At 28.1% G+C, this 72089-nt stretch overlaps 5 protein-coding genes across 9 annotated transcripts in view; 2 read left to right on the top strand and 3 right to left on the bottom strand.

Annotated features, from left to right (window-relative positions):
• Nucleotides 1-18376: 18376 nt before the first annotated feature.
• Nucleotides 18377-22338, bottom strand: LOC119684980 (ribosomal RNA processing protein 36 homolog). 5 transcript variants are annotated; one of them, XM_038099144.1, is made up of 4 exons: nt 22233-22338; nt 21344-21855; nt 20980-21284; nt 18377-18706 (listed from the first exon to the last, which is right to left on the bottom strand). In XM_038099144.1, the coding sequence occupies exons 2-4, from the start codon at nt 21831-21833 to the stop codon at nt 18392-18394; spliced, it is 1110 nt and encodes a 369-aa protein (XP_037955072.1). In that variant the 5' UTR covers nt 21834-21855; nt 22233-22338; the 3' UTR covers nt 18377-18391. The 5 variants fall into 5 exon arrangements, with proteins under 5 accessions (XP_037955072.1, XP_037955071.1, XP_037955069.1 ...); XM_038099143.1 differs by lacking the exon at nt 22233-22338 and adding an exon at nt 21956-22097; XM_038099141.1 differs by lacking the exon at nt 22233-22338 and adding an exon at nt 21972-22096.
• Nucleotides 22339-26188: 3850 nt separating this feature from the next.
• Nucleotides 26189-31503, top strand: LOC119682720. The gene is made up of 6 exons (XM_038096213.1): nt 26189-26490; nt 26551-26684; nt 26749-26884; nt 26945-27088; nt 30754-31053; nt 31115-31503. The coding sequence occupies exons 1-6, from the start codon at nt 26412-26414 to the stop codon at nt 31348-31350; spliced, it is 1029 nt and encodes a 342-aa protein (XP_037952141.1). The 5' UTR covers nt 26189-26411; the 3' UTR covers nt 31351-31503.
• A 678-nt stretch (nt 31504-32181) lies between these two features.
• On the bottom strand, nt 32182-34858 carry LOC119679098 (V-type proton ATPase subunit B). The gene is made up of 5 exons (XM_038091273.1): nt 34748-34858; nt 34539-34676; nt 33345-33850; nt 32524-33279; nt 32182-32446 (listed from the first exon to the last, which is right to left on the bottom strand). The coding sequence occupies exons 2-5, from the start codon at nt 34615-34617 to the stop codon at nt 32309-32311; spliced, it is 1479 nt and encodes a 492-aa protein (XP_037947201.1). The 5' UTR covers nt 34618-34676; nt 34748-34858; the 3' UTR covers nt 32182-32308.
• A 2471-nt stretch (nt 34859-37329) lies between these two features.
• Nucleotides 37330-53756, top strand: LOC119679605 (1-aminocyclopropane-1-carboxylate oxidase-like). The gene is made up of 7 exons (XM_038092057.1): nt 37330-37404; nt 38736-39206; nt 51278-51393; nt 51466-52224; nt 52300-52378; nt 53348-53450; nt 53565-53756. Exons 2-7 carry the CDS (start codon nt 39119-39121, stop codon nt 53626-53628), a joined length of 1209 nt encoding a protein of 402 aa, XP_037947985.1. The 5' UTR covers nt 37330-37404; nt 38736-39118; the 3' UTR covers nt 53629-53756.
• A 3269-nt stretch (nt 53757-57025) lies between these two features.
• Nucleotides 57026-72089, bottom strand: part of LOC119679606 (octopamine receptor beta-1R-like) — a 20801-nt gene continuing 5737 nt past the window's right edge. Inside the window, exons 2-7 of the mRNA XM_038092058.1 lie at nt 69860-70057; nt 69545-69716; nt 62050-62186; nt 61670-61852; nt 61328-61481; nt 57026-57285 (exon numbers count right to left, since the gene is read on the bottom strand). Coding sequence (XP_037947986.1) covers nt 57121-57285; nt 61328-61481; nt 61670-61852; nt 62050-62186; nt 69545-69716; nt 69860-70057 — 1009 coding nt within the window. The 3' untranslated portion in view covers nt 57026-57120. The remainder of the gene's footprint in view (nt 57286-61327; nt 61482-61669; nt 61853-62049; nt 62187-69544; nt 69717-69859; nt 70058-72089) is intronic.

Genomic DNA, 72089 nt, shown 5'->3' on the forward strand with positions numbered 1-72089 from the left:
ATATTCTCTGAAACCGCAAAATAAACACAATAGAATTTTAGATCGCAGTGCAAAATCTCCCAACATAATAAGAATAATAATAAAATGAGTTCTAGAACCTATTTTACTGTATTTTGAACTATAAATGTTCTGCAACGTTGCTAATGTTAATATTTATACTAAGTTTGATTCATTAATTTTCCATCTCATTTATTGTAAAAATACATCGTACTTATTATGGAGTTTAACCAAAACTTCAAATGGAATAAATGTTACAAATAAAACGACACCTGGGAACGAAACGAAATCCTGGGACTTCAAAGATATTAATGCATATTATTTTGTTTTTATTTATTACAAATTATAAAATAATGAAACATCACAACAATTAAAATATGCAAAAAAAGAAATCTTTGATCTTATTCGATATTATTCCAGTTGTGATTTCCTTTTGCTAACTTTTTACCAAGATCCTTCATTGTCAGATTTCATTAGTATACAATGGCATCAAGTATTGAGATAATATCAATAACCTAAAAGAATTCAAATACTCCATCAGAGTTAAATCTACTCTCCTAATTTAAATTGAACTGAAGTTAAACTAATTACTGGTCCTATAAGTAGACAAGCTTCTATATCTACCATTTTTGAAATATGTTAAGGCACTAAACGATGGTAAAACCTGCAGATTTTATGAATTATAGAGTAAAACACTCACTTACTTTCTTGGTGTCTATAAATTTTATTGGACCCAAAAGAGGTCTGGATACTTGATCGAACAATATTGATATGCCAATCAATAAACTTAATCTATATGCGAGTAAGATAGAAATCCAACAATGCCTTTCACTGTTCTTGCATTTTAAACAATTTATTATTATATTAAGGTCTTCTAAATCTGCCAAATTGCGCCATAATCTTTGCTTTGTATTCAGCTGCAATTTGTTGTATACGTGCAGCTCTCTCTTTGGGAGGTAGTTTTAACTAAAAATAATGAGATAACATTTATTTTTTCCATTTTAAATTAGGACACAACAGAACTTACTGCTGAACTTATATCGAATCCTTCTGTTGAACTTGCCAAAATCGTTAAGACCAGAAAAGCAGCAAGTGCGAAAATTATTTTGAAGTTCATTTTTATTTTCGTACAACTAAAGAAATACTAAAATTCACTTTGAGATAACGTTTATATATACGTTTTTATGGTTACCATTAAATGGGGGAACTAAATAATTTGAAATTAATTATTAACACTTCATTATATAGTTTGATAAAAGAAATTCTTTTTTTCACACATAAGTCTTATTTAATGACATTCTTATTATACCATATTTAATAATTAGAGTGAAAATATATCAGGGATGTTAAATTAAATTGGAATATCAATTTAGTTAATTTTAATATATTTATTTTCATATCTAGAAGTAAAGTTTTAGTTGACTGACCTGAATTTCGGTCAGTGATTAGAATACAAAACCAAAATTTATAAAATTTGGTGGCATAAAAAGTATTTGCTATTTTTGAACAAAAAATAAATCAGTTTAAATCAATTTTAATCAAGTATTCATTAGTCTTTATTATTTGAGACCTTTTGCCGTTTTTAGGATAGCTTTATAGGTTCATCGATGTAAAAGTTCTGTGGCTTATCTAGAAAAAAACAATCAAATAATCTTGAACTGATCTTCTGTCATCATATTTTTTACCATAAAAAGAGTATTGCAGAGACCAAAACAAATGGTAGTCATACGGTTCAATATCTAGGCTATCTAGCAATTAAGTTTGTCGATTTGTTCCTAGTCATCAAATATGTGTATGATCTGGCATTGTCATGATAGAATACAACTCGTTTTCTGTTGACCAATTCTGTTCACTCTTCTTTAATTGTTTCATTAAAACGATCCTATACTAGTACGGTTGTAAATAGTATAGGACTGAATTAATCCTTGCACCTGACAGAAGCAGCTTATTTATACAATTTAATTCGAACCCCAACAAACACGTAACATAACCTCATTTGCCGTCAACCCAAGCTTTGAAGTCGTTAATCACCACTATTTATCACCACATCATCACTATTTCAGCATAGTCGCTTGCATTAGATATTATCATATTTTTCACAGCCCGTGATATTTCACTTTAAAATTGACTTGAACAAAATCGAGCAAACACTTTTTCTGAATCCGGCGTTCACTCACAGTATCCTCACCGTTAACCGCATAAGTTTTTCCATATATTTTTGCTGAAGATTTATCTTTTTAATAGTAATAGGGAAACACATAGCGTAATTCGTCAAATATTTCACTCATTTTCAGATTAATATAAGTTTTTTCACGAGCTTACAACCACTTTTCAAACACAATAACCGCGAAGAACAGAAAACTGATCTATAGCCAGATAATTAGACCAGCATTACTTTATGGGTGTGTCGCGTATAGCAAAGTAGCCGACTCTACTATCCAAAAGCTACAAGTTGCTCAAAATCAGGCTCCCCGAAGACTCTTCAAAGTGCCTTGGTATATCCGCACAAACGACATGGTAAGAGACCTTAGAATAGACCCGATCAAAAAATACATAAGGGACAGAGCACTGAAGTTATATGCGAAAACTGACAGGCTATCCTACTTAGCACTATATAATCTTAGAGTAATCACTCTCCGCACGGGGAAGTACGCAGATCTTAGATCAATCACTGAATAATCATGAAGCTTACAGGGAATACATAAATTAGCCAATGAGATGGGTGGGACCCTGTAATACCCCCAGCTATCAAAGAGTAAAAGTGCCCAGTTGCGCTGACTCGAAAAAAGGATCAACATATATGCGAACAGCGAATTACACTACTGCTTTAATAATATTATGTAACTTGCAGTGTCTTCTTTCAAGAAAGTGTTTATTTGACATAATCGGATTAGTTTTGTCAAATATATGTGTGCTAACACCATCTATTTACAAAAAACCAGGGATAGTTCTTAAATGTCCCGTTTGATTATATTAAGCGAAGACATTCTTAAAAGATAACATTTCAGGCTAAGTTTGTTATAAAGACAAAAAATTATATTGATTGGAAAATTAATGAAATATCTGAAGAAACACAATTTTATATAAAATACAGTATGTGTATATTTTCTATATTTAATGCAATCCTCTGTATTTCTTTTTCTTTCCAAACTGTCCGGGGTGAACCAATGCTTTCTCAAGTATTTGTCTCCTTTACTCTTTATATAATATATATTTATTTTGAGTATAATTTTATATATAATTTTTGTTTCAAATTTAGATCTAGAAAAAAATCATTGCGAAAAATTCGATACTACTATATTTTTTTTTTGATTTTCATACGTTTTTGCTCCGAATGTTGTTATTGTCAAAGCAGTTATAAGGCGGGATGAAAAGAAACAACAACAAAATCTCATTAATTACAATTATTGAGAAAGAAGGAAAACATTTTAATTGCTGAAAATAATTGGCTATTTTGATATTTGGTTAATTACATATAACACAAGCTCACAGACAGGCTCACAAGCTCAAAGGATCAACTCAGAATGTACGTCATATTTTATATTCGCATTATTTTGATAATTAATATATTTTTGCTGCAAATTATATACTCAAATTTATATTTATAACATATCTCTCTACTACAATATATATATATATATATATATATACCATATGCAATGAGAATATTATTCTATAGTTCAGTTATTCTATTTTCTTAATAGCACCTAATGCCATAAGGGTCGAAAATTTTGGTCTTTTGTAAGTGTCATCCTTATGCTATTACACTAAATCATAGTGAAATTTCATATTTCTATTTAATAAATAGTTTCCATAGCAAGTATCAAATTTACATAATCTCATACAAAGTGCTCATACAAAGTTTGCTACTCTTATTTATTTTTGTGGAATTTTGTAGGCTTATTTCTTATTTGTTTGCTGCTGGCAACACTAAAGTCAACGTGCCTTTCCGATTTATGGGTTTGTTAGTGCTGGCTGTTTTGATTAATTACTGTTATTTGGTACAAGATTTTGCTTTCACTGAAGTGTGTCCTTGAAGCCTGTTAAAGGAAATAATTTTCCGCAGTCAGTTTTGGCCAAATGAAAAACAGTCATCCAACGAATTTGTATATTTTTCCACGCACACACAAATTTAAATCTGTTAGTGTAAAGCGGAACGTTGACCGGGTTAAGCTAAATTTGAGTGACAATTTTCAAACAACCATAACTAAAACAACAACTACGCATTACCTACAACAACAACAATGTTGTTACAAGGAAATATTGTGAGCGAAGCATAAAAGTTTTTAAACAAACTTTGGCACAACGTTTTACTTCAAACGGATTTTTTGGCCATTTTAGTCAAACTTGAACCAAAGCACAATTTTATGTTTTACTTGACGTTGAAGCATCAGCAGAAAATCCAAAAATAAAATAATAAGAAAGAGAAATAGAACTAGAAATAGAAAAAGAAAAATATTAGAGTAAAAAAAAGAAAACTGGTACAAAACTTTAACCCAAGTTTATTTTGTATAACAAAAACAAAAAAAAATAAAAACAAAGAAAACCCAAACAAAAACAAAAACAACAAACGAAATAATACTTAAATAATAAAAACAAAAGGGAAAACACATACACTAGAGCCCCTCTAGTGTATACGCTGCACAGCACAAGTCTACCTACCACCCGAACACATTAAAAACAGGCATACCGCAAGTGTAAGCTTAAATACACGTACGTTCAAACACACACACACATACTTGCATACATTTGTACACAAACTTACATGTTTCATATACTATGAAAGCTATGAAGGCTATAAAATAAGAATGAATATATAAATGAAAATAAGAATAAATATAAGAATGAAAATAAAAATAGAAATTGAAATGAAAATGGAAATGGAAATGGGATAGAAATGCTATGGAAAAGGCATAAAAACGTATCAAAAGTAAACGGCAGACTTTGCTGCTTTCAGTCATAGTCAATCAGCCAACAACGTAGAAGGAGTTACGACGGCCTGTAGCGAAACATAATCGTGCGTGGAATGGGTTAAAAGTGAAGATTTTGCGGTTGATTTCCGGAAATTTGTAATTGTAAAAGTGGTTATCAAGCGGGAAAGTGAAGGGAGGGCATGAGAAATGAAAAGCATTCGTATGGATTTTAAATAAGTAAAGTAGGCAATCATTTAATACCATTGCTTGGGTGTTGTTATCTTTGAATGTAACGTAGCATCATGCGGCAAAAGGCAGTCTTCCCATCGTTTGGTTTTGAAAAACCTCGATACATTCCACACATACACCAACACCACCTCCACCACCAGCACCATAAACATTTGATTAGAAAATCCACAAATGAGTGGAATTCTAATTGAATTTCCGTTTCCTGGTATGCTAAAGTAGCAGACACACAATTGACAAGGCACAAAGTGAACTGAACAAAGAAATTACGCAAAGTAAATAGACTCGTAAGTGTGAGTGATGCTTTAATATAGAGTCAACTACGACCAGGCTCAGTCTCTCCTGTACTTCTACTTCTGCTTCTTCTACTATTTTTACTTCTTCCAATGCCAATTGGTCTATTAAAGTTGATAACGTTTGATTTCAAAATTATGCCAACAATTTTAACTTGATATCACATTTTTGATTAATTCATGACAAATTATTCTGCAATATTTCACAAAGGGTTTTTAGAGGATATTAAAAAGGAATAAGTCCTATTTAAGCTTAACAAAAATTTATTTGATTTAAAATTCAAATAAAAGATATTGAAGTTAAAATAAAATATAAATGTTGTTCAATTATTCAAAATCTGGTTTTACTTTTAAATTAAGATATACCTATTTTCTTTTTCTTCTCTCTTTATCTTTACTAAATTTCTTATTAATTGCCCTCTTCAACTTGACCAATGCCATTCAAGTGCCAACCTGGGTTTTGTTGTCGTCGTTCGGTATGCTTTCAGCTTTTAAAAGATTATCACATAAACAATATTGCCAAGGTATAAGTGGCAAAAAAGTTAGATAATCTCTTTTCTTTTTCATTTTTAAGAAATAAAAATAAAAAAGAAAACTTCGGAAGGAAACAATAGAAACAACAAAAAAAATCATTGGAAAATTTAAAAAGAAAAAAAATTAAAAGTAAACATAAGTTTAGAATTATTACCAAAGAGACCGTCTTAAATATTAAGGGGACCACTAAGTGAAACACGAGTCCAGTCCCAGGACTAAATACAAAAGAACATGAAACACATAATTTATCAAAATAATTTTATTAATGGGGGTCGATAAAGATCTGAAGTAAAACTAATTTTAACAACTTTTATTACAAAAATTATGTGAACTTCATTTGATAATATATTAAAAATTACTTAAAATAAATTAAAATTTAATATAAATTTCAATATATCAAAGTTTTTAAGTTACAACGTGTCGCATTGCTAGGAGAGGAATGGACTCAACAGAATGTCCATACCTACAAATTAATTATAATATCTGTTCATCGTATATTATATTCCAAATTTGTAAAGATAAATTATTTTTCTCGACTACCTAAAGGAAATAGAGCTTTTCACGCTTAAGTCGAATTATTAAATCACATCAAAGATAGATGTCAAAACTCAGATAAAGTCGTTTCACTTGCTACAATTAAACTGTCAATTAAACAAGAATACCTGAGCGTAGCTGGATTTGACATATATATAGGGATTATATGGAACCTTGTTGTGGCTGTTATAGTAGTATTTAAACATAATCGTAAATAAAGACTAGTCTGTAACATGCAAGAAATGGAGCTCATAATAGAAGTTCAAGAGCTTCGTTCCCGGCAGCTACATACCATAACTAGAAATCTCAACTTGAGGTCCATTAAAAGTGCCACCTAATTAGTTAACTTTTCAGTAACAGTTGTCAGTTTAGATAGTTATGAGATAGTAAAAATTTTTTTAATACCAGCTTCACTGTCTGTATAATCCATGTCAATATCTTATTTCATAATAAATATTACCTATTAAAGGAGCTTCAGAGTGCCTATTCAGAAGATCACACTATATCTGCATGATCAGGAATCTAAAATCGGTGTTTTTTTGAACTGCCACTCAATGAATTTATGTCTTGGTTGCACTCGTTGGTTCGCTTCGATGGGAATTAGATCGCAAAAATATCTTTCGTACCAGCCTTATTATAATTTCAATGTCAATGTTCAGAAGATAATCTATATAATAATTTTGAGCATATAAGGAACGTTTAAAGTATTTATTTCCCGCTTTATCTGCTTGATTTGGAACCCAAGTTCGAAGTCCTAATTTGACGAATACTAGATCCCAAAAAGTTGTTTTCAATACTACCTAAACTGTTGTGATTTCAGTTGTCTGTTGAATATTTATCATATGAACTATATAACACTTTTGAGGATAAGAAAGATTTAGAGTATTCATTCCCTAATATAACTGTAGAACCCAAATACCAAGATTGGTGTCCTACTTTGATAAGAATCATCATCCTCAATTCCTGTATCTCCCATTGGAGCATAGAGCATTATGAGGCACTTATCTTATTGATGAGAATAAAACACCAAAATGTTTTTATAATAATAACAATGTTGATGATATGAACATAGAATGAACTCTAAGTAAGGTTCGACAATATTCGAATGACTAGAACCGAGAAATTAATATTTACGTATACATTTACGGACACTGAAATATCTTTATTATTTGAACTGACTGTAAGATCAATGTCTATGTTGATCATAGTACATAATATATATATTTATGACCTGAAACCTACTCGTGAACTTGAATAGATGAGGTGTAAGCCGTTGACATTTTTATATAAACAGCATTATATGTTAGTCTCTTAACTCAATTAAATTTGATAGCTCGTATATTGTGAATTCATATAGTTGAGATCTAAGCCGGTAAAATATGTTATATATAATAGCAGCATGAAGTCCCTTAGCTCAATTAAATGTCATAGAAAGTATATAATAATTGTTTTTTTTTTAAATGATAATGAATAAAATTTATTAATAAATAAATAAATGATTATTAATAATTGGATAATATTTCTATTATTTTATTCTTGATGTTTGCAAATAATAAGAAATAATACGTCAAGCTCAAATGTATTATAAGACTAGATTGATATCATAACATATTTTCAAATAATAAATATTTACTTTGTGAACAATTTTATTTATATTTGCATAAAAACATTAAAGAGTTTATTAAAATAAATTAAATTAATAAATTAAATTAATGATATTTAAATTAATAATTTTTAACATAATTAAAATAAAATTTTTAAACTTCAGTCATCTTAAAAACTGTTTAAATTCCATTAGTTTTTCTACATTTTAATAAAGAATAAAAAAAAAATTAATTTAAAACGCTTAAAGTAAGATTATTAATATATTTTGAACATTAAAAAAATAAAAAAAATGTTTTTTCCAATTTCTTTTAATTTAAATTTAAATTTTTCGGCTCGATTTCATTTCCGAAAACTCATTCGCTTATCTTTCATATTAAAAAAAAAAAGTTCAGCTCCATCGTGGGGTTCACTTTCAATATGAGCAGCTGCTTCTTATCGAAAACTATTATTTTTAAATATATTTTTTTTTTTTAATTATTTTGTTTGTATGTTGTTTCTACTGCATTATTAATTATTTGATAAAACTTTTAAATATGAGACTAAATGTTTGAAGTAAAGATCATAAATTTTTCTTTTTTTTATTTCGTCGCTATTCATTATTAAATTTAAAATAAAATTTACAATGCACTTAAATTATTTATTATTAATAAAATTTAATAATTATTAAAACCAAAAAAAAAAAAAACAATAACCATAAAATTAATTCTGTAAAGTTTTCAGTTAGATAATTGTCAAAAATTTAATAGAAATATAAAATTTTCAATTTATTTCGGTTTAAATGAAATATTAAATTTTATTTCACTATTGTATAATTACAGTGAAAACTCTGTTAAACAGAAGCTGTTCAAAATGAATAACACCCTTAACAGTATAATATTGTGCTGATTCCCAATGTACATTTTACATTTTTCAAACAAAGTACATTTTTCTAAAAGGATAATTCTCTTAATAAAGAAAGATTACTGGTCTCTGTGATTTTATTCATTACGGCATAACGGAGATATCGTAGGAACTTCATATTCGTGCTCCAATTTTTCAAATTTTTTCCTATCAATGAAGGTTTTCTTCATTTTTCCTAGAGATAGTATAATCATATCGGTAATGTTAAAAAGATTATAAGAACATCTGTTTAGATGTAGTTAAATATATTTTTATATGTAATGTATATATAGAGTGGTCCTATTGAACTACAACTGAAGTCAAATTGCTATAACTTTTGAACTAGTGACAACAATGAGTCCATATTTGATACTGATAGCTCTTTATATTGCTAAAAAACATACTAAACCACTAAACCATCTCCTCAGAACTCAAACCTAGTAGTGTGATTATTTGGGCAGTAAATCATAAATAACTATTATTAGACCAATCGAATACCTCATGGTAAAATATTTTTGAAACTGACAATATCTGTTGCTAATATCTATTGCTGTTGGCTACTACTACTGTTGCATCACTGTTGCTCTCCGTAGTAGTGCACCCTAATGGAGTTTACTAAATGTAGAGGTTATACGAGAATTTATAAACATTCGATTAGCCATTAGAAACCGAAGACCACGATTTAAAGTGCTTTAAGTTGTACGATGACGCTGTATGTCCGTAGAGATTACTAAGCAAAAATATACAAAAACATACAAATTTAGACTTTCAATAGAGTCGTAGTTCTCACTAAAGTCGGCAATGTGAAATAATGGTTATAAATTTGATTGTAATTTTTTTTTAAACATATTTTATTCAAAAATTCTTATTGAAGTATAAAAATTCAAAGTACTGAAATGTTACAGTTCAACTGGACCACTCTGCGTATATATATACCATATATAGTAGTGTATTGTATATTGTATTGTATATTAGTTTTAGACATTTAGACATGTATATAATACAATATGTATATACATACTTCAGTGTTATAAATATCTACTCATATATCTGGATAAAGTAATATAGTTTTGTTCCTCTCTACGGGTATATAGTATAGTATTGCGATAAGGCATTTCTCATTAATTTTTTAAAAAAATTTTGTTAGTTTTTTAAGCAATTCACTTTGATGAATTCATTTCAACTGCAATATGATGTAATTAAATAAACAACTTCATTACATATGCATTTATTTTCATCAGTTTTTCTACCTCAATTATTTTTTAAATTATATTTTTTTAATGTGTGTACTCTATATTATACAATTTTTTTTATTATAAGTCATGAATTGTAATTGTTAAAATTATTAATTTAGAATTTATTTATAGATATGATTGTGATTCACAGGTTGCTTTATACCTATGAATCTATACAGGCTTGGATGACCTATATAAATAAAAAAATAAAATATGGAGTTATAAATTTTGATATGTATTTTTACTGAAATTTTCCAATGAGTCGAAGTTTTGTTAACTTCTTTCTTACTACGGGATATCTCAATAACGGGATTTCGTAATAGCTTTATATATATATTATATATTTTAACATAAATCCATATAAACTTAGAAGTACATTGTTGAACACGAACAGACTTATTAGTCAATGTTAATTTATATACAGATTTTTTAAATTAGTTTTAAAAAAATATATATTTTATAGCCATAGATATTTCGAAAATAATTTATAGTTATCTTCTGAGTTTTTATAATAGATTATTTAATTTTGAAGCGTTATAAAACGTTCATTTGAAGCTTTTTGCAAAGAGTGGACAGAAAAATGGGCAAACAATTTCAGGTTTATGCGCCACGATAATGCACCATCTTACCCTACATTAGTTCTGTGAGATTGAGACTCATACTTTTCTTCAACCACCACATTTATATAATTTGGCTTCATGTGACATCCGGATATTACTTAAGCTCAAAAGACCCTACAGGGTATACCGTTTCGAGACGCTTAAGGAGATAAAAACCAAATCCAAGTGAGTTGTAAAGTACTTTCCAAAAATCGACTTAAACATAATTTATGACTTTTATGATGGAAAAAATGTTGGAATAAGTAATGTAAACAATGTAATAGATTAAAAAGAATAAATATAAATTTTGAAGCTATAAAAATTTATACACTATTTCGTGAACAGAATTCTTTATATAGAATTTTTTTATATAGAATAAATTGTATTATATATGTAAAACATATGTAGAATATATTATTTATATTAAAATAAAATTTATTTGTTTAGGTAAATTTTTTAAACCAATTCGTTCTTGTTGTCGGGATGCAAATAAAAATTAAAAAAGTTTTTTTTAAATGTTTAAAGTCTTTATATTATATTTATATTTATATTGAATCTTTTTCTTTTTTTAAATAGAAATAATTAATATTAAAAAAGCAACAAAAGTTTTATTTCATTAATTAATATTATATATTTGAATGACGATACAGCTGTTTTGAGTATTACCAAATTCCCGTAACAACTGATCTATTGAATATATCACTTTGCTTTATTAGTTCATATCTTAAAATATATTTCATTTAGTGGCTGTATTTTTTTTTTGCGGTACGTAAAAATAAGCGAAATCCCCAGTTTTCAGACTTTAACCTACCCACTTAAGAAAGAGTTCAAAAGACCTCAGCTATCAGACTGTGAAAGATTTCCGGCAGCGATCACATTCCAGTAAGTAGAGAACCATAAGAATCTCAGCATTTGAATTTCTAAATTAATTTTAGATAGTATTTATTTATATTATATTATTACGAATATTTATATTTATATGTATGAATATAAATTAGCCTAATCAGGATGCAGAATAGTAGAGAGTCTACAATGAATTTAAAACCAGAACAACAAAAACCCAAAATAAACTTCATTCATAATCAATTAAATACTGTCTAATACATTTTAATCCTCATATTTAGGTCCTCATATTAAAAGTCGCCTATGGGCGACTTTGTTCAATATTAAAACCTCTGTTTTGATTTTTCACTTTTTGGATTTTTGATTTATTTTAGACTATTGAACTCAATTCTGCAACTTGTTTTCTTCCTAGATATCTGGGCCTCTAGTAAGAATGGGTTAAATTTAAAAATTAAAATTTTGAAGGGTCGAACAATTTTTTAATTTAGAAAGATTTTTAATTTAATGTTCAGCAAACTTACTACAAATAAATAGGCAAATAATTCTGTCATAGATTCTATTCGTTATGTTTTAAAAGCAGGGATTTTTAAAATATATTTCAAAGTCATCCTACTGAAAAAAAAAGACTCAATGATCTATCGTGTTTTTTTATTGATCCCGTTTTTATTATAAAATATTTGGAATGGAATGGGCTATTATCGTCCCATATACCCTCATTAACTACACCTATGTTTACATTTTATTATCTGTAGACACGTGTTTGCAATATATTTTATATTATTATATTAAAATAGAATATATTATAATCAATATATTATAATCGAATATATTAAAATAAATTGTATCTGTAGAATTTGATGGGGTGATAAAATAATTCGTGATTAAATTTGGAAATAAAAATTTAATTCTTATGAAATTATATTTAATGACTTATAAAAATTTTAAGCAAATTATACAATTATTTCTTTTTTTTTTAAACCCTAAGTAATATACAAAATTATATTTTAATTGATATTTTGTTTTCAAATATTTTTTAAATATTAACAACATTCATCTTAAGAGCTGAAGCAAATAAGCATTTATTAAATTAGTCAGTTTATTTTGAATATAAAAAAAATCATTTTTAATCACTGAATTAGTTAATTAATAATTATTTAATATCGACCATTACAAAATTATATATAAATAAGTAAATTTAAATAAAATTTTTTTTTAATAACTATGAGCCACAGCTCGATATATTGTAATATGGCTCAATTAAAAAATAATTAATAATTTTTAACAAACATTTTCGGCTACAATTTATTTAATTATAGCATAATTATATATGTAAATTTATATAATATATAATATAAAATATTTTAATTTATTATAAATGCAGTATATATAATAAATAAGAACTTACCAATAAATTCAATCAATTGAGATTAGTTTTCCATTTTTTTACATTGAGGAAGTTTGAATATTTAAATTATATGTTTTTCACTGATAAAATGCACAATTTTATTATATTCTATTGTTGCTGGCTTTTATGGTGAATAATATTGTAATAAGAAAATAAACAAATAAAAAAGATTCGAGCATATTACACAAAACAAACAATTTGAAAGAAAACATACAAGTTTTATGGTCAAAACTACAAGAAAGAACCTCCTCGGGCATCAACAAATCCAAATATAATTTAAATCTGTGATAAGCAAAAAGGTCCCCAAGGATTATGCGACTAAAAATAAAATACAAAATATAAACTTTGATGATTACAATTTAAAGTTTTGTGGCAAAAAAAAACCAAAAATGTGAAATGTAAAATTTGGGAAATAAAAACAGTTTGGAAATGTAAACTAAAAATCCCCCGGAATCCCCACAATACGGAATAAATAAATAAAGTAAACATAGTAGTTTAAGGATAAAATAATATTAGAATTTCCTTTTGCTCTGCTGCTACTTCATTTTTATTAATAATATATTTTACAACATATGAATCAAATAAAAATGCCATAAGACAAAATAACCAAATAGTAGCAAAAAATCGAAAATAGAAAAAGCGGCCTCTCTTTTTGAATACACGTACGATTTGCGTGTAACGTACCAACGCTCCCCTACCAACACACAATTAGATACATACATATTTATAGCCACTACTGTAGTTCTAAACTATACCCAAAGGCAAATGAAAAATGGTAATGTTTGCCGCCGCCGTCGCTTGTCAGCTTAAGAGCACATCACACAGCACTGTACAAAGCACTGCAGTATATACAACACAGCAAACAGGAAATAGCGTTAAGGCAGACTCCAGCCATTATGTTAGCATTGCTAGGAGCATCAAAAATTGTTATCACTGTTGATAGCAACTGAAACAGCGACGGCGACGGAGACAGAGATTTCAGTAACTGCGCTAGCAACATTTAAGCAAATCAAACCGTATGTAATAGCATGTAAAATACTTGAGACATAAAAGTTTGACTTTGAGACTGACATGTCCAGGTTTCCTGCTTGCTTTTGCTTTTCTTCAGTGCGTGTGTGTTTGTGTGTGTGTGTGTGTTTGTGTGCTATGCAGAACGGATATACTTTCGTTTGGTGATAGTGTTTTGATAGCAACGTCATTAACAGCGACAATAAAAATAATAACAGCAACATCAGCAAACACCAAGCAAATGTTAATAGGCGTCAGCAGCCAAGTCAATATTCTTCAGCACAACAGCAACAAAAACAACGAAAACAACAACAACAGAATTCAGTTCTTGCATTAAATGTTGACAGTCGATTTTCTCGATTTTAATTACCAATTTAAAAGTGAAAATGAATTAAAGACTTTATAAAGTGAGAAATTATTTATATTTAAATTTTTTAAATTCTGTTAAGTTTTTTAAATTCCATTAAATTTTTACTATTTTATGTTACTAATAATTTTAAATTATTATTAAATGTTTTCGAGAGATTTTATTAAATTTTAACAAATTTTCAAAATTTTATTATATTTTTGGAATATTATTGAATTTTTAAAATTATTATTGAATGTTCAAGATTTTATTAAATTTTTATATTTCATTAAATTTTCAACATATTATATTTTTGATATATTATTGAATTTTTAAAATTCTGTTAAATTTTATTTTAAATATTTTAGCATATAATTATGCCACATTTTAGTATTTAATATTAGAATTTTGTTTTTGCTTTTATTTGTGATAGAAATTTTCGCGATTTTAATTTTAAATTTTCATGACTATTAAAAATAATTTTTTTTTGTTCAAAATTCAAAACAAAATTTGGATGCGGAACTTATTTGCGGTCGTCATTTGTACTTTAACTGACACGTCCATGCAGTTTTGGTGCATTTTGAGTTTTGCATTTCATGGATGTTCGCGTTGTTTTGCACTGCAACTGCGGTTTTTAGTTGAGGTTTTGTAATTCAATTTGAGCTTAAATAAGAATTTTATTTGTTTTTTCATGTGAAACCAAAAGTATAAACTGTGCGCTTCATAGTTACTTATAACACTTAACATAATTTTTATTTTTTTTTTTTTATTACGAGAAAATATCGGCCAGAAAATATTCGGCGAAGCAACGAAATCAAAATAAACAATAAAATTGGCGCGCGTTTTTTACAATGATTTGTTTTTTACTTTCTGACTGTGTTCATTAATTAAATAATCAAAATCGTGACGTACAACAAGACACATTTAATTTCAAAAGAGTAGTCGCACATAGTATGTACAATAATTACCAAAAATTTTCTTTAATTTTAAATTTTTATTTTGTTTTTTTTTCTTTTATTTTTGTTTATTTACTTAATTCATCTCAAGCTTTATTTATTAAATTACTTGTTGTTTATTTAATGCGTCCGTACACCGACGACATCAATTTCATTCTGAAAATGTTTGGTATGTAACTCGGATTGGATTCTAATATTTGCTAACAGCGTCGACGTTAGCAAGCAGTGCACATTACAGAAATGTAAGCATCAATGCAAACAGCACATCACATATGTTGCAGCAACATTGTTGCTTATGTTCAACGTACTGCATTAAGTTAACTTATCATAATATAGAATATAAAATATAAAACAGTAATAATTGAAAAGATCTTATCAATTGCCGCCACTTACTTTGTCAACCTTAAAATTATAACAAATACAAATACAATTACATATTAATTTATATATTTTATATATGAGTTGTTGCTTATTACACTGTGCTTTCCCATATAAAAGCTTTTATGTTACTAACAACTGAAAGCTTTACAGTGAAATGTTAATAACTCTCTTACGAATGTTAATAAAATTTTGCTCTTAAAGAACAGTGCCATAGGGAATTTTATTCATATTTATAATTTTTTTATTATCCTTTATTTAGTAAATTATTTCATTTAATAAACACAAAATAGAATTTAAACAAAAATATCTAAGCAAATACATACATAATTTTTAATTTTCTCTACTAACTAAGCTTTTATTAAACAAATGTTTTCTTATAAAAACTTAACATATCCGCTGCACTGTTACTGTCATATTCAAGGTCGTTTTGGTGTGTCCCACTTAAAATATGTGTTGGTGGTTATTTGGGAAATGTTATTTTTATGTTAAATTAATATTTTCATGTTGCTAGGATGCTGCCTCCTGTTAATTCCCTGCTATCAACACGATTGTGTGTATTAATTTTTTTTTAAATTTATTATAATAAAATATAAATATTTTTTAAATAATTGTTAACATCATTTATAATATGCACAGGTGTTTCCTTACAAAGCACTACGAAATAAAATATTTTGACAATATAAATTAAAATGTATATATTGTGTTTCCTTGAAAAAGCTCCAAAAAATAAAATATTTTGGTAGATAATTGATAAAATCACATATATTATATACAGACAGTTTCCTAACAAAGTACCATAAAAGCAAGAGGTGATACCTTGTCAAAGAAACTAGAAAAACTGTGGGGGAAGAGGGAGGTTCATTTTTAATATCTATCGAGAAACAAGATGTTAAAGAAAACAGACCAAAATCTTTAGTTCAAATCTGATTTATTTAAAAAATTATTTTTAAAAATACTTTTATATATATTAATCAATTTATAGTTCGTTGACTATTTTTTAGTTTGATACCCAATACACTCTTGTTTTTAATGGGTGATGATGCCACAAAAGTAATTTTTTTTTAAAAAATGTTCATTTAATTTTTCGGAAAGCCTTTAAAGTTTTCATACATCCTTACCTTATTATCTTGAACAATTTTTTTTATTATGCACCATATTCCTGTAGTCGTTTTTAAAGCAAGTTACCTACTATGAATCATACAAGAGCTTACTCTTAAAATAAAAACTATACAACTCCAATGTTATAATATTAAAACATATATTATATTACACATATATTATATTACACATATATTATATTATAATATTTTATATTATAATATTTTATAATTATAATGTAACTAGTAACTAATATCTTTAAACGTCATACTGTTTGATGAACCAGATCTTCCTTAATCTATGCGTTCCATTTGATCAAATCACATATAATGACCCAATAATCCATTGAAGCAATTTATTGCAGCCCGTGATAGACAAATTCTTTCCAATCTTAACAAACACTCAACATAATAAAATGTAAGCTTCAAACACGCATTTTTGAAGCTTACATTCAAACACTCAGGGTTCTATTCTTTATGTATTTTTTGAACGGATCAATCTTGAGGTCCCTGAGGATGTCATTTGTCTCAATGTACCATGGTCTTCTCAGAGCCTGGTTTTGTGCAATTCCTAGCTGACGAATAGTAATGTTTAAAGCTCAGTTAAACGCTACACATCTATATAGAAGTGACGAACAAATTATTTGGTTATATATCAGTTTCCTTTTCTTAGTATTGAGATTTGCATTGCTGAATAGCGGTTGGAGGTGCTTCTATGTCATTCATTATGTCGGTTGTAGTTCAATATTACTTATCTTTCTTCTCTACTTCATACTCGCATTAACTAAAACTGGCATATTTACCAATATAGATATATTAATGAATATATCATCTGCTTAACCCAATTGGAAGAGTATGCAGAAAACATACTAATAAATAAGCATAAATGTTAATTTCAACAAATTGTTATTTACAATAAAATTTGATTAATTTATTGCCTGAGCATTTTTAATAAAATTAAAATATAACAAAAATAAAACAAATTTTATTATTAAGGCTTTACTGCCTTACTGAATGGATACGAGTATGTTACAGAAAAGCAGATCCTTTAATAATATACCGAATTTATTGATAACACAAATAATGCGAAATTGAAGGTTTACAATATTGGCAAAATTAAGAATATCCACGGCAGATACGAGTATAAAAACTTATGCTGATTACATGAAATCATCTTTTCTTCTCAAACCAGGAAACCCTTTTGTGTTTGAGGATTCACACCCTCAAATGTGCGAAAAGGTCAAATGGCAAAAATATGGAAATAGGCCAAACCAAACATTCGCTACAATCCTGTAGGTATGTGTACATGGATTGCTTAAGACAAAGTAGCCCCTGAGGCGCATTTAAAAACAATTTCTTTTTATTATTATTTTATTTTTATTTTAAACAATTTTCATTCTCTCTTAAGCCACCAACTCATTGAAGCTTAAAGTTTACAATTTTTATTAAAAAAATATCATATATATTTAATAAGAAAAAGATTTGATATAAACAAATAAATAAAAAGAATTCTTGTTTTATTATTTACTTGCTTTCGCTTTTGCTTTAGGTTTCTCTGGCTCAGCGACCTGTGCGACCTTTGGAACTTTTGAGACTTTTGGGACCTTTGCGACCTTTGCAGTGGGAACAGATTTCATAGGTTTCTCAGTTTTCTCCGTCTTCTTCTTTGCATTGCCACCACTAGGTTGACCACCGTTTTCTATCGGAGCCTTAGTATTTGTAATTTTTAGTTTGGGTTTCTTGGGCTTAGTTACTGTCTTCTTTACTGTGGCCTTTCCTGCACCAGTGGGTTTTAATACCTTTACATCCGTAGCAGCTTTCTTAGTTGTGGTTTTCTTAATTTATATGCAATATAAAGAAATTGATATGATATTAACTATTTTAAGAAATACTTAGTAGAAATAACTATATATAACAGTATACGTTATATGTGAACATAATATATTTTATAAGATTTAGTATAATATATGCGTAAAATAAATCATATAGATTATATAGAAAATGTAGAAAATATAAATAACATAGAATATATAAATAATATAGATTATATAAACAATATAGATAATACAAACAATACAGAAAATATAAATAAAGTTCCAAGAACGGCTAAACTATATGAGTTGATGTATATAACCATACCATAATTAAAAAAGTGAATAAATCATATAGAGAAATTTTTACCAGCTATATACCTATATAAAAAACAATTGATAGTGAAACATAAAGTCATCTATTCAGCCTACCTAGAAAAAAGTGCTCTAGAGTCATGACTTGTGATACAATATTACGCAATCTATAGAGCCCTCAGGAGAAAAAATCTGTAAGATATGACTTGCGAGGAAAAAATCAAAGAATCTACTCAGCATTTGAATCTCTGAGGTCGTGACTGACACTCTCTTAGGTTGAGAAATGTTTTATATAAATATTGTTAAAGTTGTGGAGATGATAAAGAAAGGTCAACAGTGCAACATTTCTTATGCAGCTTCGCAGATCCAGCTAGAAGCTGAGTGAAAGCTTTAACTATCAATTCCATTGGAGAGATAAAATTAAAAAGTTCATGTAGTTTTGTAAGGCTCCAAATATTCTTTTGTTAATCTCAAAAAGTAAGCATACCAAAAAGAAAACTGATTAAGCAGATATGCGTATATGCTCATATGCTCTTCAAGTAAAAGAGACTTCAGTTATAAACTTCTATAATTTTAGATCCATCGTTATGTACTTTGCTTTTTAGTTTCTATTTTTCATAGAGGGTATATGGCCTCATCTTCTTGGTCATATTCTTGTGCACTATATAATTTTAATTATGCATTACGCTATAACTCATTATTTGACAAAAACCAACACCAATGAGAGATGAACGAATCCTTTAATCTATATCAAAGTTACACTAGTCAACTTTTTAAACATCTAAATAGTACTCAACTTGTGCTTTATTATTTAGAAAGACATGCTTCCCCAATGCATGAAAAAGAATGGATGAAATCAAAGTCAAGTCAAATCACAAAACCCCAATCTTATGCTCATCATATCTATACATAATTAACTATTATTATAAGTTAATTATTTTGAAATAGCCTTATTTAAGATTTCACTGAAATTTACGAAAATCTTGATATATCTTATTGAGCTTAAAATCATTTTGCAGTGATCACAAAAAAATGATATTAGTAATGGAACTTCACTCAAAAGTAGACGAAGCTCCAAAAACATAGGAGAGATTTACCAGACGGAAATTAGAATACAACACTTTTCCAAAGCATAAAATTTAGCAATAATAATGGACATCAATCACAATCTTCAACTATTCTATTTGACTTTCTTCCTTTATACTAAACGGTGTCGGTTCGAGGAATGAACAGAATGAATAAGGGGTTTTTTTATGCTCTAGGTGACATTTATAGAAGATCGCAAAGTGGTTTCCACGGCGACTTTATCTTACATACACCATTGGCAATTTTTAAAATTTTTCTCAAATTTAATAAATATTTTTGTATTTATAGTGCTTTAAGTGCTTTAAATTTCTTCTTTTAATAAAAGAATTTCATAAGTTTTCAATTATATAGAAGCCTCCTTTTTTTAGCCTTTATATATAACATACGATTATGAATTGGATTTCATACTTTTGCATCCTTAATCGACTACCTATACATAGGAGTACAGAAATCCTCCCTATAACCCTTATAATGCGTTTTTATATTACTCGATTTCAATCCCCCGTATAACACGGGCATTCTCCCATATAACGCGTACCTTTGCACGTGTGTATACGGAGTATACTGGAATACCCCTATAACGCATTTTCCCATAACGCGGAACCAATCTACCGCTTCATAGACGGGATTACTGTATATGTTTTTCAGCAGTGCTAAAAAGTTATGGTTTTCGATGAGATTACACAAATAAGTAACAACCACGCCATCTAGTAGCAAATAAATATAAATGACCATACATAATGTTTAGTTGTTATAAAGACAAAATAATTGTATAAAATTAAATTAATATTGAAAGATAAAAAATTTAAAATAGTACGGGATCCTAAACCAAATTAAATCAATTTCGTGAAGATATCTTCCATTCTATTACAGTCTTAACATTTCAATGGAATTACCTTAGAAATTTTTGCATTCTTTTCTGCTGTTGTTGTCTTCTCTGCAGTAGTTTTTTTATTATTTTTTGCTGTCTCGTTATCTTTCTTCTTTGCATTGGCATTAGCTTTTCCTTTAGCTTTAGTTTCGGCAATTTTTTCTTGCTTTTTTTGCATCTTCAACTTTCTAGTTTTCTCCATAGCAATCTCCTTTTTAGCTTCAGCTGTTAACTTAAATGAACGCTTGATTTGTGATAATTTTCCAATAGACAACGAGTCTTTTATATATCTTTTAATCTGCAAATTAACTTTTTTCTCTTCAATATTTGCTATAAATAATAATATACAATTGAACCTTATAAGTCGGAATTTTATAACACTCGCTTACCGTAATTGGATATAATATAATTTCGAATGGCAACTATAGAGGAACCAGTACGTTCGTTTAGCTCCATTATAGCCGTATCTACCATTACTTGTGTCGGTACACGCTTAGGTTTATTACCATTTACGGCTATAATAGTATTTGTTTTTGTTTCAGGTTTTTTCAATGCAATTCTCTTGACACCACCGCCCAGCGTTAGATTCATATTTATTGCTCTTGAAGTTGTCAGCATATCATCATGCTCAACACTAATATCACTCATGCTATTACTCACGTTATCTTCATTCCCCTTATCGTCCTCCTCATCCTCTTCATCCTCGTCATCCTCATCCCCCTTATCACCTTCACTGTGCTCGATATCTTCAGCACCTTCAGTAACACCCACACCGTCTGAGTCCTGTTCTTTATCAGATTCGTCATTTGACTCTTCTTCTTCACCAAGTGAGAGCTCCTGTTCTTCTTTAGCCAACTTCATATTAGATTTCTCGCTCATTATTGTAAAATTGAATTAATTTCTATTATTCGAAAAATTATAAAAATTAATTTAATTAAAAATATGAAATTAATTATAAAATTCTATTTTTTTAAGTATACAAAAAAGAAACAATATACGACTTTCAAAAACATTTACACCAAAACTGAAACTAAAACGGTTTCTGTAACAGTAATGTCACCTATACAGGGTGTATGGTGATTAGCACGTCCAGTTGAATTCTTGATTTAAGAAAACAAAAACTTGTGTTGGAAGTCGAAAGTAAAAAACTTTTAACAATTATGATTTCTAGTATTTAAACTATGCTAACTATGTTAACTAATTTAGACAACCGAAAATTATTCAACAAAATGACAATCAAAGCAAAAACTTCATTTATTATAATAATGTCTGATTTACACGATGAGTGTTGATCTGCTCACAATATATATTCAAGTTATATCTTTGCAAATAATAACCTGCTGCCGTGTTTTAAACTATCTGAAACGAAATCTAAAATACTGGACATATTTTTTTTAAATATTAATATTTTAAATAAAAAATAAAATAAAAATAACATTTCTCAATGAATACTTGTTACAATTCTATATAACTAATAAATAATGTACCAATTGCTATAATATTTCACTACATTATTTTGATACTTCTACACGATTAGATCAGATTTTTAAGATGGGTTGGGAACTTGTCACCGCATCACAGCATCCTTTGAGGATTATTGTGACATACCCACTTCAGCTCCATAGACGAGTAGCAGTGGATAAGTACTGAAGTCTAAGTCTGGCAAGACTATCACAGTGATACCAAATGTGTTCTGCTGTTTCCTCTTCTTCGCAACAAAGTCTGCAGCTATCGTCTCTAGTAATTCCTAGATTCAATAGATGCTTTTTAACTCCGCAGTGCTCAGTGAGAAACCCTGTGACAAGTCGGATAACACTTCTGTTCAGCATAAGTAGCTACCTAGTTCTGGCTTTCGAAACGGCATGGATTCTTTGGCTTGTCTGCAGGCAATTGTATTATCCCAATCAGTCTGAGCTGCTCTTTCCAACCACTCATTAGTTTTAAGTTTAAAAAAGCTCCACGAAGGACCGCTGAATGGTTGTGGCCCAATATAATATGAGGTCGCCTCTTTTCATGCTAGTTCATCTTCTTTTTCAATTCCCTCAAATCCGCTGTACCCTAGAATCCATATTAAGTGGACCCTGTTTCTTTCAGCAAGATCTTTGAGAAGTATAAGACATTTCCACACAAGTTTTGAGGTTACTCGAGGTAAGCGTAGTGCTAGTAGTGCCGATTTACTGTCAGAAAAGATATATATGTTTTTTCCTGTGACAGATTTCCCTTTATATATTCTGGAACATAGTTCAATTGCGTGTACTTCAGCCTGAAAAACTCAGTTTTCTTGACTCATACTCGCAAATATTTTCTCTTTAGGTTTTACTCCATAGACTCCCGCCTCCACTCCTTCCATCGTTTTGGAGCCTTTTCTACACGATTCACAACACAAGTATAACATATTACTTACCTACTTATTGAATCTTTAACTTCTACTGGAGCATAAGGTCTCCACTATCGATCAAAATGTAATTCTGTTTGAAGCTGTTCTTCTTACAGTATTTTAAGTATATCCGTATATAACAATTTACATATATCATAATTGAAGTGTCAACAGTTTGATGTCATGTTTTTGCCTGGGCGTATCTGCTCAATGACTGTCCTGTGGATTCCACCGCAAAATTTGTCCAAATATGTACTTCGCAAGCCCTCAAAGCCTACAACCAATCCATAACTACCTAAGATTTTTGATTACATCTATTGCTTTACGATTGGTTTGTCAGGTACTTAGTCCTAATTGGAAATTCTTTTTAGGCTTTATAGTTTTTATATTCAGCTACTTTAAGAAGGAAGACTTGTAGACTACTTTTTGAGCTCTTCCATATTTCAAACACATGAAATAGTAGACAGATTTAATGTAAGAGTTGCACAGACATCGCTTTGTTCTTCGAGTTACTTGACTACATCACCAAACATTCGAAAATAATGCTGCCGAGATAGACTATAGATTGTACACATTCTATAGTAATATCATTAAAGATAAAACTTATTAAATCCTAGTAAAGTGCTAAATTATTGACACTTTTTAAAACTTCAATCTTTTCTGGACTCATATTTATACCAGTCGTCTTGGTATTTCTGTTTAAAGCTTCAAAATGTTTAAGCTCCAAAATTTTAGCATTGGTGGCTGAGTAAGCGAATATCGTCAACATATTACAGACCATAGGTCATAACATATGCTTCTCATAACAAAAACATGTCATAAATATGTTCTCCTCACGGAATAGAGATGAAAGTATTTCCATCGTAAGACATGCTTATTGTAAAGACACCATCCTCCACTGTTTTGAGGTATAACTAGTAGCTAGAGGGTTTCGCTTGCGAAGATGTGTATCCTGGACAGTACGTTGGCCTCGGACTGGAATGTTATTGCACTGGTAGCTATTGGTAGTTATAGATATTTAATCTAAACTTTCGCAAGAAGAGTTGTATTTTCTCAATCAGATGTGGTGACTCAAACTAAATCCATAAGAAGAAAATATGAATTTAAAAAATAACCATTCATATAAGCATATTGTATTATCTATTATAATATTTAAAAAAGAAACGAAAATCTTTTATAATTAATTAAAACGCATAAATTTTGTATTCTTATAAATAATAATTATATGTATTCGATTAATTTATAAATATTTTAAAAAAAAATTTTAAAATATTGTAAAGTAAAATATTTTATAGTTTCTTATTCAGTTATAGCGCGTTCCTATAAACATTTTATAGTAAATATTGATGAGTAAAAATTCAAATTTATTATGCGTTGCAAGTAACTGGAAAATAGAATTTGTAGTAATCAAATATAATATATTACAATTATCTGCAATTTCTATTTAATCATAATATTTAATTTAAGAAAATTATGACGCAGGATTGAATTTTAAATCAAACGTTTTAATTAGATAGTTTGCAGGAACAATTGTCTTGTTTTAAAGTTAATTGTCTTAAACCAACACCAATCGGTTTTTCTCAAACCTAATAAGTTCGTGTTGGATGCAATTACTTTAAATATAAAATAAAGTTTAGCAGAAGAACAAAAATAATATTTTACGTTACTTATATTGTAATCATTTGAAATTTGATAAGATTTGATTAGGTTTGATAAACTTATTTAATATTATAATTAGTTAATATCAGCTTGTACTTATAAGTAGTGTACTATAGTATACTATACGAATTTTAAAAATCTGTACATGAAATATAGTTCTGTGATTTTAATAAGCTTAATTAATTGTAAGCTTAATTATTATATTCACAAATTTCATTAAAATTTATATTAACCAATATTGATTAAAGATTGGTTTTAATAACCATTCTTTTTTAGTCATCTTTAGGTGACTATAGAATATAGTGGAAATATTGGTTCAAATAAAATCTTTTAAAAAACAAAAAAAAATTTAAGTAGTGTTTTATTTAACTATTGACCAATTAGACGGATTAAAATAAAAATATATTATATAAAAAAAAAAATTTTTTCTTAAAACTCTTTTTATAAACATGTGTATTATTTAACAATTAACCATTAGCCCGTTTCAAAAACAAAATTATTAATCAAAATTTGGTCGTTAAAGCTATAAATTATTAATAAAATTTATTCTAGCATTAATCTGGACTGATCTCGAACCTTATTTTTAATGTTCTAATATGTTAGTATGTTAGGTTGAATAGCTGCACTCTGTAATAGCTGTTAACACTTTCATTTGAAAACATCCATTGCTCTAGAAATGTTTACAAAGTAAAAGAGAAAAACTTTGTGTATAAATAAAATATATTTATATGTACACACTTAATGTCTTGCTCTAAAATCAAACATTCTCAGTTCTATGCTCTTATCAAGAAGTAAACAGAAAAATAAAAATGAAATTAATAATAAGCAGTAAAGTAAAAATGATAATAATAATAAACAGAAAAATAAAAATGAAATCAATAATTTAGTGAATCTTAGCCCTTTGCTCTCTTCAAAAGGTAAGCAGATATATAACAATTATATCAAGTGATTCTCAGCTCTTTGCTCTCAGCCATAGCTTAGTAGAGAAATTGAAATAAAATCTATAAATCAGTGAGCTAATACTTCTAATTTGCACTGATAAGTTAGATTTTAGCTTTAAATAAACAGTAGAACTCTTTAACTCATTATATTTAGAGAAGGTATTCATTTAATGATAATTCATCAGGTATTCTATTCGGGTACTTGCTATTGTAGCAGCACTAATTGTAAGGGAGATTTTCTTACTATACTTTTGTTTACATCGATTTCGTACAAAGAAATTAACAATTTATGCAAGTAAAACATTAAATGCACATTGTGCGGAATAGTGTGAAATCAGCATATAAGATCACCCGGTATAATAAGAATAGAATAACTGCACATGGAATACGCAGTTAATATTAGAAACAGTTGGCAATTAAAATCAAAAGCAAGCAATTTAAATCGAAAAGTCCAAATAATAAGAAAAACCCTCAGCGTTTATGATGAAATCGAAATATTTATATATAATTATAAAATTATTAACCATTTTCCAGGCTCTTAGAGCTACAACGCAGGACGGTTTGTACAAATTAATAATATTTTAAAAACATTTAAAAAAATGCATTCATTCCATTTCAGAGATTTTGGAACTGCAATGCACAGAGAATAGCCAGTGCAGCAGCCTCTACCAGAATTCGGAAATAAAGGCAACGTGCAATAATGGCACTTGTGAGTGTATGTCCAATAACCAAACTGTGCAATGTAAACCAAAGGTTAATACATTTATTGTGTTGTTGTTGTTTAATATATTGACTGAATTATATATTTTCAACGTAGATAGTGAAATTGAATAATATAATTGGCGGTGCTTGTCCCTGCCCCCAGCCGAATGCTGAGTGCTTTTCGACACAAGATATTTGTTATTGTGCTAAAGACTACCTGCCAAGCGTGGACCGACGTCGGTGCTTGCGAGGTAAGTGATATATGGATGAATAAAAAGTGACATAATATTGACATGTGTACCTTATATTAGAAAAGCAAGGCATTGATGAACCATGCGAGGAGGATTTCCAATGTCAATACATGCAAGGCTATGCCGAATGCAACAAGGCAATTGAGTATTGTATGTGTAAATCGGGTTTTATGCCTCTGGCCAGCAAATGTGTTTCAATTATAAGTAAGTATAGAATGAAAGTAGTGGTTTAGTTATTGTTCGAGCTGGGGGTTCAAACATTTTAATATCCGAGGATTCGAGCATTTTGATGTTTGGGGATTCGTGCTTTGTTGTTGTTGTAACCCGCTGTGATCTAAAAGTAGATAAAATGAAAGGATTTTTCAAGATGTAGACATGGGTTAGTATAGGTGATGGTTATTTGAAGGTAGGCGAAAGCGCTTTTTGATGTTCAAGGTTTTGGCCATTTTGAAGTTCACAGCTTTGGCTATTTTGACGTTTAGGTTTCAAGTAATTTGGTTTTCGAATATGTCCGAACTGGAGAACAGTAAGTCTCTTGTTAATGCTTGAACACGCTACGGTGCTCGAACATTTACTATTATATGCTTTTGTATAAAATAAAACGAAAGTAAAATTGGACATAAAGCAGAGTTGCTATACAAATAGGTGTACTATACTCAAGCAACTCCAGCTTTTTCAAGCATTTATAATCTTCAATCCAAATGTTAGAGTTTGAGAATTCACCAAACTACTCAAGGAAAATATTGCTCAAGCAATTTAAAACAATAATTTTAAGTTATCATCATATTTCTACAAAAAATTACGTCATATCTTTACCATTACTTAAAGCAATACATACACTTTTAAAAAAAAAAATTTTTTTTATTTTATATTATTTATATTTTTTTCTGAAAAATCAAGTGTTCTGAATTGCACTTAAAATTGTACATATATGTAATCGACTTTCCTATGAAACTAGCTTATCAAAATTTTTGATAATGAAAGCAAATCTAAAATGAAAGCAAATCTAAATAAAAATAAGGGGTTTCCCATTTTTCAACAATGCCGCGCTAACAAACTATGAATAAAAATAATAAAATAAAAAAAAATTTAAATCATTGCTTACTCTTGCATGGGTTCGTTAATAACTTAAATATACTTGACCCTAGTTGTTGTGTACAGCCTTCTTATGAATATATTCTTAATAAGCACTTAATAAAAATTACACCACTAAAAAAAAAAAATTTCAATTAAAATAAAAAGTGAAAAAAACTATATTCTCTATGGAATATCGTCATTATATATCATATAATCAATATAAAATATTCTTAATATAATATAATAATAATAATAATATTGTTTCTCTCCCATTCCTCTCCACAACCAAGATAACCTGCTTTCTTTTATTCACACCTTAACTTAGTTTCTTTAAACTGTTCCACATACTTTTTTTTGTTATTGCCTTTTTTATACTTTTGTATATTGAAAATTTTCCTCTCGGAAGCTCATGTTGAATGGACATCTATTTTCGATCGACAACTTTTTTATAACCAAATTCTCTTTTATCATTTAAAACAGCCAGATACTCGTCTTGAGTAAACGCAAGATGAAGTTCTAGGAGCTGTCGACTCTATTTCCATGAGCAACTTGTCTACATAAATGACCAGAAGTAACTCAACACTTGACTACCTAGACAACCAAGTGCCACTGAGTCGGTCTCTATTTGTCTACCGAAACGACGAAGTTGCCACTTATCTATGTAGACGTTCATATGACCCGATGGCTAAGTGTCGGTTATACGATACGCAAGAGTCAGCCACTATTTGTGTACCCCAATGACTCAGCGTCAGTTACTAGCAGTCTACTCTGACAACAAGTGTCAATTATTAGCAGTCTACCATGACAAGCAAGCGTCCTCTATGATTTGTGTGCTTCGACGACCAACTGTTCATCTACGTGTGTACCCATCGACCAAAATCAGTTCTCATTTGTCTATCCAAACAAGCAAGTATTAGTCACCACTTGTCTCTCCTACGACCTATTGCCGGTCACTATATGGCTATCCGGCGACCAGGTCAGGTGTCAGTTAACATTTATCTGCCCAGACGTCCAAATGTCAGTTACCACTTGCATAGGGAATAGGGATAAGAGCATTGTGCTAAGTGTTATACTAGCTTATCCTTCGAAGAACTTGAGATCTATAATAACTACCGAACTCACAGTTTTGAATAAATATATTAACATTTGCTAAGTAATTATTATTTTATATTTCTATAGCTCGTCTACTAGTATCAGAAACAATTATAAATGCCTTCTCATTTGTAATAACTGTGTTGCTTTAACTTAGAATTATCTTGAATGCGAGAGTCGTGCCGGCGTATGGGCAGTGTATCATTCGTAGTATCACAACAGCCTATAATTTGTGTTCAAGTGAGCTTTGATCGACAATACTGTCACTCCAATGTAATAACTATACTTAGATCTTCAAAATTATTTTGATATCGAATTCATACTTTAATATCTTAATGTACAGACATTAAGAAAAGAATTTTCTCAATAATTGTTATGCGAAGGTGCTCTTTGTGGTGGACTAGACTTCGTATATCCTATAGACCAGACACCCCAAATGTCATTTAATATATATGTATACACTATTGGCTAAGTTCAGAAATAGAGTGCAAATTTTAGTTGTAGGACTATATTGCAGGATATATGAATAAATGAAAATATAATTTACGATAGATGATAATTTGCGTAAAGGGAAGGAGAAGAATTGTATGGAATTGGGTAGGAATGATAGCATGAGTAGGATATAATTGCAACTAGCCTGGGTTATGATTAAAGCATTTCAATAAGACGAAGCCATAAATAGATAGGTCTTAAACTAATATATCTCATGTTATCGTAGACAAATGACGTGCAAAAAAAAAATACGTAAATACTTCACAGGACAGTGTTCCTTAGAGTGGGTTGAAGAAGTGGTATAGAGTAAGATAAGAATAAGGATGAGGAAATAAGCAGGGATGTTGAATTTTACTTAGGCCCAGGTGGTGAAATCTTGCCACCTAAACCAAGCGGAATCATGAATAGAGCTCAAATTTATATACACGTCTCAGTAGAAAAACATCTGGTAGATGACTGCTGATAGCAGAGCTTCCGTTAGGGCACATATTGAGAATAAATGTATTCATGCGCAACAAGGATCTATTTAGCAAGTGGATATATCTTGAAAAGCTGTGTGGTCATCCAAAAAAAAAATTCATAATTATAATAATAATTAAATATACACACTGTGTTGTGATTCATTACTTTTTTAAAAAATTGTCTATTCAAAAAATAGCTTCTTTCTTCTTTCTTCATCATTATTGATTTTAAAACCAAATTTAAAATTAGAGATTATCAACTTTTTGGCTTCGTTTCACTGGTGGGATAAGGCTTATCCCATTTGAACTAGGTGCAATAAATTTCCTTCACACACTCTCTTCTTTATCCAATCCAACTAATCCTAACTACCATTTCCATTGGGATGAACCGTGCACATTTGGATCATTTACAAACAACCACTCGTCGTGTTCGACGACTAAAAGGTATTCACCACATCCGAAAAGGACTAAACAAACAGATCGAACTTTTGACCCACTCCATTGAAGTGGCCAGGTTTCTCTGTTTGGACCCATGTTGATTTAAATTTAAATCACACCCATCCCCAATCCGCAAATTCTTCCTTATTCGTCCTACCTTCAACCACTACCTTAATACAGCTTAATCCATGCATTCTTCTTGAAAAATCGTTTATTTCCTAAGTAATGCTTCACTGAAATTTAATTTAGAAAATTTATTTATATTATTCTGTTTTTCGAATAATCTGTTTTTCGTTTCGTGAATTTTAGAGGATGAAATAGAGTGTGGAGCTGACAGCGATTGCAATCAATTTGGTGAAGGAGCAGAATGTGCATTGACTGAGAAGAAATGTGTGTGCAGTTGGAAATATGTGAAGCATGATACGAAGGATCTCTGTATACCAACTGTACCATATAATGGTACATGTAAACAGGATGCACAGTGTCAAGGTATAGCAGGAGCCAACAGTATTTGTAAGCATAAAAAATGCGGTTGTGCAGAAAACTATATTCCACATAAAGTAACTAATTCTGTGAATGAGCAGTTGGTGGTTTGCGAACGTATTGTAGGTAAGTTCGGAAGTGAAAGCTAAACTATTTAATACTTCCTGATAAGTACATTCATTTACAGAGCGTGGACAGTATTGTCGTAGTGACATTGATTGCTATCAATATCAGCATTCAGAAATTGACCAAACGCTGTACTGTTACCAAGGCGAGTGCACCTGCAGAGACGGTTATTTTTCCATAAATGACAGTGATTGTATAAAGGGTAGTAGTGCAACGAAAGTGGCAACAGTTTTGACAAATCTCTTATTGGCCATTGGCAGCAGTGCTGTGGTTATATTTCATCTTTACCTTTTCTAGGAAGTGATCGTCATGAAATGTATTATTATTAATATAATATAATAAAATATGATATTAATATCCTTTTGTATGTAAAATATTTGTACATGTTATATGTAAATATTAAGTAGATTATATAGATTTATAGCTCGAATAAATTTATTAAAAACATTCAAGTCGTTTTTTTCTTTTTCAACAAATTAATATAATTTTTCATCTTTCAATTAATATATTTTTTTTTATAAATTATTTTATTTACTTTAAATTTCGTTTTATTTAAGAACATTACAACAATTATTATAGCTACGCAATCTTTCATTCAAATTGTTTCAAAAAAAAATAAAAAGAAAGCGTTTAATACTTTTTTGTGTTTAATTAAAATGAAATTGTTTTTAATTTTATTTGGAATGCTGATTATTTTATTTGTTTTTAGAAAGTTTAAAATTTTGAAACAAACTCAATGGGACATTAAACTTAAAAACTAAAAAACAAAACAAGTGCAAATGAATAAAACACATTTTTGCGTCTGCGACATAAGGAAACAAAGACGAGGGCGGATAGGTAAATACTTGAAGAAATTTACTTTTTAAATTTACAATTTTAACTTTACAATAAACACAAAAAAAAATATACAAAAACATTTATATACTGTCTATATATATATATATATAGTTGGTTGTGCTATTATTACTATTTTTTTGTTTTCAATTCAATTTTGTATTTACAAATTCCTTTAAATTAAACAGAATTATTGCGTTCATGAGCAGCAGATCAGCATTGAACTTGTGGCAACGATTTTAGTAATTAATTTATAATAATACAATACATAATATTTAAAATGTTATACAATAATTGTTTTAAAATAGTTGCTTTATATTTATATAATATTGCATTAAAGAACAACGTTAGAATCTCTATTCGCACAAAACGAATATATGATTCTAGCTTAAAATATACAATGAAAGACCCAGAAAACAATTTAATGGCGTGAGTCCCTAGGATAAAATTCAGCCAAAATGGAAGCTGGTATACGTTTAAGCATTTCCTTGGGGAAGATACGTAACAATTGCCAGCCAATATCCAATGATTCGAAGACAGTACGATTCTCATAATTACCCTAAAAATATTAATAATAAAAATTGAAATATGTTAATGCATATAAAAGTAAATAATTTTAGAAATATTTTAACAAACCTGAGAGATGAAATTCTTTTCAAATTTGCTCAAGAATTCCAAATACAACAAATCATCAGGCGTCAGAGCTTCCTCACCGACGACAGCTTTCATGGCTTGCACATCCTTACCAATAGCATAACAGGCGTACAACTGATTGGAGACATCAGAGTGATCTTTACGTGTCATACCTTCACCAATGGCAGATTTCATCAAACGTGAAAGTGATGGCAACACATTCACTGGAGGATAGATTTGTCTGTTATGCAACTGACGATCGACGTAAATTTGACCCTCAGTAATGTAACCAGTTAAATCGGGAATTGGATGGGTAATATCATCGTTAGGCATAGTAAGAATTGGAATTTGTGTAATAGAACCATTACGGCCTTCAACACGACCAGCACGCTCATAGATAGTAGCCAAATCAGTGTACATGTAACCGGGGAAACCACGACGACCGGGTACTTCTTCACGAGCAGCTGATACTTCACGCAAAGCTTCGGCGTATGAGGACATGTCAGTAAGAATAACCAATACGTGTTTCTCGCATTGATAAGCCAAGAATTCAGCAGCAGTCAGCGCCAAACGTGGAGTGATAATACGTTCAATGGTAGGATCATTAGCCAAGTTCAAGAAAAGACACACATTTTCCATAGAACCATTTTCTTCGAAATCTTGTTTGAAGAAACGTGCAGTTTCCATGTTAACACCCATAGCAGCGAATACAATAGCGAAATTGTCTTCATGGTCATCTAATACACTCTTGCCAGGAACCTAAAAAAATCAAAAAAACAAACTTTGTATTACATTGTTTTAAAAATGACAATTTTTCTTCCAACCTTAACAAGACCAGCTTGACGACAAATTTGAGCAGCAATTTCATTGTGCGGTAAACCAGCAGCAGAGAAAATGGGAATCTTTTGTCCACGAGCAATGGAGTTCATGACATCAATAGCTGAGATACCAGTTTGAATCATTTCCTCTGGGTAGATACGTGACCATGGATTAATGGGTTGACCTTGAATATCTAAGAAGTCTTCAGCCAAAATTGGTGGACCCTTATCAATGGGTTTTCCGGAACCGTTGAAGACACGACCCAACATATCCTCTGACACAGGCGTACGCAAAATATCGCCAGTGAACTCGCAAACTGTGTTCTTGGCGTCAATACCAGAAGTACCCTCGAACACTTGTACGACGGCCTTAGAGCCGCTTACTTCAAGCACTTGACCAGAACGCACAGTGCCATCAGCCAAACGAAGCTGAACGATTTCGGCGAATTTGGGGAATTTGACTTCATCCAAAATGACCAATGGACCATTGACACCTGACACAGTTTTATAACCTTGAATAAAATAATAAGAAAAAAATTATAATTTAAATTATTTAACAATTAAAAAAAAAAGAAATAATACAAAATAAAGCAAAGCCTAAATTTTTTATATTCAAATAGATAAGATTTAAGATAAGTCAGCTGACAATACACGGGATACAATACAATTATACAAGCTCGAGAAAAAAATGTGTGAAGCAAAACAGTGATAAAAATAATTTAATTAAAATTGCATTAATTATATAATTTTACATGAAATTTATAATTGTTAATTAACCACATTTAAAAATGTTTATTCTTATTGGGTGAAGCCTACGAATGGGCGTGCTAAGAAAATTTAGCTCAAAGCATTCATCAAATCAGGTGCTTAATTTGTTGCAGTGTAACTAAATCACATGACCGAAAAACGCAGTAACAGAAGAAGAAAAATACACTAAATTTCTATAATTCAAATTTTTATAATAATCAATTTAAATATATAGCTTTTATTACATTTGAAATCAATTCAAAAACGATATTCTATTAGAAAAATAAGCATTTATTTTGTTATACCAGAAAAATTTAATTTATCGATTTTTCATTCTCTTTTTTCTTCGCATTCGCAGTTTTCTGCTGTCATGGCGGATAAATTTTTTTATTAATTTATTATCGAATTACTAAATTTAAAGGCCTTTGCAATGATTTTAATTGTGTTACTTACTTAAACGTGGTTGGGAGATAAAATCCCTGGATACAGCCAGGACATGCTCCTTTTGTGCTTGACGTGCTGATATGGACATCTTTAATGTATTTTATTTAAATTTGTACCTCCTAGAATTTATTCACAATACACAGCAAACTAAAATTTAAAATAGAAATTGTATTTAATTATTTTTAAAAAAAATATTCATATTTTGTTTTTAAACGTACACCTTAATATTATTTTCTTATTTTACTGAGCCCTTCGTATAGCCAAGTTGGAGTACGAAGAAAAATTCATTCACACTGAAGAAGTACTGAAAAATTCACAGTGACAGCTCACATGACAATCACATGACCAAATATCATTACCAGTTCAACGATTTTCGAAACTTCAAAAAATTTATATAAATTGCATATATTCACAATAGTCGTATGGATACGTTAATCTGTTTTATATGTTATATAAAAAAAAATGAATATTTTGAAATATTTTGTTTAATACATTTAAGAACTTTTCTGTCATGTGAAACCATGAATCAAACAATTTTTAGGGCCTCCATATTAGTTGAACCATTGAGTTTAAGATGTAAATATACAGAAAAAAATTTTGGGAAATTATTTTTTGAATTCAATTTAATTTGGTTATATAATTCATTACCTACTGTGTGGGCCGTGTGCGAATTCGAGTAAATTTATGGTGAATTGAGTATTTCCCTCAATATATAAAAAATGTCGGTATGGTAGTAAATGTTGGTATTTACTAGAATTTCGAATAGCGTAAATTAGATAAAACTTAGGTAAATTATATATTACCATTGTAAGTTTTATAAGATGTTGACAGGAGGTAACTTATATTATAATTAAGTGAATAATTGAAATAAAACAAAATGAAAAGTTTAACAAATCACATTCAGTTATTTAATAAATTACATGCAGTAAAATGTAATAATAAATAACACCATCTGTAAGAATTATTTTTAAATAAACATTTAAGTGGATTTAATGATCATTTATAATTTTCGTGAAAAAATGACATTTTCCACGATCCAAAGAAAAATCAGAATCTTAAGTAATGAAAACGATATTGAATATAAAATCTTCAAAGTATATTCAGTTTCAAATATGAAATGGCAAAGGGATAATTTTGACAACTTGTGTTGCTGTCATTTAATTTCACATTTGTCATGTCACATAAAACATTATTCAAGGTAAAAGTTAAATAAATATTTCAGTAATAAATAATATAGTTATAAATAGTGATTTCATTATTTATTTCTAATATCTATGTTTATATTATGTATGTTACATCTACAATTATTGTTAAATACTTCTAATTATAAAAAAAGAAAAATTAACGTATTGGACAAAATTTCTACTACATTTAAAAAAAACTGTTCACAATAGAAAAATTTATTAAATTGACGGCTTTACATAAGACTGATATATTGTGAATGTTAAGCTGAAAACACAATCAATACGAGATATTATTTAAAACAACTCAACGGACTGATTTTCAAATATTTTCTTGGAGATAAAGAAATTTTTTTATATCTTATTTATACTATCAACTAATGTAAAAAATTGAATTTTTACTTTTAGAATATTTCATTATATTAATAATGCACAGAACAAAAAGAAAATTTTATAAATAATTTTTATGATATATGTACGATAGATTTATATTGAAAACGTAATATGTTTTTATAATACCTTTCAATTGACAAAATTATGTAGTGTGAATATCTATGATAAAAAAAAAACACAATATTGGTAAAACCAATACAAATATATGAGACTGGAATGTAGATGATAAGACTTGACAACCAACGATATTATATTATAATCGCATTATCAGCTAAACCGGAATATAGTAGATGTTGCTAAAAGCGAATTTTGAAAGTTTTAATGCAGGGGCCAAATAAAAATTTATAAAAATGTTCTGCATACATAAAAATTTTTTTGTTCCTTAATGGATTAATTTCTTTTTTATTTATTTATTGTTTCTTATTTTTTTCTTTCTATTTTGTAAGTAATCTTAGTTCGAATTAGAATCATTAATTAATTTTGCAATTGCATTGAAATTTTTATTCCAATTTATTTCACCATATGCTCCCAGTATAGCTTAAGATTCAATTTTGTTATCAAGTTAGATTGTGTTATATCAGCGATTATAAGGATTCACTTAGACCAATTGATTCATTATGTTGTCGTTATTGATATTATTTAATTTTCAACAATGAACAGCAAAGACGATAAAAACAATAGTATTAGAAACCAACTGTTGCTGCTATAATTTCCTATATAGTGTATTTTTTAGTTTTAATATTTAACGTTTATAACATTAGTATTAGTACAAAAATACTAGTTTTTGTTTTCATTTAATTTTAGTTAGATTGCTTGCTGAATGGTACATGTTTGTACAATTGTCCATTTTGGGGCAAAAACAAAATAGACTCGTAGTCTATTTTAATAATTAAATTTTATATGAAATATTTGTATAAAATAATATATATAAAATAAACTTAAAACGAATTATTTATTAACAGTTTAACGTTATTAATTACAAACTTTATTTTATTTTTTATATTTTATTTGTTAGTTATATTTAATATTTAAATATAACTAACATATAATAATTCCAAACATTTTTATGTAAATAACATTTACATTTCTATTTAAATGCATATAAAATTTCCTTTTCACGTACTTATAAATTTTCCCAACTTCTTATTAAATTTAATAGGGAAATTTTCTAAACAAGATCGTCTCTCTGGCAACTCTTGTGAGCAGCAATTGAAGCAATTTTTGCTCAGTGTTGATAAAAATGTTGTGAAGTGTGGTTGGAAGCGGTGGTAGCCTGTAATTTTACTGGTTTCGTTTGTTTTGTATGTGTTTGTAGGATTATTTAGGTTAATTTTCAAACATAGGAAATGAAGTTAGCAAATCCATCAATTTTTAATTCGGGGTGTATATTATTTAAGCTCTTCAAAGCTGTTACTAAGTTGACTCATCTGCTTAAACTGGTATCTTTTTATTTACAAAAGTGATTTCCTTTTCTATGAATTGCATAAATCATGGCATTTTAATTGATAAAGTATATTTGCATTGCGTGTTAATCAAAATAATATCATTCGACGCAAGTACCCGTTTATTTGGCGTTACTTCAAAAAAATAAATGCCTGCTGTTAAACCGTGGCGAAAGTTCTAATTAATAAAAAAAAAATTACTGCTGAAAATAATTAAAAATATTAAAAAAAAACTACTTGCAGTCAAAAACATATAAGCAAAAAAAAAAACATTTACCAATTACATCTGTTGTACAGCAGACAAAGACCTAAAAAAAAACCTTTGCTTCAGCCAGTTGTTGATCAAATGAAATTGCCAAAGTGAGAGGGGAAATGTGCAAATATTTTTCTTTACGTTTGATTTTATTTTGAAGAGAGATCTGCGCTCTCTCCGCATTGCATTTACAGTACCGAAGTGTTAACAGAGGCATGAAACACTAACAAAACACAACACAACACAACATAGTACCAACACTACCAAACACTACCTGTTGAGTGCTGTGCTATTGATATTGTGTGTGAATTGTTATGGATGACATTTGCGGCTTTGTTATTGCTTTTCCATCTTCTTACCAGTCTCCCTTGACTATTATTTTGCAACTGGTAACGTACATCGTACATCGTTCATTGTTCATCGTTCATCATTATACTAGCACACTGAAGTGCTAATTCAGTTATCACAATTTTTTTAATAAATTTTAATTTTTGTTATTAAATTTTATCTAATGTCTGTTGTGTGTTTGCTTTAGAATGTGCCATGAAAAAGAAAACAAATTTTTAATCTTGCAAAATAATAAATTTTTTAGCGATAAAATTATAAAGAGTAACGTTAAAGGCTAGTGACAATTGAAGAAGCAGATAAGAAACGTGTATACTTTTTGAAATAAACGCGTAAAATACTCGAACTAGCAGAAAAAAGTTAATCATAAAAAAATAGAAGTTTTTAATCAAGTGCAATACAAAGAACTTAAAAATAATTTACGAGCCAACACACGACACGGTTGTAAAGAGGAAAACAGTCATAAAAGTGAAATGTTCGATATCAAAACAACTAATCAAACAATTAATCGCTTGTTAGACTGATTAAGCACAAGAACAAGACTTTTTTTGCTTAAGAAAATCTTAATATTTATTTAGGTTTGTCTTTTCAGATTTTGTTGAAATTTTTTATAACAAAACAAAAATAAAAAACAAAGAATAAAAATATATTTTAAGTATCAAAATAAAAACTGTTTAATTTTTCAATTAAAATTTGCTGGCGTTTGTTTAAAGATATATAAATTAAACTCAAAAACCAAAAATAGCAAACAAATATACAGCCTACGTCACTATAAACAAAATCCAACAAAAGACAAAGCAGCCACGTAATACAGTCGCGAGGCAGGCTTTCTCAGTTTAACTCACAGTCACAGCAACAGCGAAAGCTGCAGCATCAACACTGCAAGCAGCAAACGGTAACGTCAGGTACGAGGCGGCGTCATTTAAATAATTTCAATCCTTTGAGCTTGACCAAGCACACACACACACACGTAAAATGTTGAATGTTAGAAAGTCAAGTGACGATAAAGTCGACACTTTGCTGGCTAGAGGATTGGTGCCAATAATCGATCTTGCACACTGCGGTAAGTAGAATAAATTTTGCTAATCATAATTTTTATTATATTTTATTATAATTATTTGTTATTACGACCAATTTTCAATACTTAAATAAATAAATTAATTAATTAAATAAAATGTGCAAATATTTATCATTATTACCGAAATCTGTGTTAAATATTTAATTGTATTTTAAGTTTCATAAAAAAATAATTTATATTATTATATTATTTATTTATTTTTATTTATAACATATTAATAGTGTTTTTCCTACATATACTGTAACACAATAAGTGGATCCACCAGTGATCGCCGGTATAACCCAACTCAACCTTTATATTACAGATATTTTGTTCTATTTCGTAGACCATGGTCCAAAGTGTTGAATTAACGATCTACGCCCAATAATAATAAAAAACTTACCTTATTATAATTTAATTATTTTAATATCTATTTATCCATTATCCGCCCTGGTGTCTTGTGTATTGTAGATAAATACATTGTAAATACATCAAAGAAATAATAATAAAGTAATAATAATAAAGAAATAATAGTAAAGAAATAATAATAATATCCATTTATAATATTCAATATCATATAATTATTTATCATTTTTATATTTGAAACGAAATAATTTATCAATTCTTTTAATAACACACTTCTTAAATTTTTTTTAAAAAAAATTATATTTTATTTACACCAATATTTTGACTATATTCTATAGTCCTCTCCAGAGTACTAATATTTAATAATAACAAAAATAAAAATATTTAATAAAAAAAAAGAAAAATATTTAGCAATATTTACTAATGCAATTAAATGAAATTATGAAAATCAATTATTCCATTGACAGACTAGAGCTATTTAATCAGTCTTTGACTCAAGGCTCTGTTAGTCGGTACGTACCGTATAAACTTAAGCAAACTTAAGCCAAGTCAAGGCTCTGTTAGTCGGTACGTACCGTATAAACTTAAGCAAACTTAAGCCAAAGCAACTTAAGTTCTTACGGTACGTACAGATTAACTGTGTCTTTAAGATTTTTCCTTGACTGAAACAAAGTAAAATTTGAAACCTTATGGGTATGAACAATGTCCTTGCTAAGAGTTTTGCGTTCAAGTAGACCGCTTTTATTTCAAATCTAATGATAATTACTTTACAATGTATTGTTTTTTTCTTTATTAACCTAAATTCCCTCACTAATTTAATAATTGAAAGTATATTAATATTGTACACTAATAATAATTATTAAAGAAAAACAATTATTTATTTATTTATTCGTGTTTAATTATAATTTATGGTTCCCTCTTTCAATGCAATAAATGAGTCGCGTTTATGCCGAGACGGGTTGCCACTGGTATCTGCTATCATTTATTGAATTATTAATAAATATTTATAATTATTAATAAAACTAAATACTCGTATGTATTGTTATTTGTTTGCTAGTTCTAATGTTTGAATGCATATTAAAATATTTTATAATACTAACCATAAGCAGATTCTAGTAGTCGGAAACATACCATATGTTCTTCTCAGAATATCTAAACTTGGAAAAGTAGCAGTCAATTTAGTTTACAACTAGTTATGCAGGTCTATTGCTCAATATAGATTATTAATTAATGTGAATTAATGTAAAATTATTATTACATAAAAAAATTCAAATGTCAAAGCTCTTAAACGCTTTATATATATATTTATATATTGCATACTTAACGCTATTTGTAGAGTGTACTTACAAAAAAGTCAGATTCCTTTCTAAACACTTGTCACAACTCACTATTCCGATGTTTTATCGCACAAAAAATTTGATTTCCTACTAAATACACTTCATCATTCCCAATTCCGTTGTTAAATCGCTAATATAGATACAGCAATTCGCTTCATACCGAGTTCGAACATAAAGTCCGATTCGTGACTTAATACCCATAACCGTTCACAATTTCGTTGTTTTATCGCTGTTGTTGCAATTCCCTACGTAGAGTATACTCACAAAAAATCAAATACCTTACTAAATACCTATCACTACTCCCAATCCCGTGGTTTTATGGTTGACATAGCAACCCCCTTTGTAGTAGAGTCTACTTTCAAAAAAATCCGATTCCTTACTAAATACCCAGCACTACTTACAATTGACATAATTAGCTTAGATAAACTTGCAAATCCAAATACTGAGCTCTTTGACTTATTATCCGTGATTACTGAAATGCAATTACAGCCAGAAGTCTTTGAAAAAAGAAATAAAATAAAAAAAAAGATTAGCGTTTTTCATTACCATACTTAATTAATGAAGCTATAAAGACTTCTGATTATGATGAATATGAAAGTTTTTCTTTTAGATTAGACATCACATTTGTCAGTAATTAAAAACTTTAATTAATTTTATTTTTTTTTATAATTTCTAATTATTTGTGACTAATAAACTGATAAGTTAATGTATCTATTACTATATAATTACAAATCGTGGACATGTAACCTGATGTACGAGTATATAAGGGATCTCAGTGATTTCTGTAGTCATTTATGAGCAATCAGTGAGTTTGTTATATTAATAAACAAAAACTGTTTTTATTTAGAACAATTTAAATTATCTGTGAGTAATAGTTTTATCGCTTCTTAATATTTTAATAACAGTTTGAGTTTTTTTATTTCATTTTAATGCAGCTAAAAAACCCACAAAGCTACACTGTAATTACTTAAAGCTTCCATGAATTATTTTCACTTACACTAAAACCCGCTAAATTTCCAACTTTAAATCCCTAAAGTATTATTTACAGTTCCCTCGAAATTGTAACATAAAAATGTACATACATACATAATATATATGTATACTTTAATCTTTTTATACTGAATTTGAAATATAAAAAATTATGAATGAAAGGAAGTTTATGTTGTTCATGAAAGGAAAAAAAACGTCTTCCAAATTATTTTTTATAAAATGACAAATTTTATTTAAATTGAAAAATTATGGCTCAGTCATAAGTAGCCTAATTGAATTGTTGAAAACATTTCAATTGAATTTTCAGAATGAATTAATTATGCCACAAAATACAACATGACTGACAATACATAGACATATATATATATTTATATATATATAGATAAAGAGACACGTAGTGAGAGCCAAGGTTTGTAATCGCATTTTGCGCGCTTTTCGTTACTAAGGCGGACGCGGTTCTACGAGGTTCCTCAATAAGCAATCGACCTCATGTCTGCTAAATCAACGATATTTTTTTTTGTCTTTTGCAAATTTTAATTTAAATATGCTGAATTAGTTTTTTTTTTTAGAAAAAATTTTTGCAAAATTTTAAAAATAAATTTCATTTTATTTATTTTAATATGCTCTACTCTATATATGGTATGTACTCGTATATTTTTTTCGCATACTAATCTGTTTCACGTGTCTTCCCGATTGAACTTTCTTATCAATTTCACCATTTACGGATAGAAATTATTTTAAACAAAAAGCATTTTTACTTACACTAAGTTGAGATAGTTTGCTTACTTGTACTTCTACATCCCCAACCCCACCAACCCTTCGCTTCCTCCTTCTTCCTTTATTGAACACGTACATTTGCTTTCAGTCGTGTAATTCCATTTTTGCTGGGAAATACAATATTTCACGTTTAGTGCACGAGCAGAGACATTTTCCAAAATTGATTACTTTGCACACTTTTTGACGCAACTCAAGTGAAGTTTTTGTTTTCTAGAATTTTATACTTGCTTTGTAGATTTACCGTTTTCCATTAATTTTTTATAGTTTACACTTAAAAATTTTGCTTTGAGTAGAAAATAAAAATTCTTTTTGAAGTTGCAAGACTTTGGAGTCGAATTTCTACGATTTTGTCAAGAATCTTTGCTTTGCATCATCGTTTGCAGATTGCATTCAATTTTTAAGAAATACATTTCATTGACGTAATTCCGGTTTTTCGGGTACAAAGATTTGTAGCAGATTTCAATTGTGTCAGCTATTTTCAGAAACTTTTACCAACAAGCGAAACTATATTCCGATACATAGGTAAAGTTTAGTTCTCAATATACCGCGGTTTAAAATTATAAAGTTTTTATATTGATTAAACTAACTAAAATATATGTCGATATAGCTTACGTCTTGAGATATCGTTAGTTGCAGTTTATAAAGTTTTTACTTTGATTACGCAGATTATATCCCAATAAACCTTAATTCGCAAGATATCGAGGTTTAAAGTTATAAAGATTTTATATTGATTACACTAACAAAAATATAAGCCGATAAAACTTATAAAGTTTTTATATTGATTAAACTAAATAAAATATATGTCGATATAACTTACCTCTTGAGATATCGTTAGTTGCAATTTATTAAGTTCTTACTTTGATTACACAGATTATATCCCAATAAAACTTAATTCGCAAGATATCGAGGTTTAAAGTTATAAAGATTTTATATTGATTACACTAACAAAAATATGTGTCCACATAACTTACTAACTAAGATATCAAGGTTTAATTTTTTAAAATTTTTGCATTGATTACACTAGCAATCGAGGGATATCGAGGTTTCAAATTATAAAGATTTTATCGATTACATTAATAAAAAATATATCCCGATAGAACCTACTTCTGAATATAATGAGGTTTTGAATTCTAAAGTATTTAGATTGATTACAAAAACAAAAAAATACCCACAGCGCTTAATATACGCCATTTTTGTATTGATTTCACAAACGCTGAATATATAAATGTTGAAAGAATAAAAAAATATATTAAAGATAGAGATGCCTTCAGTTCTTCAAAGCTGGGAATACTCAACAGAATGCAGTGATAACTCATTAAAGACTACCAACTCTTTTGTTGCTTTTATCTCTTTTGTTCCAACTCTGGGCTTTAATATCATAATATCTATGATAAAAAAAAGTTATTTACTCAATTGTTTTTTATTCAATTTGAAATTAATTAGAATATAATGAAAATTACACTTATACTTTCTTCTGAATTATTAAAGTAATCATCTCTATGAAAGTATAAGTGGACTTGGATAAAAACACAAGACAAAGGATGAGTAACAACAAATAGAAGCGCCATCTCGATAAAGTATAGTAGTCAAAAAAGTTGCTCAAAATGCCTGTCTTTACTGAAATTCATTGACAAATAGAGATGATCGGGGAGAATGCAATGTTTTTAAATAACATTTCAAATTACACTCTACTTATACTCGTATCTGTGATATACTTCAATTTATTTTAGATATACTTTTTAAATTCTTCCCATCTTTTACTCTTGTTCATTATTCTATGCAAGAACATATAATGCGCAAACCAGCTAATCCGAAAGCATACCCTTTTTTTATACTTATCAGAGCAGTCCTATTAAAATAGAGGTCTGTAAAATAAGGATAAATAAAACCGATATGTTGAATTGATTATGTATATAAAGTTGATAAAATTTTCTACACCCAAAATAATAGTTCCATATTTTTCCATATTTCCATATTCTTAATAACGTATAAAACTTTGATTGGTAATCAATCCTCAGTCATCAGTTTCACCAAATTTTAATATTTTGACGGGTAATTAATTTAATGACAAATGCAATTTTTTTTATTTATTATTAAATGTAAGATGACTAATCAAAGTTATATGTTATGTCATCTTAAGTGCAATATGTATAACTTTAAATTTTAAGATTGAATTTAAGTTATATCTTTCCGGAAATTTAATTAACTACAGTGGAAGCTCTGTTACACTGACGCTTCAATAAATCAAAATCTCTTCCAATCATAACCAGTTTGTTTCCATACATAGTACGAAGTACACAGAAATATTGACCTCGTCAGCATTCACTAGAGAGAGCTTTTACTGTATTTCGTTTTAATCACTACCGTAATTACATTTTGTTGTTTTATTAATTATTTAAGAAATTATTATTAACTATTAAAAAAATATTACAGAGAATGAAATGTGAAGAAATTTTACGTCTTTATAAAAAATTTAATTTTTAAAAACAGGAATTTTAATTTCAATTTAAAAAAAGTTACAAATATGCAGTATTAGTACAGTAAAAACTCGTTTAAGCGAACGCTGAGAGAAACAACAATTCCAATTGTTAGGTTATGACAACTGCCAGTATAAAAGACGGTGTTTTATATGACAAATAAGAACTTGGTTCTAGAAAATTTGTGCGGTTAAGAGAAATATGATGAGCTTACATTTTTCATAGCTTTCACTGTATTTACATTTGTCTGTCAACATTTAGGTATTCATGCTTTCATTAAGGCCCCGTATTCAGTTATTCTTTGTGTGACTTAAAACTGTCTATAGGGAAAATAGAGTCAAGATGATGAATCTCCAACTCAGGTACACACGGATGTACGCATACATTTACGTACTGTTAACCAAATGATCATATTGGAATGCACGATAGCGGGTTTCAGATAGAATTTGGAAACTCAAAATAATCTTAAAAGCCATTTATTTTCACTAACGAGTTCAAAAACTATTTGAATATGTTACTTTTTGGCAATATTGATTTATTTATGCGACCACTCCTCATCTTCGAAATTATAATGAATGCTGGATAAATCATTTTGAAGCCTTAGTATATAATGTGTTTTCTCCGAATATTTCTCAAAAATTACAAATTGACTACAATGATCAGGTTTAAGTGTCCATATTTTATATCCGTTTATAAAAATGTTTTTTTTTTCATCCACGCTAAAAATTAAAATAGAAGAACAGAGTGCTCATCTATTATTATCTTTATCTGTATGGTTTGCTGTATGGTTGTATTACCCTAGAAAGGCCCTAGTAATATACATATCAGAAATTCTAAAAATTTCAAAACAATACCTTAAAGAACATCTTTAGCAGCACTAAGAAGAGTTCAAGCGATAGAGGAAGTTTTATCGACATTCGTCCGTTTATACTTGAAAAAAAACACTCATAAGAACAGAGATTTAGATTACTTTTTTTTTTAGTGTAGATTTAATTAGTCATATTCCTAGGGGGGTATAAATGTGCTTGGTGTTACTAACTTTATTAATCCACTATTCACAAATCATTTGGATAATAATGTAAATAGGATTATTTTATTAAGGTTCTCTCAATATTAAATGGATCCAAAAGTATTCTTTCTGTTTTTACTTTTGCAGTGATACCAGATAATTCAAAGCAACTAATCTAATCAGTTTAGCTGGTATTCCTAAGAAGACAAGCATTTAACAAATTTTAACATGTTCGATAGTGTCAATTGATTGTTAATAGTCTATAAAATGACAATAGAATTATATGAAATATTTACTTGGGTATAATTTAATCAATTGTAGTATTGCCACACAAAAGCATATCGATGATTTTAAATAATTTTGTGAACATAATGCTTGATTCGTTCATAGAGAATGCTTTATATGACAGCTTTATATGCTCTATTTATTAAGGATATATATACCACAATATTCGCATACTCGAATGTGATCTTTTCTTATTCATTAAAACAAGATGTAAATGGGATTAATGAATTGCAACTGCGACTTACAACTATGTACCGCAATCATATAAGAATTTATTTTAGAAACAAATTCTTACAAAAAAGTCTTTTTTGTTCTTAAATATTGTTTGTCTAATTGCTTGTCTTTAAGTATTTAAAATTAAATTAAAATTAAACAAATATCACTGTAAAAAAATCTTATGAATTGCTTTTATATTAATAGAAGAAAATATATCAAAAAAATATCAGTGACTAAAATGTCAATAATTTCGGTTCAAGCTTATCATTTGAATAACACCAATTTTAAATTTTGTATTTTATATGCCAGAGTTTGGATCTCATATGGAAAACTTGAATTGAAGATGTTGGTTAGCTATACCTTGGTTCATAGAATTAAGATTATAGCTTACAAAAAAAAAAAAAATTTGGTAAGATTTTTGTGTTCCGGTGTAGATGCGTATTAGAGAACTGCGATCAGTACTCAACACTCGAATCATTGACTGTTTCACATATATAGATTCTAAATCTCTTTTTAGTATATTCGACTCCAACTGATTCATACAAACAGCTGACAGCACTTATAATTATGATTGATACTCTGCTCATATGATACTCATAAACACTAACATAGCTAACAACAGCACTCACATGAAATTTTTACGAGTGCTACAAGTGATTCGAGTTATTCATTTTCGATGAGTATATTCATACTCAGCTGAGTATATGCTATGATTCATGAATCATACGTATTCTTGTGAAGCTGATACATTAGCACCTGCATACGTTAACGAACATACTTAGGAATCATTTCTGTGATATGTTCTGTGGTACTAGGCATATAGATTTAGATCGTTGCAGTTCTCTGATGCATATTACTTTCAAATTGCGTACGTGTTATGGAAAAAGTGGGAGGATTTGCAAAAACCTTGCCAAAGTCTTGCCTGTGTAGACGCGTCGAAACTGTTACAGTCCGTAAAAAGTAACAAAAATCATGTATTACTAGGCATTTTGTTGTTACATTTATTACTATAGCATGTATATACTATGTTATAGATACTTATGCTATCTGTTTTGGAATCATTATGTTTTCATGAATTAATAAGAATACTGTTATCCTCGTTATCAACTAAACTTACAGAATTAAAACGTTGCATACATATTGCATATATATTGTATATATATATATATATATATATATTCTAGCAATATTATATATGTCGGAAAATAGCGTCATATGGATGATAACACTGCTGAATGAGTCAAATTGTGAGAAAGACCCGAGTATATCAAGGAACTACTCTGTTTTTTTTACCTATTCGATAAAATATCTAAATAAATTGATTTTTTGTGTATTATTGAATATTAATCTTTTCCAACATAGTGTATTCATAATTAATTAAGTATAAATAAATAATAAAAAATAAATTTTTATAAGTGTACACGGCACTGAGTAACACTGTCAATTAGAGATAAATTTTGAACGGAATTCGCATTGTGTTTAGTACGTAGTGACTCTGACTAAGATTTATTATCTGATATCTGAATGCTCTACCCTTTCTCTTTCAATTGTTTATTTCGAAAAAAATAGAACATATTCTACCCACTCTTGACCCCTTCGTTGGTTTTAACGTGCTGGCCAATGAGTTTTCCCTGCAATTATAATGACTTGTTTGTACTTTAATAGAAACATATTCGCTTCTAATGGGTTATTTTGTATTTCTTTGTATGTACCTATGTACGTATTTCAGTTTTATTTAAGTTTTTTTCTTATTTTTATTTTTTTATTTTTTTGCTAAAAATAATTTTCGCTTTAATTGCTTACAAATTACACAAATTATTTAAAAATAAATTTTTTACTGTTTATTTCGTTTGATTGCGATTATCTCTGGTTTATTCTGCCAATTGATTTTTCATTTTTATTGATTGAATAGTCAGTAAAATTTATGGGCTATTCAGTTTATTGAGCTTTAGGTAATACATTTGTGGTTTCTAAATAGTATATATACAAGTATGTATTATATAAAATGGGAAATGTGAATTTGTAATTTACAAAAATGCTAATAAATTTATTTATTGTAACTGATTAACATACAAAAGGCAATTTATTACAATATATAACTGCAATTTCAGGTTTGCAACAGAAATAACAAATTAATAATAAATTAAATAATAAATAAATAATTCAGTATATTAGTAATTAAGTTATGAATATATTAGTAAATAAATTCCAAGTAATTTCTTTTATAAATATTTATGTATTTTTATTCAAATTATATAAGATAATAAAAAACTAGTTAACTTTGGCTTTACTGAATCTTAAATACCCTTCAATCACTCAGTTATCTAACAAATCAGTTATTTACTTTAAATAGTCTTCAATTATATATTACGAGTATATAATTTAAGACTTTATTGTAATAATCTTTAATTATATCAGCTATTATATACAGCAGATATAAATATATCTTTTTTGACCTATAATTTAATAAACATATAAAATGATAAATTCTGTAGTTATGTAGTACTGTAAGCCATATAATACAGCAGATGTAAATATATCTTTTTTGATCTATAATTTAATATACTTATAAAATGATAAACTCTCTGTAGTTATGTAGTACTATAAGCCATATAATGCCAAGGCCTGTTAGTCTCTTTAGTGACGTTTTCAAAATTATTCAAGAACGTAGAGGTATTCAAAGGCGTTCGGTAACTTTGGTTAATTGCTAAAGTTTTAAGTTTATTGTTTTTGTGAAATTCCAACATTACCGAGTTAACGAATTACCGCGTATCTGGTTTAAACATTTTTCCAGCAAAACATCAGCTGATTTTTATTATTATGAACTGTTAAAAAATATTTAAAATTATATATTAAATTTAAAGTATTTGATAAAATTAGAAATATTGATGGAAATAAAAAATTATATAAAAAAATTTTTTAAAAAAAATATTTCCACTTTTTTCCTATTGTTTTACTTTAAATTTAGTTTTACAACTTTACCAAGAAAGTATGAAAAATACGCTTATTATTTTATCACTTTACCGATTACCGCGTTACCGAGCTGCCTCTAAAAAACCTTAATATTTTTTAAGAGATTAGCCTTTATTTTCGAAAAATAAATTTGATTCTTAAGTAGTGTCACCACATCTGATGTTGACTTCCTATTTCTATTATATGATTAAAATTAGAAGGATATCTTTAGCTTGGTATTAAAGAATTGTTATCAAGATAGCAGGTTTTTTGTCAAAATATAATGCTGAAGAGTCAAACATATATGAAATTAAAGCAGGTGTAGCACACAATATTGTGTTAAATCCGATTTAATACACAATATATATAGATCAGGCATGCGAACAATATAATATGTCCTTGTAGTTACTTATCTCAATGATATGCCACTATTATTCTCTGAACCGATATAAACAGAAATCAATATATATAATAAATATATCAAATCTTATTTACATTCATTCAGACCATATAAAGAAAATTCAATTCTAATTGGATCAATTTACTCTAAAATATATTTCGACAAATATTTATGTGTCCTTCTTAAAAATATTCGGTATCCAAACTGTTTTTATAAATATATTCCAAATCAATATAAGGACTATGTTAAGCAGACACTCATATAACGGATAGTCTCGGTAGTTTTAAACACTTTTTACTCACACTTTAACAATTTCGTACTGTTACTATTATTTTAAATGCTTTTTGGTTCTATTTAAATTAAAATGGTGATAGTTTTTGTGTAGAAATGCTTGCATAGTTCATAAGATCTACTGTGTCGAGTTTATCGATTTAGAATGTCTTCCACTTATTTGAAATTTACCATACTCTATTATGTTAATACATTAGTGTAGGGTGTCTCACGGTTCCTCCTGCTCATCTGTGCAAAACCAAAGGAAGAGACTGGAAATCCTTTATTAGGGATGTCTTCCAGTTAATAGAGGTGTTATTTGACATATAATGTGCGTTTAGAATTTCTAGCTTAGTTCTTAATATGGTCTTCCTTCAGTTTAGCTAGGCCTTGTATCGACATTTTTTGTGGGTTACTTTAAACGATTTAGATTGTAATATATCTGATAGTATATGCGAGTTTAGTCCTTAAACATTTATTTGTTGTATTATTATTTGGTACCCAAATCATTTTTTTCTGCCTTTACAAGTAGTTTCTGAATAAAGTAATATTCTAGTTCACTGTTTCAATATTATCTATATAAATCAAACTTAAAAGCAATTATTATCGAAGAAATAATTACTGTGGGATTTGTTTAATAAAGAGTTACTAACATTTTTATGACTGAAAGTTCCTTTTGAGTGAAATATTCTTTGACACTCCTTATACCTATGAACTGGTATTAAAAATAAATTCTGAACTCTACCCTATATAGTGTTTTTAGTTGCTTCACTTAAGAAATCACCATATTTCCTTGTCAAGAAAAAACCTTAATAAAAAATTATATCGAATGTGCACATTAATTTAATAATAATAACATTTAATTAATTAGTACAATTATATTATATAATTACATGGTACATTTAGTTGTTGCGATAACAATTAATAAATAATAAGACTTATTAATCATATATAATTATAAGCTTGCTATATTGGTTGAATTTTTTAATATTTCGTAGGTACTGAAGAATGTCCGGTAAAATCAGTGGTCAATCGTGTAGGACTTCAGTTGCAAAAAGCGCTTTCAGAAAAGGGCATGGCACTTCTTGTAAATCATGGTATAGCTGATGAAAAGGTAAATCATTATTTATTATAACTAAATTATTATTTATTTAACTTTTATTAATAATTTTTATATTTTTTATAGTTAAAGACAGCTTGGGATCATTTAGATGACTTTGTTGAATTATCTGAAGATGTTAAAGAACATTACATACGCACACCTAAAGACAATCATGGATATGTCAGTCCCGGTCTTGAACGTTTCGACGGAAAAACACCAGAGCTAAGACATGCCTTTAATATTAGCACACTTAATGCTAAAAATTTACCAGAAGAGCCATTGCCTGGTTTTGCGGAACACATTTCAACTTTGGCTAAAGATTTTAAATCACTGGCTAGTTTTATACTTCAATCTTTAGCCGTTTCATTAGATATACCACAATCATTTTTTACTGAAAAACATTCTCATATGTTATCTGGTGATCATGACAATGAAACTACATTACGCTTATTGTATTATCCACCCATAATAGAAGATGATGAGAAAAATGAATATATACGTGGTCATTGTAAATATAGTTATCAACGTTGCTTATCAGATCAGCCCGACTTTCGACCAGAGCATAATCCGCGTGATGATGAACTAAATGAAACTGATAACACAAATGGAAGTGATCAGGCAAAATCTACAGAACGTCAACTAGCTAATGGTTCAGTAATACGTTGTGGTGCACACACAGACTATGGCACATTTACATTATTGGCTCAAGACTCTGAAGGAGGTTTGGAAGTTAAATTGCCAGGAAGCGAGAAATGGCATCGTGTTGGACATTTGCCTGGTGCAATTTTAGTGAATTGTGGTGAAATTTTATCAATATGGACACAAGAACGTTATCCCGCTTTGGTAAGAAAATAATAATATAAATATTATTTTTAATTTTAGAGTGATTACATTTTTTTGTTACTGACAATTTTATAGCAACATCGTGTCGTCATTCCGGAACAAGAACACATACGTTCACGTGGTCGTCATTCTATAGCATTTTTCTGTCATCCAGGTGAGTTTTTATGAGTTGATTTTTTTATTTTTATTACATTATCTGAAATTTTGAGTCAATAATGAGACTAAGTTACTGTGATTTAAAAAAAAAAAGAAATATAAGTCACCGACATTCAAAATATTATTTCATATATATATATAGTAATATATACTATATATAGTAATTTTATTTTTATATGTATATTAATTTTATTTTTATTTACATATATTTTTTTTTTATATTTACTAATTTTATTTATGTATATATTAATTAATTTTTATGTATATTAAATTTATTTATATATATTACTTTCATTTACAGAATTAATTTTTTTTGCATTTTTTTATAGATGCATATTAATTTTATTCAAATATACTAATTTTTTTTATATATATTAAGTTTATTTAAATATATTAAATTTATTTATATATACTAAATTTATTTATTTATATATTAATTTTTTTATATATATGAATTTTATTAATATGTATTAATTTTATTTATATATATTAATTTTCTGATATACACAAATTTTATTAAAATATATTAATTTTATTTATATATTTAATTATTTTATTTATATTAATTAAAATTATTTTTATATATATTTATTTTATTTGTGTATATTAATGTTATGTATAAATATATATATTTCATTTATGTATATTCTTTTTATTTATAAATATATTAATTTTATTTATTTTTATTACTTTTATTTTATTTTTCTAATTTGATTTTGTTTCTTTATATTTGTATTGAGTTTATTTATTTTTTTTCTAATTTTTGTACTGAAATATTATATATGTTTTTTAATGTATTGTTTTTTATATTTATTTAATATATTTTTTTATTTTTATTTAATATATTGTTTTCTATTCTTATTTATTACTTGTAAGCCATTATTATGTATTCCTATAGGCAGTCAATGAATACTTTTCAGGATATTTGTTAATTTTTGTATTATTTTATATAATATTTTGTTTCCAGATAATTTGACGATGATTTCACCTAACGATTTACCCTTACCTGAAGTTCAAGACACAACGTGTAAAAAGGGACGAAAGAAGTCTTTTAAAGCTGCAAAAGATAAGTGAGTTTATATATTTCAATTTTTCATATATTTCATTTTAAATGTATATTTATTCATTTTACTTTTTCTTTCTTTACATGCGTTCCTTAAATACACTTAAAAAAATTATAACAGAGTCTACAATGCATACCAGTTAATACAGAAAAGATTCAGAGACACGTATAATAACTCACAATAAACAGAGTACTTAACCGAACCAGTGTTGGCTTTCTTCAAGTGAATTATTAGTCGAAACTGTTAAAAATCATTTATCTGAATTATTTGATCGATTTATTGATCGATCTTATAATAAATTTGTATTAATTTTAAATTTCTTAATACTTTATATAATTTTTTTGTTTATAAATTATATATATATTTTTTTTTTAAATATACAAATTGTATTTATACATTATATAGTAGTATACATATAAGTAATTCATTAAAACATTGTTTGGATTCCTTCCAATTTTTTTCAATTCCTAAATTGACAAAAAATAGACATTGAAGCAGCAATTTCAATTTAAAGTTTGCAGTTTTTTTTTTATTTTAAAATGGATATAGTTTGCGTTTAAGGAGTAAGTATTCTGGGGTATAAACATCATTATGATTTGTAGGTAAATATTTTTCAAAGTTTGTTAATCTGTTCTTAATAATTTCAAATTTTGTACATATTTTGAATTCATTTGGACAACTTTTCAATAAATATTTTGTAACTCTTAACTATGTAAGCTATACTGTATGTATATAGACAATATTATTATATATATTACTATTTTGGTTTCTGTGTATAATATGTATATTACAATATCTATCTATTCAAAAAAAACAAAAAAAAAATAATTTCAGTAATATTTTATAATGTTAAATATTTTACTTTTTATATACTTTAATATTTAATGTTTATTTACTTAATAGACTATGGACTTATTTACTTTTTATAATCTGTCTTTTCTGCATATGATTTGTTTATAAACAAACATTTTTTCATATAATATAAATATTTTTATATATATAATAAAATAAATTTAGTCAGTCATTAAAATATACAAACATGTAATCGCTTCGCTTTGTTATATGAATTTGTTTACTTGTATATATTTTAAATTCATTTTTATCTATATGTTTATCTTATCTTAGTTAGTGGTTTATTAGATTATTTTGCTAAAACATTTTCTTACTCATAGTTAGTACATAACATTTAACCACTCAATTTATATTATATACTGAATACCAAGTGAATTTGTTGATTATCTGTTTTTATATAAAGGAATTTCTGAAAATTTTACTATTCATATAAAAACAATAATTTCGCTTTGTAATGCAATGAATTTATAAAATAAAAAATGATTTTCTAAGTAAATATGTAAAAATTTCAAATTCGGTTTGACGTCATTAGAATTACATATGTTTATTATAGTTTATTATTTTATTTTTAATATAATTTGATTAAGATTGTCGAGCATTAAGTAGAAACCAAGTAAGTTTGAGATTAGTAGGATGCTCAGTAGGAACAGACATGGTAATGATGGTTTAGAGCTATTTAAATTTAAAGTTATTTTTTTAACTACTTTCTAAATTTACTATAGAGATCAAATATAATTAGATTAATTTGTTTAAAAGATTTTGTTATATACATATACATTTATATATAGTAGAATTATTAAGTTAAATATTGTAATTAAGTATTTCCTTTCTACGTTTGCTAAATTAGCGTAAATCTAAATTTGCTGCGTTCGATAAGATATCTTAGCTAGGAGAATAAAATGATATCTTAACTTGACCTGTCTTTCATTTTTTATCCCAAAAAACATCTTTTCCTTTGTGGTAGTTGTAAACCACGGGAATCTATCAAATACGATAACATGATTGGACTAACAAGAACGGACTTGTTACGTCCCGGAATCACTTGTTTTTGTTGTAGGCCGCAAGGATTTTTCTGTATATCCCCTTTTATGCTTATCTCATTGCTAGAAACAGATCATCAAATCAGGATTTTGATCTTAATTGCTGAATAAAGGTGGCTTCGAATACCAAAGCTCATACCAAAACTAAGAGGAGCGGCAGATACACCTTCAACTGTGCTATAAAAAAGCCGCTTTATGCATAGCTCTTCCACGCGTTCCGCACCATTGCAGCTAAACGCAGTTAAAGGAATGACCTTGTTCGAACAGGTGAACGCCACAGAACACCTTCGGCAAATTAATGCTGAAGAAGGGCACTCCCAGTGCTACAACATACATTTGCGTTTGGACGACTAGCTTGATAAGACGACATCATTCGGAAACTACTACACAACTAAGGCCCCATTACCGTTTTTTGATTATAAAATATTACTTTAGTCATACTTATAAGAAGGACACCCCGCCCTATACGGCCCATATTGGCTACGCTTATTAAAATATGGCAATAAACTCTTTGAGGATTTAGCCTTAGGTAGGGAACTTGGTATTGGAAAAAGTGATAGCATGACAAGCCTCTGAACGTGCTTGTTTAATTATTCCGCGATAATGTAAAATTTAACTTTACCGAGTGAGCGCATCTGTATATGTATATTCTATAAAACCTGATCTTTAAGCAGTTACAAAAAAAATAATTAGACCTGTTGTCTCTGGTGATTCGTTAACTTGTTAACATTGTAGTTTCATAAAAATAATGTGTTTACCAAAATGAATATACATTATAAATTGACCGAGTTACCGGTTACGTCTAAATATCCTTAATACGTTAGCGAAGTTGTTGTGGCATTTTTATGTTGAATAATTCGCCTAACCAAATAAAACTAGCCTAATCTAGGAAGAAATTTGCCTAATCAAGATACATTTCGTCTAATCAGGATAAAATTCGCCCAGTTAAAATAGTTTGAGAATACCACGCAGCTGTTTTCAAAGGTGATTTTTGAGTTCAGACTATATTATCTACTAAAGAAGCGTTTTCATTTTGTAAATATATATGTATTAAAATTCAACATACATACATTGTACATTAATTTATAAACTTGCCTTAAATATACCTATTAATGCTCCTAAAATGATGATAGACTGTGTGAAATACAGATTCATAACGGACTATATAACACCAATTACTTACCTATTTAATATTTACTACTCACATTTGAACTTATAAATATATGCACATACATAATATTAGCACGCAAATTACAAACCCAAGACAATATAATATTTATATATATATATACTATATGTATAAATCATTTAATATTACATCTAATATAACTTAATTAGTTTTGGCTTCAGTTTTTGAGATCTATGTTTTCATATTTTTGTTTATATATACCTATATATGTATTAGCATTATGTACAAAAATTAAACAAAAAAATTAATAATATTTAAGTCGACTTTATCAAAAGGATATGTTCACATCTTTTTATCTAATAGCTTATATATTGTATAATAAATTTTTAATAATTTATTTATGTAAGGATTTCAATTACTTCGGTTTTGCAATTTGATTCACTACGTTTGCAAGGCTTCATTTAATCTGTGGGATTGTCGTGGTATTAATTTATATATATTATTTTTAATCCTTTTAGCTTATAACGTATTTATTGTATTTATTTCAAGAGCTCCTTGGTTGCTTATTATTTTTTTATTTATTTTTTGTTTTTCATATATATCTGATATTTAAGCGCATGTGACTGTGTGTACTTGTACTTGTACTCGTACCGTTTCAGTTTTGATACAAAGTTTGCAATTGATTGGAGGAGGAAGTTGCATATTGACGACTTCTGAGGATGTTCATATGGATTTCGGAGGAAGCTGTTGAGTTCACATATGGCGGTAAATCAGCTGCTCCGCTAACGCGACAGTGTAACAAAGCATAAGGACAACAAGACTGAAAATTGAAGTTGATTATGCAGAAAATGTTAATATAATATTTTGATAAAAACCAAAGAATATAACTCTAAGGATAGATAATTTTACGCACATACGACGATACGACGAGTATATAGTAGAGATGCATATGTGAGCAAACAGGATACTTAAATACATAAATACACACAAACAGCTAAGACACATATCACATATATACATTTAAGCGAGCAAATTTTATAATTTTGTTTATTTATTGTGGAAATATAAACATGAAAGATAAATTATGTAAAAATTTGGAAAAATTGCTGGTTACAGGATTTCACACTGATAAACATACTTTACTCTGGGTTTATAAGTACATATTTCATATATTTGCATACCCTGAAGTAACAAGATTTGCATATGCTCATATTATTTGAAAGTTTTTAGCATTTTGATGGTGTTAGACACCGTATCAGAAATGAAAACGCCATCTGTGAGTTAGAGTTAGAAATGAATTAAGTTGATTATATAAAGAGTTGTAGACTTAAGAGAGAGAGAGTGAGAGTGAGAGTGAGAGTGAGTGAGTGAGAGAGAGAAAGAGGTATTTGTTTCAAAATTTCATGATATGAAAACAAAATATACTTAATTGATATATATATATTTGTACTGTAAACTAATAAACTAATAAATAAAAATAATTTTTAACTTATTTTATAATATAATTTTGATCAATACTTACTCATATGAATTTGAACTAAACTTAATTAATTTACTAATTATACACAATTTTGTCTACATAAATCAATACTTTTATAAATTTAAACTAAATTTAAATAAAATTATTAATTTTTTTTAAAATACTAAGATAATATAATAGTATTGTAAAATTTTATTTTTTTTTCTTCCATCACATAAACTAATTCTAATGGCCTATGTCACATTTGAGTAAAATTGAAGATTAAAATTAATTTTTTTAACAATTTTCACACAATCATTGAATATAAGGAATACTTAAATTAGTCAGTGAGATGGGTGGGCCTCTGCAGAAACTCCCCAGCCATTATAGAGTAAAAGTATCCAAATGCACTAACTCGGAAAAGGCTCAACATAAGATACAGTATACTGCATTTAGTGGATTGAAATTTTATTCATGCTTTAATGCTGATGAAAAGGTGATGAAACCAATACATACACAATAGTTTCCTTCTATCATTTTTTGATATTTTCTATTTTATATTTATGCGGGTATTTTAGTCTTAAAACTAGAATAGAACAGTGAACAGGGAAAGTAAAAAATTTATATACATTTATTATTATGTTGAAGCTATTTGAGCCAGTGCACTTGAACATTTTTACTCTTTCTTAACTGGAGGTATTTTCAAAACCCCTCTTTACGTCTTGACTGGATTATTGTTTATCACTTCATCAGATTAAGCAATAATTGACCTCAGATCTGCATACCTCCCCGAGGAGCCTGTAACCATTCTGAGATTTGATAACACGGTGTTGGTAAGTCAGTCAGTTTTCACAAATAATTTCAGGGCTCTATCCTTAATATATTTTTTAATGGGATCAATTTTGACGTCCCTGAGAATGTTATTCGTCCTAATGTATCATGGTACTTTAAAAAATCTTCTCAGAGTTTGGCTTTGTGGAATTTCTAGCTGGCGAATAGTAGTGTTTGAAGCTTTGCTAAACGCTACATAACCATATAGATGTGGCGGACGAATTATTTGGTTATATATCAGTTTCCTGTTCTTAGCATTGAGATTTTCATTTCTGAATAGCGGTTGGAGGTGATGAAGAATTTTGGCACAGCTAATTCTTTTCAGTTTAACATGTATAAGCATTTATATAAATATATATTTATAATATATCTTCAGTTTTAATACGTAATAAAAAACAATAGCTGCTTCTAAGAAAAGTTGTCATGTGTTACTCATATTACTAGATACTTAGAATACTGAACGTTTTGTAAATATTTTGCATACATAGGTACTACAATATTTTAAATAATTTGAAATTTTTTGCTTATGTTTCAAAATTTATGTATTGCATTTTTAAACAAAAAAAAATTTTTATATTCATAAAATATTCATAGTGCAATAAATTTTACTAGTCGAGTTTTTTGACAGATTAATCTCTTTGTGTTTAGCATTTAAATAAAGTCAACGCTTTGTAAAATATTTTTAATTATCGTCATAAAAAATATTATAACATAAAATAAAAATTAAAACAAATTACAATTTTTACTTTTGAATTTAAATATTAATAACAGAGTAAATATTATTTCACTAATGCAATATAATAAAATGATAATTCAACAATTATAAAATGTTAACAACAGTCTGTTATGGAAATAATTCCTCTTCTTTCTATTAACCTATTAAGTAATGAGGTTTATTTATTTTAATTTTCGACTCTATATCATTTACTGAAAAAAGAGCATTATATATAAAATATGTTTTAATTACAGAGCGATTTTATAGAAGCTCAAACATGATTTACTGAAGTAATTAAATTAGATATAAATAGATAAAATAGATTTAATTGTGGATTTTGTTACGCTTCAATTGAAATACAATTAAGAAAGTGCTAGCTAATTGTACTAAAAGATAGTCAGGCCGCACTGAAAGCAATTGAATCCAAAACGTATAAATACAAGATTTTATTAAAATGTAGCGCATCAGTGATGAGCATCAAACATCACAAGGTTTTTCTTTGCTGGGTTTCTGGACATAGCAATATTGAATGGAATGAACTACCAGATGAGATGGCCAGAAGACGTTCTGAACTGTATACAAGAGAGGCCGACCTCTCAATACAAACACCGACATGTGAACTATTTAGGATGATTGAGGAAATTACCAATACGATGACTAACAATTTATGGGCTTACCACGAAGAGTGTGAGGTCGCTAGAACCTTATGGCATAGTTTGGAAAAAAATAAAACTAAAAGCCTTTTAGACTTCAGCAAACCAGTAATTCGTGTACTTACTGGAGTACTAACGGAGCACTGTGCAATTGCGCTTATGCTCCAACGGTTGTGAGTTCTAACAAATGGATTATGCAGGAGTTGCCAAGATGAAGACGAGACAGAATGTATAAACCACTTCTTGTGTCTCTGTCCAGGACTGCAGACAAGGCGACTTCAATGTATTGGGGAACGACTTTTCACTGGCTTAGAAGAGATAACGAAAGCAAACTTATCGGATCTCTTGGTATAGTTTTTGAGGGCATCACAATGGGTAATATATGCCTCCGAGTGGAAGTGCTGACAAGTGTCAGCATGCGCCTTTTGAACCTAACCTAACCTAACTGTACTGATTATATGAAATAAAAAGAAAGCAAGAAATGAAGAAACATTATTTAATATTAATAAAATTATGCTAATTAAATAAATATAATAAAATCAAAAGTATATATATATAACGAATATGTGCATATAATAATTGAACTTTAAAAAAAAGTGCTGGATAACTGTACTAAATATAAAAAGAATGATATAAAAAGAAAGCAAAAAATGAAGAAACATTATTTAATATTAATAAAATTATGCTAATTAAATAAATATAAAAAAATCAAAAGTATATATATAACGAATATGTGCATATAATAATTGAACTTTAAAAAAAAGTGCTGGATAACTGTACTAAATATAAATAGAATGAAATAAAAAAAAAGCAAGAAATGAAGAAATTTTATTTAATATTAATAAAACAAGGCTAATGAAAAAAATATAATATAATCAAATATATACATATAATAAATATTTTCATATAATAAGTGGCTTACATTTATTTACGTATATAAATCACTCTTATTTTATTATTATATTAATACTTCAACAGATTATTTAATTAATTAATATCTTAATTGATTGTTTTGGTTTAAGTGCTTTAATAATTGCTTTTCATAATTTCTATACTGAAATAATTATAGAAATTTTGTTTTCATGAAATTTCAAACAAAAACCTCAACAAAGAGTAAGAAAAGCGTAAGAAGCCAATTAATATGAGTAAAGCCAATGTAATTAACATTATGGAATTAAAAAGCATTCACACACAAATGCCTTACCTTTAATGTTTTTTTGAAAGCGGCTCGAAAATCCCTATTGAAGTAGGCATAAATTATGGGATTTAAAGCCGAATTAAAGTATCCAATCCAGAAGAGAATTCCGACGACGATGCGTGGCGTTGTGCAAGTATCGCAGAGGGTGGAAGTGATGTACCTGAAAGTGATGTAAAGGAGCATTCAAATTAAATGCAGAAACAGCAGAAATTAATTATGTTTGTTATATAAAATATTACATATTTGCAGGACGAATTTAAAATTTATTAAAAACCAAAAATAGCTACAAAATGAGAAATGGGAAAATGGAAAAAGTCAATTTTTATATTTTTTTTTTTTGGTACGTACCACAAGAAAAATGGCAGCCAACAGAGCAAAAACGCGCTCATTATTATGCCTAGGGTACGTGCGGCTTTACGTTCCCGTCTCATGGTTGAGATGGTCGACTGTTCGACTTGTATACTTGGACGTGGTTTGGGTATTTGGCTTATCTGTAAATGCTTGTCTAGCAATAAAGCAGCAACTTTCGACCTAAAATGTACACGCGATGTTGATGTCCATATTGTTGTTGTCATTTCGGTTGTAGTCGATGATGATAATTGTAATGATTATAATCGCATTCGAGCGAATGTATGGCAAAAAAGAAACAAACGTAATTGTTATTAATTGGCAACATTTACTTGATGGAGTGCGTATCGAGTAGCTACTTGACACTTGCAAAAATTTACCTGTACACTAAGCGTTCCTGTCTGTCCGCCTCAAGATAAATGCGATAATACATGGATAGCATGACAATGCCTGGAATCCAGAAACTCATGGACGAACTGACAATGGCGTAGGCTTTGTTCACTTTAAATTCACAGACCTACAATGAAATAAATTAGAGCATTAAGTAACCAAATTAATGATATACGTATGCTTGAAGTAATTGTATTACACCTAAGGATTATGTTTAATTCAGAAGAAAATATGAACAAGAAATCCAAATCCACTAGATGTATAAATTAATACAAGTGAGAGGAGGAAAGGAGAACGTTGTTACTAAGTAGTAATTAGTGACTCTCTTAGTATTATTTTGACTCAACTTCACTTATCCCCCCTTCATTGTTAAATTAATTAGTTATTCGTGTTAAATTAATTTATTCAAATTTATTGAAGGTGGTTATTAATTATTTATCATTTTTTATATATTTTGCAAAAATATTCATTTATTACGGTTTAATAATGAATTGAGTGCTAATTTATAACTTGGTGACATTACAAATTTAAATTAGTATAGTTACGAGTTTACTTTTTTCAATATTATTTAGATTTTCAAAAACTTCTGTAAATTTTAATGAAAAACTTTTAAGCATTTGGTAGAAGACTTCTTTTTCCGCTCTAAGAAAGAAGTCAAAAAAAATTTCAAAACGACAGTGATATTTTTATAGATAATAGCTATAACATAATATTTTTACAGGCTAATTGGAAAATTTTTTATAATTGCTAAAAATAAAAATGAAGAAAAATAAAATATCAAATTATTTTATAAAGAGGTTTCTTCGAACAGTAGTGAACTACAACAACAAAAATTCATTTTATATTATTTTAATGAATTGAATTTTTGGCTGACCATACAGCTGTTTCGAGTATTGCCAAATACTCATCATCAGAGGTCTTGGAAATAATTCCTGTATTTAATTATTCCTATATAATTATTTTTAAGACTGCAAGTACCAGGAATCGAAGTCGGGTCCTGTCAAATGTGAAGCTCAGAATCAGTGCACCTTAACTAACTAACCCAAGGCCGTTGGTACAATAATTTTTATTTAATAGATCAGGAAACTATTTCCTAATGAATTTCTGAATGATGATTTCCTGAAAATGTTTCCGGATGAGTTTCTCAATGATGATTTCCTGATGATGACTTTAGAGTAAACTCGAAATATCGATTAAATAAAAGTTATTGTAAAATAAATCATTGTTTTTTCTTAATACATATTTTTAACAATAATTAAAATTGATCAATTAACATGTGGAAACACTATATTAAAAATCGTTTGACCATAAAATAATAAATAGATAATAACTATAATACATTTGAAATATATTTAAATAAATGTTTTTAACAAAAATTTAATTATATATACTACAATATCACAATAAGTAGTTACTCGAGATAGTCCATAATATAATATACGCTTCAAATAGCTTATTAAATTATTTGTATAAACTTGAGTTTTAAATATTTGGAGAATCAATTTTAATTTTTTTTTAAGTATTTACCAAAACAAAGCAATTAATGCATATAAATCTTTTATATATTAGTTTAATATTATATTAAAATATATTTTATTAAAAAAATTTTTTATATATTGCATTATATATTATATTCTTATAATAGAGCCGGAAATTAAACTGGTGTTTCCAGCAAATCAAATATTTAAATTTATTTTCCAACTTAATTTGTTTCACAAAAAAAAAAAATAATTCAGATGTCTTTTTTAATTAAATATATTAATAGGTGTAGGGGCCTAAATATATGGTCATTCTTTTATACAGTTTTTGATATCATCACCTCCGATTTGGTTAGAATATTTTTAAAGCTCGTTTTATTAAACAAAAATACCAGTGTCTCGAGAAAAAATATTTAAAGTTTTATCTAGGAGCTACGAACCAATAGGGTTTAGAATTTTAGATAAGTGGTCATATCTCACGCTCTGTTAATGATAGAGGCCTATAATTTATTGCATTGAAGGATACTAAACTGAAATTGTAATAAATAAAATAATAATTAATTTTTTAATACTATTAATATTTATAGCAGTTATTAATATTAAATGTTAATTAAAAAAAAATTTTGCTGTGATTTTTCAACTTTCGAAAATTGTTTCTTTTACTTTAGATTTAAATTTATGAAATTTTATTAAGAAATTGAAATTCATGATAGCGTTATTTTTAGAATTATTTTTTAAAAATTAATTACGCCTGGTAAAAGTAAACTATGGATAAAACTAAAATAAAAACATAATCAGGTCAACAAAGAAATATGTTTGTATAGCGTTTTTAATGCCTTAAGCACTCTTTATACTACTATATATATACTTTATACTACTACAACGAAGTGAATAGTTACAAAAAAAGGTTTAAAAAAATTTCATTATTTTAATTTTATTAGTACTCCTTTCAAATAATATTTATAATATTACATATATTATACAATAAGAATTTGTTTTATCCATAAAAAATAAATTAAAATTACTTACAACAATCACTCATAAAATACCTGACTTCCTAAGTAAAGTTCACTCACTTCAATATTATGAAAATTTCCTTGAAAATTTGATTTAAACTTCATGTAATTAAAAAATAAAAAATTTGACATGCTACCAAGGCCACTGGCGTCCCACGTAGCGTATGAGTTACGTGCATTTCTTCCCAAATTATTTTGCTTCATTAATCAAAGCGAACATTTTCTCAAACAATTCTAACGCATATTAATTAAAGTGTACATTTAAAGACTTCGAAAAGTTTCTAAATTTATAAATTTAAAAATTGCAAAATTCAAAATTAAAAATACCAAATTATACACGCATCATGTATTTAGATCAAGATATTATTATAATTAGTTTTAAATATAAATTAATAAGTATTTATGAGAAATTTTACTGAAATTAATTAAAATTCAATTTCGTTAAATGTGTAAACAGAGCCAAAGCGCAAACACACACACACACAAAGCAATAAGTAAGGAAAGCAAATACAATATTAAATTCGAAGTAAATTTCGTTAATGAGAAAGCCAGTATGTATGACATATTAATGAGATTTATTATGTTAAATGAGAATAAAAACAAAAACAAAAACAACAACAACAATGATAATAATAGCACCAAGCACCAATGAAAATAAGTACCAACACAAAAACAAAAACAATAACAAAAACTAATTATAATACAACTTTATGCTAATGCAAGCAGAACTTCAATTTATACTGTCATCTTGTCTGTCTCTGTCTCTGTCTTATGTTCTGCTCTGCTCTGCACTGTTCAGTTCAGTTCAGTTCAGTTGAGTTCTGCTTTAAAACAAAATAAGAGGTTAAATTATGGTAATGCTACTGACAGTGCGTTTCTGTGTGTGTGTATGTGTGTGTGTGTGTGACTGACAGTAAATTCATCTTTCCAAAGCGTCTTAAAAGAACAACAATTGCAAGTAATTATATTATTTCATTGACATTTATATTGCAATATTAATAGTGACATATACAAACAAACACACAAGAATCGAGCAACAACTAATAAACAATTAATTTTATGTAGATGGTAGTGGGGTGTATGTGTGTGTGATTGTTTGTTATTTAATTCCTTTTAATGTCAATTAAATAAAGAAAAAATAATGAAAGCTTGGGTAATGATTAATTTTTACTGTAAAAGGTTTCCGCACAAAAATCTATAAAAATGCATATATTTCATTAAAAGACACACTGCCACACACACACACATATATATAGTAAAAAATCATTTAACTACATTATGCAATTTCCTTTAAGTAAAAGTGTTTTAATTAAGTGCCACGGAAAGGGGGTAGTAAGAAGTTCGGAGCTTATTACCATAAAATGCACCAACGTTTACAGGGAAATGTAATTACGAAGTTTTAATTATGCAATTTTTTGTCGGAAGATGCAAAATTATTTTCAAAAAGTTTATGGACAAGCATTTACATTATTATGAAAAGAGTAATTTGGGTTAAAATAATTTAATCACTACAATTTTTTTTTTTAATTTAAGTCAATGTAAAGTATTATAAGATTTTCATTATAGAATATATTAGCAAATCAGTCACAAACCCTTTTTCGTAGTAAAAATATAAAAACTTCTAATTATTTTAATTTTTAATAGTTAATTATAGTTAATAATAATTTAAAATATGCATTAATATGTAGAGACTAAGACCCAGCCCACGCACCATCATCAATATTGAGTGCTACGTATTCAATTTTTGCGCAAGGCTTTCAAATATTTTAATAAAAAAATTATAATAAATATACCTATGTATTTTATAATTCATTGTAGTACGTATATATAAAATAATGTGTAATGTAATGTTATTAGTTTTTAAGATTCTAAAACTTTTTGTTGGGTTTTAAATATAAAAAAAAATATGTGTACTATATTTCATTCAAGTTCTCTTCATAACTACTTGCCTGACCTAATCTCTAGGGCCCATGCTAGGGCCCACACTTGCGTAAAATTGAAGATTTAAATTTAAATATTAAATAACTAATTTTTATAACAGTTTTAGCACAGTTTACTACACTTGCGGATTGAAATTTTCCTTATGCTTTGATGCTGTTGAAAAGGTAATGAAACCAATATATGTTTAATATTTTTCTTTAGACATTTTTTGATATTTTCTATTCTACATTTACATAAGCATGTTATTCTTAATACCAGGAAAGAAATGTTTACCTTTCTAAAGGTAAAGTAAGAAATTTATATGTAATTTGTGAATACCAAAATAAATGGTTAATGACTTCTAAACATGTTTTCTTTTTTGATTTTGAATATCAAAATAAATGGTTAATAACTTCTAAACATGTTTTTTTTTTGGTTTTCAACACTAACATATAACCAAGTAGAGTTTAAGTATACGAACTTTCAATCTGCAGAATTCATCAAATGAAGTAAACATCAAAAACTTGTGCAACAAAATTAATTTTCAACAATTTCTCAAGTGTGGCATGGCTCTATTGCAAACTCTTATTGATGCTTTATATAATCTTTCAAATAATTTTAAGAGCACTTATTCAATATATTACATAAAGACATGATAAAACGATATACATTAGAATTAGGAAAACTTTAAACGATATTTTAAGTTGACTCTTCTGAGCTCTATTAATTTCTTAAAGAGAAAATCTTCTGAAGTGATAATTTTTTATCTGGAGGACTTTATGATATCATTCTAAGGTGTATGTAATCTTCTCATCTGCCATCTGGTGTCAATGACAAATCTTACATATTTTATTGGATTTAATGTACGATTTGTAAAAATCGTTTACAAAATTAAATTTTTGTCTGGAAAACGATGTAGTGATATAGCAAACGTTCAATCATATCTTATATGCACCATCGTCTAAACAGCTTTTACAAAAGGGCCTACGGAGTGTACTCAATTTAGTCACGAGCTTACTTATCAAGTAATGATTTATAACAGGGCTGTCCAGACCAGATGCGATCGCAAGCCAATACAAATCAGTGTACAGATTAAAGGACAGCAGAAACAGATATATACATTCATAGTTGTTATTATAAATACATTATAACATTATAAATACGGTTATTATGTTAAATTTCGTTTTAATAATTTATTAATTAAAATTCATTTATTTGGTGTAGCATAAAAATAAAATAATGTAGTTTTACCGGTACACCAAAAGAAAATTTGAGTGATTGTAGTAGATTAAAATTACGTCTCCGGCCGCATATTGCCTTCGGGCCGTGCTGTGGACAGCCCTGATATATAATAACAATTGTAAATAAATTGATGGCACTTGTTGTTTGACTTAGTAAAGTGTTAGTTTCTTTGTGTTATCTGTTTAGTCAAAGTTACGTTAGTTGATGTGAGATTTGTTTCATCTGTCAAGTTTATCTGTCTATCTTAGCAGATATTTTCTGTTTGATCAAGAAGAATATGAACATAAAATAACATTTACTTGACATAATGTACATTTAACAAATATTTTAAACGTTCGACTTTTTAAACTTAAAGCCAAGGTCAATTGACGAAAGCAATTAATTTTCTATTATTTTTTCATAGAGAGATATATAATTTCTTGTGAATATATATGGCAAGTAAATTTGTTAATGAACTTTTACAGCAAAATAACAAAACTCGAAATTTAAACATACAAGTCAAGTACGATATTGAGTCAGTTGACTTATGACCACTGACTCTGACCTTCAGACCTGATAGGGCACGACTTCAACTCTTGGTACTTGCAGTCCTAAAAAATAATTTGCGACTAAATAAATATAAGAAATAATTCCAAGACCACTAATGATAGGTTTTTGGTAATACTCCGGACAGCTGTATAGTCAGGCAAAAATTCATTTAGTCGGCAATTTTTGTTGTTGCAATTTAGTAAACCTCTATTTTTAAATAATATTTTTTTATTTTGTTCTTCTATGTTAAACAAATCTTAGTATTCAGAATTTTTTAATGTAATAAGTTTTTAAATACTTATAAGCATTTTTTCTTTTTTTTATATTAACTAAGTTTCATATAAAGATTTTTAATTTTTTAATTTATTAATAAATATAAATATATTAATATATATATAAGTATTATTCTTTTAAGTTAATCTGACATTATAAATTTTGTAATTAATTAATTTTTTCATTACATAAAAAATAAAAACAATTTTTTAAAAAGTATTATTTTACTACCGACCAATTAGTCCGTTGTAAAGCAAAATTATCATCAAAGCTAAATCTTAATTGTAATTTTATTGAAACTCAACCAGGTAGTTTTATCTACCTGCAAAGTTATGCAAAATTAAAGATATGTCCTTTAAGTATTTGAAAAATATGAAAATTTGAATCAAAAAGCATAAAAGAAGGAGATAAAGCCTAAAAGAAATAATTTATGGAAATTTTAAACTATTGCTAAATAATTTATGTTTCTGGAGCTATGCAGATATGTGCATGCATTTGCATAAATATGCGAACATGTGCAGCATGCAAGCACAGCATTTCCGTTTTCCTTCCCTTTTTGGAAGGGAAATATGCTGAATTCTTCTGAATATAGAAAAAATTTTCAAGTAACTGCATTTTTTGATAAAGAAAAATAAATAATATTCAAAGAAAAAATATTACATAAAAATAGAAAGAAAAAAAAACAAAATTGAATTTAGTTTTTAAGCACTTTACTTTGTATCAACACAGCAAAAAAAAAAATATATGTAAAGAGGAAAAATTTAAGTGAAATAAATAAGAAGAAAATGGAAAAATACACGGAAAGCGCATTAAACGAGTCAAAACAAGCCATTTTGCCCACAGCATCAAATTTACTTACTCCTTGCAATTTATTTATTGCACTCGGATTTGTGCTACTTCCTATTTGTGCTTGATTCTTCACTCTCTATGCTAAGCTGTGATATTGCATTTAGAAATTGCGAAATTGTGTCTTTGTTGTGTCTATTTTATTTTTGATTTTATTCAAATGGTAATGCAATTTAACTTACATGTGGATTCGATTTTAGATATCTCCAATTCTCGGTTGTCGTATACCAACCGGAGCAAATTGGCAGAAAGGAGAGTAGTGCTGGCGACAGCCATACCATCAGCAGCATGAAGAAGACCCGCCTGTGCGTCATTATTAAAGGATAGTCCAAAGGTTGTACGATGGCATAGTATCTGCAAGAGACAACGCAATGTGGTTAAAGCAAAGCATTAAACAAAATGCAAAACCAATGTAATATATAAACTCAACAAAAATTCTTCTTTGAATATGTGTATATATGTGGAATATATATATGTGGAAGATAGTTTTGTCTTACCTATCAACCGATATGCAACACAAATGCATTATGCTTGCCGTAGAGAAATACACATCGAAGCTGTTCCACATATCGCACATCACCGTACCAAACATCCATTTTCCAGATATTTCAACGGAAGCATTGAATGTCATCGCACACAATGCTACCAACATATCAGCAACGGCCAATGAGACAACAAAGTAATTTGTGATGATGCTGTTGTCGTTGTTGTTATCGTTGTTGTTATTGTTGTTGTTGTTGTTGGCCCGGAAAATAAAATAAAATAATATAAAATACAATAAAATCATTTGCATACAAACACTCGCACACAAACACACATACATACATGCAGTTGCATGGCAGTAACATATGCATATATGAAAGTGTGCTGTATGGTATACTCGTAGATAAATGTAGGGTCATCGGAGCGTATGAGTGATATTTTAAATTTTACAAGAAATGTGCAGTACAAAAATAATATTAAAAAAAATTTTAAATAAATAAAGGTTGCAAAAAAATTTTATTTTTAACAACAAAAGCAAATTAAAGTATTAATTTAAATAATTTTCAACTTAAATATTTATAGACACAGTATACGAGATAGAGTATATATATGTATATCTTTTATTTATTTTTAAAATTGATATTCTGAGCTGTTTTTATTTGCTATTTATTTTGGCATTTATTTTTAAGCTTTTTCAATTTGTAAGTCATGTGAAGTGCAAATAAATAAACAAAAATAATATATCAATTTTGTGCTTTTTAAGCTTATTACATGAAATATTCAAGCAATATTCCTGCTACACTCAAAATCCACTTGAGACGCTTTATAACCGATAATGGCAATCTCATCATAGAAATTGTTAATAAATCATACAATGCCAAAGCGGAAAATCCAATTTATCGTTAGAGTAAATGTGAAAGTGAAGGAAAATGTAGAGTCAGCATAATGCCATAATGCCACAATGCCACAATGACACATTGCCACAATCATTTAAACACTTTAATGACAGTGAAATAGACAAAGAATTTATAAACTTACTGTCGGCGTTTACATTATTTGCAACGATTTATCCTTTGACTTCTTTATTGCAACATAAGTAGGAATTCATGTTTCACTAATTAAGCTTAATTCCCTATTTTGGTTTTACTGCCGACACACAAAACAACTCATAAACCTTATGTGCGGCAAACATAAACATAAAAACGCGAACTCATACAAAATCCAAACTACAAATGTCACAAGGGCAAACGAAATGTTTGCCGGGATGAGTGGCAAGGCGGTAAGGCGGTGGGGCGGTGCGGCGGCAAGGCGATAACTGAAGTATGTTGGCATTAACGAAAGGTTGCAGCAGGATAATAAACGCCCATTCTTTATGTGACACGCATTTTTGCGATTGGGACGCCTTGAGGCGTTTCGCCATTAAAATGCCAAAATAAAAGTGAAAAAATAATAAAATTGTTAAAATTGCTTATTTGAGTTTACACTTCAGTTGTGCGGTACAGATTTTGAAGGGTCATATCAGGTAGAGTTAGAGATGTTGATAAGATTATAAAGTTAATAAAATGATAATAAAAATGTTTAAGTTTTATAACTATTACTGGATTTTATATTTCGTTTATGTGTCTAACTAAAACGAAAGTTCTGTAAAGAATTCATTTTAGAACAGTATTGTGTGTAGATAGTGAAAAATGCATCCATTTTAGTTATTACCTTTTAAATATTTTATGATTTAGTTAGTTACATTTTTTAATTGTTAATTTAAAATATATTAAGATAAAATAGTAAAAATTTAATTCGGATTAGGGGTTGAGCTTCGATGTGTTCCAGAAAGTGTCACACATTCTCTAATTAGATCCCGATAATGAAACCATTAGCAGTTCTTATCAAGATTAATATAAATCGAATACTTGTTCGTAAATCCAGTAAGAAACCAAATGATTTAGGTCTTACAAACAGAGCTACATGCGTTACAACATAACTGATTTTGTTTAAGGTTAATATAAGAATCGATTAATTTTTTAATAACGAGTATAAAAAAAGACATTTAAATAATAGAAACAGAGCAACATTCGTAGCACCATAATCCGTATTGGTTCTGCTCAAGGTCAACACAAGAATCGGGTACTTTTTCTTTTATTCACTACAAACCAATTCATTTAGCTATAGGTGACCGGACTGCTCACAGTATAAATAAGTGCCTACTATCTTATCTTAGAGTAATTAAGACGAAATATAGTTAACTAT

This window comes from Teleopsis dalmanni, chromosome 2 (genome assembly GCF_002237135.1).
Source record: "Teleopsis dalmanni isolate 2A chromosome 2, ASM223713v2, whole genome shotgun sequence".
NCBI classification, from domain to species: Eukaryota; Metazoa; Arthropoda; class Insecta; order Diptera; family Diopsidae; genus Teleopsis; species Teleopsis dalmanni.

Coding starts and splice junctions, on each gene's coding strand:
- LOC119684980 (XM_038099144.1), bottom strand. CDS start 21,833: ATGAGCGAGAAATCTAATATGAAGTTGGCTAAAGAAGAACAGGAGCTC. Junction 21,285..21,343: donor TTATATTATATCCAATTACG/GTAAGCGAGTGT, acceptor TATTATTTATAG/CAAATATTGAAGAGAAAAAA. Junction 18,707..20,979: donor AGAATGCAAAAATTTCTAAG/GTAATTCCATTG, acceptor ATATAAATTAAG/AAAACCACAACTAAGAAAGC.
- LOC119682720 (XM_038096213.1), top strand. CDS start 26,412: ATGATGAAATCGAAATATTTATATATAATTATAAAATTATTAACCATT. Junction 26,491..26,550: donor TAGAGCTACAACGCAGGACG/GTTTGTACAAAT, acceptor ATTCCATTTCAG/AGATTTTGGAACTGCAATGC. Junction 26,685..26,748: donor CTGTGCAATGTAAACCAAAG/GTTAATACATTT, acceptor TTTTCAACGTAG/ATAGTGAAATTGAATAATAT.
- LOC119679098 (XM_038091273.1), bottom strand. CDS start 34,617: ATGTCCATATCAGCACGTCAAGCACAAAAGGAGCATGTCCTGGCTGTA. Junction 33,280..33,344: donor GTCAAGCTGGTCTTGTTAAG/GTTGGAAGAAAA, acceptor TGATTTTTTTAG/GTTCCTGGCAAGAGTGTATT. Junction 32,447..32,523: donor AAAAGAATTTCATCTCTCAG/GTTTGTTAAAAT, acceptor TAATATTTTTAG/GGTAATTATGAGAATCGTAC.
- LOC119679605 (XM_038092057.1), top strand. CDS start 39,119: ATGTTGAATGTTAGAAAGTCAAGTGACGATAAAGTCGACACTTTGCTG. Junction 39,207..51,277: donor AATCGATCTTGCACACTGCG/GTAAGTAGAATA, acceptor AATATTTCGTAG/GTACTGAAGAATGTCCGGTA. Junction 52,225..52,299: donor AAGAACGTTATCCCGCTTTG/GTAAGAAAATAA, acceptor ACAATTTTATAG/CAACATCGTGTCGTCATTCC.